Genomic DNA, 72,089 nt, shown 5'->3' with positions numbered 1-72,089 from the left:
GAAAAGTCATATATTTGTTGCTTATTTGAAATTCCATTCATCTTGTTTTTTCTTAAATAAAAATAAAAAAGAAAAATGATAGTTTCTTCTTTTGTGGAACCATAACTAAGAAAGGTTTTGGTTTTGGTGAAGGGATGAACAGTAGTATTAAGTAACAATAAGGAGACTTTTTTATTGGCTGTATTTTAAAGGTTAATTGGGTATACATGTTAAGAAAGTCTTTATAACTTTATGTTGAATATGAAATTTTGTATTGATTCCCTTTAGTCTATCTCGTTTTCTTAGAACTTCTTTTAATGATTTAATTAAAGAGGATTTTTTATTTACATTCTGATAGGAATTTCTCTTGTCAATGTCATTTCTACACTGGAAAAAAATAATCTCTGAATGTTTTATTGAAAATGAATGAAATTACAAAGTAAAACTCCATCAAACTTTTGAGAGGTTTAGCCAACAAGAGCTGGGCTCTCAAAACATTACACCAAAATCTGAGTAAGTAAATCCAAGCCTACTTCGGCTATTTATAGACTAATTAAAGAAATACAAGTGGTAACTAATTCCTACCAAACATTTAGATCTTCTTATTTATTATAAGTGCCGATTGTGTCCTTATTCATCCCTCTCTTCATGTGTTCTTAAGTAGAGGCCTATAACATTCATGTTGTCTTTTATATTGTGTTTGTTTCATTTATATTTAATTAATGTTTAGCTATGTTACACTATGCATGGATTTGAATTGGATAATCTGATGATGATCTATATATGTGATTCTTAGAGATAATTCAAAAATTGGTTGCAAGGTGTTAGTGTGTGGCTTTATTACCATAATTTCAAAATATGGGTGATACTACATGCGGAGAAAACTAAATGATTTTAGACTTCTGAATTCTTTTTAGACTTTTGGGATGATGAGTGACCTTTGAGGTTTACTTATAGTCCAAAAACGGTGAATAAGTGAAGTCCCAAGGTTTGATGAGGCTAGGAAAGTTAGATTGTGTGATGAGGCAAGGGATGCCTTGAGGCATGGCTATGACTATGAAGACCCAACCCAATATAAATCTAAATTCATGGAGAGAGAACATGCACATGATAATATTTTTTAGGAGAAAACTAGAAGCTTAACCCTATGTTTGGAAGTTGGATTTTGGTGGGGAAAGAAAAATGTAGGAAAAAAAAGAAAGAAGTGGAAAATAAAAAATAAAAAATTCTCATATTTAGTATAGAAAGAAAAATTGTATGGAAAAACACTCAATTCAACAAAATTTTCCATATCAAACATGAAAAATTGATTTACATTTTTGTTATCCACACTTTTTTTTTTCTTACATTTTTCTTTCCTCACCCAAATCCGACTTCCAAACATAGCCTTAGTAAAGAACCTCAAGATATAGAAAACTAGAATATAATGATATTTTGAGAATCTTTAATTTCAGGACCAATGACAGTTGAACATACCTAGATAATGGTTTATAGGATGAGCTTTTAGTTTAGGTCCCTGAGAGACCCTACTCTTCAGGAAATAATATTGTAGAAAATAGTGATTCGAATTATGTGTATATTTCATAGAATAGTACATATTTATATACAAAGCTAGGAGACTAAATATCTACTAAATATCTAATTCTTTTACAGCTAATATACAACTAATATCTAACACTCCCCCTCAAGCTGGAGCATAGATGTTAATCATGCCCAGCTTGTTACAAAGATAATCAACCCGCACCTCATTCAAAGCCTTTGTAAAAATATCTCCTAGTTGTTCTCCGGTCTTCACATATCCTGTGGAGATCAGACCTTGTTGAATTTTCTCACGAACAAAATGACAATCAATCTCAATGTGCTTAGTTCGCTCGTGTAATACGGGATTTGAGGCAATATGAAGAGCAGCTTGATTATCACACCATAATTTTGCTGGAATAGAAGTCTTAAACCCGAATTCAGTCAAAAGCTGATAAATCCATATTACCTCACACACAGACTGGGCCATAGCTCTATATTCTGATTCAGCACTGGATCTAGATACAACATTTTGTTTCTTACTCTTCCAAGAGACCAGATTGCTCCCAACAAATACACAATATCCTGAAGTAGATCGTCTATCTACTTTGGAGCCTGCCCAATCTGCATCAGAAAAACACTCAATCTGGGTATGTCCATGATCTTTGTAGATTATACCTCGTCCTGGTGCTCCTTTCAAGTAACATAAAATTTGCTCTAATGCTGCCCAATGATGAATTGTTGGAGAAGACATAAACTGACTTATGACACTAACCAGGAATGCAATATCTGGACGAGTGACAGTTAGATAATTCAACTTTCCAACTAACCTGCGATATTTCTCAGGAATGTCAAATGGTTTCCCATCACGTGTAAGATGCATAGCTGGATTCATCGGAGCATTACAAGGTTTTGCTCCCAATTTTCCTGTCTCAGTTAACAAATCAAGTACATACTTTCTTTGAGATAGAAAAATACCTTGTTTACTCCGAGTAACTTCAATACCCAAGAAATACTTAAGCTCCCCTAAATCTTTCGTGTTAAACTGGGTGTGAATGAAAGACTTAAGGGATGAGATGCCTTCAATATCATTTCCAGTAATAACGATGTCATCAACATACATCACTAATAAAATAATACCAACAGTTGATCTTTTATAAAACACAGAATGATCTGACTTACTTTTCAACAGATATGTTGTCTTTGCCAGAATACAAAAACTCCAAGTAATCCATGAGTTCTTTAACCAATTCACAATGATTAATCAAACTAATTACCTCATTATCGATAGAATTTCGAATTTGAAGAAACAAGCGAGCATCCTCACGGAGCCATAATTTCCTTGAATCGTCTGTTTCTTTGGGAGGTTCATCAGTCAAGTGATCATCTTTGTCAATACTCCTTAGATACAATCGAATAGTCTTACTCCATTCCAAATAATTCGAACCAATCAATTTATGGTCCGTGATTTTAGACATCACGGGAACCACATCAGAAACAACGACTGATTTCGAATCTGATTTTATCTTTGCCATAATCTCGAAGCCAAAATAAAAAAACAATTGACAGAAAAAAAAAAGACAAACTCAAAGGAATAGATACCCAAACACAAAGAAGGCAAACCACAAAATGCCAACAACCATCGAAAACCGATGCAAGGAGGACGAGAAAGGGACAGGAGTGTGACGGACGTCGACCGCCACCGGAGAAGACGCCGGACGCGCCCTCACACGCCGGCGCGTGGGCCCCACGCGCGGTGAATCTGGACGCCGAATTTTTTGGTTTTGCAGTCCGGCGGCTGGGCAGTCCTCCTATGTGGGCGGTGAGAAAAATTTTTCACTCCAAATAGGGTTTCCGAAAAACAACCCTAAACTCAAATCCTAATTTTTCCTTTCTGTTTTTTTTTTTTTTTTTTTCCAGAACCCTAATTTCGAATTTCGAATTTTGAATCACAATGCTCTGATACCATGTAGAAAATAGTGATTCGAATTATGTGTATATTTCATAGAATAGTACATATTTATATACAAAGCTAGGAGACTAAATATCTACTAAATATCTAATTCTCTTACAGCTAATATACAAACTAATATCTAACAAATATGAAGGCTGAAGGGAAGAACCATTCAGCGACAACAAAAAATCTCTATCTACAAGCAGTAAATAAAATATATGCTGAATAATCTTTTTTTTTTTGGATAATGCTGAATAATCTTTTCAATCTATTAGATTAAGAAAGAATGTACAAATTAATGGACTGGTAGTAAACAAAACAGAAGGAAATGCTAATTTCTAAAATCCCTAAAATCATGTTTAATTAATGCATACAGCATATGGATGTGCAATCCAGGGGTGGATATGAGTATATCGTCGAATTCTTAGACAATTACTCTAGATATTTTACCTTATGCCAGAAATTTAAATTGTTTGAGAAATTTCATGAATTTCTAGAACATCCAACAAAGTATATAGTTTACTCAGTACATTGTAAAAAAGAAAAGGAAAAAGACATACACGTCTTTAGTTAAATATAAATATCCCAAAGCATCCATAAATTTTTTGTAATAATCAATCCGTGGTTGAAATTTATGGGTTTGTAATTTGTAGCTTCTTATTGTAATTTAGTTATTTGGTGTTGACATGTTGTGTACAAAAAATTGTATTTGTCATTTTTCAAACCAGTTATGTTTCTTATGAAAATTATAATGGTCTCGTATCTTGGTAATGTTGTGTTGCAGGAGCCATTAGAGGTTTCGGGACTTCCAAAGGAAATTGTTCGGATCTCAGCTGGTTATTATCACTCTGGTGCCATTACAGGTGTGTATTTTGTAGAGTGAACTCAGGAAAGTTGTTTAGTTTGCTGAAATTTAGTCATACATTAAATTACATAATTAAATCATTTTTATTAAACTGTATAACTTGCTGAATAATATTTTGAAATTGTATTCACTTTTCCCAAAGTTTTGATAGAAATTTAAGCTCCTTATCTCTGACCTATAAATAGCAAGCTGCAATGCAATCACTCTCCTTCCCCATACCTCAAGCCCGTATTTTTAAAGCTGGATGAAGTCTAGTAAGGAAAGCTTTGTGTCTTAAGGTTTTAAAAAAGCAAGCATAAATTGTCAACTTGGGAGATAGATTGTCAACTAAATGTCCTTGGAAAGGAAGCACCTATTTGTAGGAGTTTTGGCAGCTGGTTAACTTTAAAGTAGGTAATGGAAAGCATATATTAGTTTGGCAAGGTGCTTGGTGTGGTGATAGCTCTCAAAGATGTTTTTCTAAATTCGGTTAGTTTGTCAGAGAAGAAGAATAGTTACATTTTTTGCATCTCTACAGAGGGCTGGTAAGGTTATTGGAATCTTCATTTGATCAGAAATTTTAATGATAGAGAGGTAACTGAGTGTATTCAGTTATTTATAGGCTGCAGAACCAGATATTGGGTCACGCGGTGGAGGATGAAGTATCTAGCTTGGTGACTCATCAAAAGTGTGTTTGGAAATCAGCATTCAATATGTTTTAAGGATATGTCTCTTATAGTTTGTATCCTTGAACGCAAAAGGTTTGGAAAAGTCCCTTGCCTTCTAAGGTTCACTTTTTTGCTTGGTTGTGCATGAGATGTTGCAATGGAGGAAACCTAACGACTCGCTTTCACCAGGCTGGTGCATGATGTGCAAGAAAAATGGGAAAGATGTTAGTCATCTCTTTATGCATTGTTCTTTCACAATGAGAGTATGGTATAAATTCTTAAATGAATTTGGTTTTCAGTGGATTGGTCTTCTCATCCATTGTGCTCCAGGGAATAAAGCAACAAAGTGCTATGGAGAACAAGGGTGGTAGTTAGTTTGTAGGCTATATGGTATGAAAGAAATAAAAGATTATCTGAAGGAGCAGAGTGTCTATGGGAAAAAGTTAGGCATTGGGTGGCCATTTGGCTATTATATTGTGAAGGAGTTATAGAATTTAAATTTGCCTTTTCTCCGCTTTATGTGGAGAATGACAGTATTTTTGTAAATCAGTATTTGTTTTGATGTTTTATTATTATTATTAGGCTCTCGCCTATAATTGTTTGTACTAATTTCATTATTAATACAAAGTTTAGGTTTCCTTTTGAAAAATAAACTAGTTTCTTATAGGAAAGTAAGGTGACCAAGGAGATATATTATCTCTGTTTTAAATGTACCACTTACTGGCCGCTGAAGAACCAATATTATTTCTACTATGTCATATAACAAAACTTTACGAACAACTTGAACTTTTATAATGTTGTAGTGATGTTTTATTTTTGACAGTGGGGGCCGTTTCTTGTTTCAGCGTCTCTAATAATACATGTTGCTCTTCTGAATTGGTATTATTTTTTCAACCATACTATTATAATGCTTTGTGACCATCCTGTTTTAGTTGATGGAGAGCTCTACATGTGGGGAAAGAACGCAAATGGACAACTTGGCCTTGGAAAAAGTAACCAACTGAACTATTTATTGTTTTGATTTTAAACTAAACAATTTTCTCTCTTTTTTAATTCCTTGAATCAACAGGTTTTTGTACAGAAGATATACGGTTTTGTAGTTTGTCATTTTAGGGAATAACTTGTTGTCTTAGTTAGAGATTTTGAACTTTTGCAATACCTGTGTAGCCGATATGTGAAATCATCTGATGGAAATTATTTTAAGTGAAAACTTTCTGATATACAGGGGCACCAAAGGCGGTTCCTTTACCAACTAAAGTTGAAAGCTTGATTGGACTGACCATCAAAATGGCAGCTTTGGGTTCAGAGCACTCAGTTGCTGTTACGGGTGTGTGTGTGTGTAAAAGTTTACTAGTATTCCATTATACTATAAATAAACTTGTTTTTACTTCAAGGTACCTGTTAGCTAACAGTTGTCGTATAACTCAATTTTTGCTTATATATTTCTTAGATGGAGGTGAGGCTTTGAGTTGGGGCGGAGGAGAGTATGGAAGACTTGGACATGCCAATGATTCAACCAGTTTTTCGTTCTTTAAAAGTACCAGGTTTTTATTTTTTAGCCATCTATGTACATACAACAAAATACGTTTGCACCTATATGTTAGGGTTAGGATCCCACATTGACTGAAGATGGTATACAACTAGACACTAGTTGGGCACCCTCCTCTCTTAGGTAGCTTTTGAGAGTGACTTCTACCCAAGTGGCTGTATCAAATTGTATTAGAGCAGAGCCATGCGCCCATAGGTGGTACCGACGTGTCATGGGAGAGGCAACCTGCGAAAGGGCGACCTGTGGAAAAAGCCCAGAGTGGGCCACGGCAGAGTAGGCCACCGTAGAGTGAGCCGCTGTTGACCTCAGCTGTAAGGGGGAGTGTATTGTTAGGATCCCACATCAACTAGGTATGGGATTGGTTAGTGGTACTTTGGCACCCTCCTCTCTTAGGCTAGTTTTTGGGAGTGAGTTCTACCCAAGTGGTTGTATCACTATGTTGGGTGTAAATATATAAACTAGATATTATGTTATCTGTATTATTAAATTTTTATTATTAGAAAATAAAAATTTTCTTAAATTTCCTAATTGTGCTTTATTGCTGTTAGGACAGGGGAGTAATAGGGAATTAAGAATGATAACTCAGAAGTGAGAGAGTGAGAGTTAGTGTTGGGGCTGTTAGTAATAAAAGGGAGAGGGAGTCAGTTAGGGAGGCGGGTAGAAGGGTGGGAAAAAGGGAGAGGCCAGGCTCTCAAATTCCTGGAGGGGTTCTCTTTGTATTTTTTCTACTATTCTATAAATATATCTATATTGTTCTTTGCTGTTTGCTGGTTTTTGTGGCTGTTTAGCTTAAGATTCAATTAGAAACATATCAGAAGGTTTATCCATTTTTGGACCCAAGAAGAAAATTTTATGTATTAAAACTTGCTTAATCCTCTTTCCTTGCTAATGTTGTATTCTTTTTTGTGCTTGTTTTGTATAGTCTGGCCAGAACTTTACTGGTGGTTGTAACCACAACCATCCTCTGCCATAAGTGAGGACTCTCAATATACTTGGGAGGGGGTCACTTGTGCATGTGACTTTGTCTCATTTTCAAAGAAAAAAAAATGACCACAAAATGACTTTTGGTCTCAATATATTTTTGGTTGTGTGTGTTTTATTTCTATTGTAATTTAATATTGACAAAAGATAATGCATATTTTGGAGGGTAATTTGTGAATTTTCTGTTTTTATTTTTCTCTTATTTGTCGATGAAAGAGAAGTTGCATATAGTGGGGACAGAAGAATTTCCCATCCCTCCAAGTCCCCTCTCCTTCATCTTTATTTTGCCAATCAAATGGATAGAGATGCTCTTTCCCTCTATTGTTCTCCATCCTAAATCCACTCCCAAACATGATGTTACTAACACGTGTTTATGGAGATTTGAACCCATGGCCGTGCTCACACACCCTCCCACTTACATCACTTGACATTACCTTATGGTGGCCTTATTGCTGTACAATAGGGATGCACTTGTACCACAAATGTTTTTGGTGTTATTGACTGGAAATTTCGCTGATAGATTTTTGAAGCTGTAACTTTCCTTTTTTTTTTTCTAATTCAATAGAAGTGTACCACAAGAGTTTGGGAATACAGCTAATTGCAGTGTTGGATAGGATTGTGTAGATTAACACAATTCTTGTTTTGATATGGGATTCATGAATACCTGTGGAGTCTTATGATGATTTTTAAATTGCAGTGAGTACATGCCAAGGCTAATAAAGAAACTTGAGGGCATCAAGGTATATCATCTCTCTGCTTCAATTTCTGGTAATGTTGTTATTATTTTCATGTTTCTTATGGATATATTATTTGCATCCTTTTAATCATAGTGTTTTAGCTTCAAAGTCAGTAGTTTATTGGTTATAAAAGATTTCTTCTGGCATTTTCTTTCCTCGTTTTTGTTTTCTTCTTTTTTGGCCCTCCCTAAATATTTGTGACAAATAATTAGGTAAAATATGTTGCTGCTGGCTTGCTGCATTCTGCATGTATAGATGGTACGTTTGGGTTTTGTTATGGTAATCATTTTCTGTAATGTATCTTTACGTCTTTCCATTATAACTTTAGGATACTATCTTTGCATACTAGTTAATTTTCCTCATTTTTCAGAAAGTGGCTCAGCTTTTGTATTTGGAGAACGACCAGCAGATAGATTGGTAAATTTTATTTCTTCATATATATAAATGTTAGAATATTAGCTGTATATTAGGTGTAAAAGAATTAGGGTAACTTGTATTTAGTAGTTTCCTATTTTGTTGGTAGTTTCCTATTTCCTAGTCTCCTAGCTTTGTATATAAATATGTACTATTCTATGAAATATACACACAATTCGAATCACTATTTTCTACATGGTATCAGAGCATTGTGATTCAAAATTCGAAATTCGAAATTAGGGTTCTGAAAAAAAAAAAAAAAAAAAATAAAAATTAGGGTTTGAGTTTAGGGTTGTTTTTTTTCGAAAATCCTATTTGGAGTGAACATTGTTTCTCACCGCCCACATAGGAGGACTGCCCAGCCGCCGATCTACCAACCCCCGAAGTCCGGTCGCCGGATTCCTCGCGCGTGGGGCTCACGCGCCGCCTGAAGCTTCTGCGCGTGGGGCTCACGCGCCGGCGCGTGGAGGCGCGTGTGACGGCGCCTTCGACGGCGTTCTGTTGCCGATTCTTCACTGGGTTCTTCTAAGCCCACTCGCATCTGTTCTAGGTTGTAATTCGGTATTTGTTTGTCTTCTTCGTGTTTGGGTGTTCATTCTTTGGTGTTTTTTTTTGTTCTTTTTCTCTGTCTTTGTGTTTGCTTTTGAGATTATGGCAGAGATAAGATCAGATTCAAAATCAGTTGTTGTTTCTGATGTTGTTCCCGTAATGTCTAAAATCACGGATCATAAGTTGATTGGTTCGAATTATTTGGAATGGAGTAAGACGATTCGACTGTATTTGAGGAGTATTGACAAAGATGATCACTTGACTGACGATCCTCCTGAAGAAACAAACGATTCAAGGAAAATATGGCTCCGTGAGGATGCTCGCTTGTTCCTTCAAATTCGAAATTCTATCGATATTGAGGTAATTAGTTTGATTAATCATTGTGAATTGGTTAAAGAACTAATGGGTTACTTGGAGTTTTTGTATTCTGGCAAAGACAACATATCTCGCATATATGATGTTTGCAAAGCTTTTTATCGCGCGGAGAAACAAGATAAGTCTCTTATGAATTATTTTATGGCTTTCAAGAAAACATATGAAGAACTTAATGTGCTATTACCGTTTAGTCCTGATGTAAAAGTTCAACAGCGCCAACGAGAACAGATGGCTATTATGAGTTTTCTTGCAGGACTCTCATCTGAATTTGACTCTGCAAAGTCACAAGTTCTCTCTGGTTCTGATGTCTCCTCTTTACAAGATGTGTTTACTCGTGTTCTTCGCACAGAGACTACCTCTTCAACTCCTCTGAATAGCGCCTTGGTGAGTCGTAATAATTCTGCACCGGAAAGAAACTCTACTCCAAGTGAATTTAAAGGAGATAATTCACAAGGACCTGATAACCGCACACCAAATTCTGGGAGCATCATGTGCAATTATTGTAAGAAACCAGGCCACACCAAGTTTGAGTGTAGGAAGTTACAATTTAAGAATCGACAACAACACTCTGCCAATATTGCAAGCACTAGTGATGCATCTGACAAATCGGTCCTTATTTCTGCTGATGAATTTGCCAAGTTCTCAAGGTATCAGGAAACACTTAAGTCTTCATCTTCTTCTGTCACTGCGATTGCTGATTCAGGTAACTCTAATGCCTGCCTTCTTTCCAAATCCTCAAAATGGGTCATTGATTCTGGTGCCACAGATCATATGACAGGTAATTCCCGTCTCTTTTCCACTTTTCAGTCTCACAGTCCCACTTCTGTTGTCACCTTAGCTGATGGGTCAACAGCTTCTGTTCTTGGATCTGGCACTATTGTTCCTACACCTATGCTATCTTTATCATCAGTCTTACATTTACCTGATTTGTCCTTTAATTTGCTTTCTGTTAGTCAACTCACTCGTAATCTAAATTGTTGCATCTCATTCTTTCCTGATCATTGTTTGTTTCAGGATCTTATGACGAAGAAGATTATTGGTAAAGGACATGAATCTGGTGGCTTGTATGTTCTTGACCCACTTCCGCCAACCGCTATTGCTTGTTCGAGTGTTGCTTCCGCTTTTGAGGCTCATTGTCGTTTAGGTCATCCATCCCTTCCTTTGCTCAAGAAACTGTGTCCCCAATATAGTAGTTTATCTTCGTTAGAATGTGAGTCATGTCAGTTTGCCAAACATCATCGTGTTAGTTTGAGTCCACGTGTCAATAAACGTGCTAGTGTTCCTTTTGAGTTAGTTCATTCTGATGTTTGGGGTCCTTCTCCTATTTTGTCTCAACCTGGATTCAGGTATTTTGTTACTTTTGTGGATGATCATTCTCGTTTAACTTGGTTATATTTAATGAAAAATCGTTCTGAGTTGTTTTCTATATTCTGTGCTTTTTGTGCTGAGATTCAAACTCAATTTAATGTATCTATTCGTACTTTGAGAAGTGATAATGCCAAAGAGTACATGTCTGCTCAATTTCAATCTTATATGACCTCTAATGGCATGCTTCATGAAACTTCTTGTGTTGATACGGCACCTCAGAATGGTGTTGCAGAACGTAAAAACAGACATCTTCTTGAAACTGCACGTGCTCTCTTGTTTCAAATGAAAGTCCCTAAACCTTTTTGGGCCGATGCAGTTTCCACGGCATGCTTTCTTATTAATCGCATGCCCTCTTCTGTTCTTAATGGTGAAATTCCATTTAAAATTCTTTTTCCTAATAAGTCATTATTTCCAGTTGCTCCGCGAGTATTTGGTAGTGTTTGTTTTGCTCGCGATGTCCGTCCATCTGTCACCAAATTAGACCCTAAGGCACTAAAGTGTGTCTTTCTTGGTTATTCTCGTCTTCAGAAAGGGTATAGGTGTTATTGTCCTGATCTCAACAAATATCTTGTGTCTATTGATGTTACTTTTGTAGAAAATACACCTTATTTTTCAGAGTAATTTGCGGCAAAACCCCCTCAACTATCAATTTACTTGCAAAAAACCATCCAACCTCATATTTTGGTGGGAAAACCTTCCAAAGTACTGTTTCGTTTACATTTTTAAGGTGTCGTCTATTCAGCCTCGTTAAGTCCTAATTTTGCCCACGTGGCAATGACAGGTCAATAAAAAATTATCCTACGTGGCCATATTTTAAAAAATAAAAATTAAAATAAAAACAAAAAATTTAAGAGTAATTTGCGGCAAAACTCCCTCAACTATCAATTTACTTGCAAAAAACCATCCAACCTTAAAGTTTTTTGGATGGTTTTTTGCAAGTAAATTGATAGTTGGGGGAGTTTTGCCGCAAATTACTCTTAAAGTTTTATTTTTATTTTGTAAAATATGGCCACATAGGATAATTTTTTAGTGACTTGTCATTGCCACGTGGGCAAAATTAGGAGCTGGACAGACGGCACCTTAAAATGTAAACGGAACAGTACTTTGGAGGGTTTTTCCACCAAAATATGAGGTTGGATGGTTTTTTGCAAGTAAATTGATAGTTGAGGGGGTTTTGCCGCAAATTACTCTATTTTTCATCTTCCACTACTTCTACTAGTCAGGGGGAGGATGATGATTTGTTGGTTTATTCTGTCACATCCTATGCGCCTGCTCCATGTTCTGGCGGGTCTCTTGTTCCTTCACCTGCCTCGGTCGTCACCCCCACAATGTCTACACCTCCACCACCTCCACCACCTCTACCACCTCCACCACTCCCTCGGCCTCCTATAGTGTACACCAGGCGCCCCCCTCCTCCACCTCCTGTTTCATGTCCTGCACCTGCATCTTCGTCATCAGATCTGGACATCTCAGATGATCTTCCCATTGCACTACGTAAAGGTAAACGTCAATGTACTTTTCCTATTACTTCTTTTGTGTCTTATAATCATCTCTCCTCTTCTTCTTGTTCTTTTATTGCTTCTCTTGATTCTATCACTATTCCTAAAACTGGTCTCTTGGAAGAGTAAGAAACAAAATGTTGTATCTAGATCCAGTGCTGAATCAGAATATAGAGCTATGGCCCAGTCCGTGTGTGAGGTAATATGGATTTATCAGCTTTTGACTGAATTCGGGTTTAAGACTTCTATTCCAGCAAAATTATGGTGTGATAATCAAGCTGCTCTTCATATTGCCTCGAATCCCGTATTCCACGAGCGAACTAAGCACATTGAGATCGATTGTCATTTTGTTCGTGAGAAAATTCAACAAGGTCTGATCTCCACAGGATATGTGAAAACCGGAGAACAACTAGGAGATATTTTTACAAAAGCTTTGAATGGGGTGCGGATAGACTATCTTTGTAACAAGCTGGGCATGATTAACATCTATGCTCCAGCTTGAGGGGGAGTGTTAGAATATTAGCTGTATATTAGGTGTAAAAGAATTAGGGTAACTTGTATTTAGTAGTTTCCTATTTTGTTGGTAGTTTCCTATTTCCTAGTCTCCTAGCTTTGTATATAAATATGTACTATTCTATGAAATATACACACAATTCGAATCACTATTTTCTACAATAAACAATTAGATCCGATTACTTGACTTGGTTCATAAATTTGCCATTAATTACTAGAATTCCTTTAATTTATTTAAATAGGGTTTCAGAGAGAACAGCGAAGCTACACCCTCCTTGATTGCTGAACTTCCTTACTCTGAAGAAGTTGCTTGTGGTGGCTATCACACGTGTGTCTTATCAAGTACTCTTCTGTCCATCATTAATTATTTATTACATACGCAATGTATCTTTATCTTTTCTCTATATACAAAGTACGGAAATTATTTATTACTTTTTTGGAGTGGATTTAATAGAAATTGTTAATTTAACGGTTTGTTATTTTTTGTTAAAATTAATGGCTAGAACTAACACTGTTACAAAAAAAATTAAATTTAAAAAAACATAAAAAACAATGTAAATCTAAAATTTGAAAATATGATAAAATTCAAATTAAAAAAAAAAATACATGATAGAATTTATATTGAAAAATGATACAAATCTAAATATAAATTTATATATTTAAAAAAAAATATGATAGATTTGAATTATATTTTTTTTATTATTATTTAATTAATAATTTTTATCTCTTCATACATATAAAATAAAAAAGCACTTAATATTTGTTATATTTGTTATACTTATTAGTATGAACTTTTACAATTTTTTAACGGTTTATATATGTAACATGCTTATATTTATTTGTGATTATGTTAGTCGATTGTCATCATTTTTTTTTGTTTTTTTAACAACAAACATATTGTGAATAATATGAATGATGATTGTGTTGGATTGATGCTCTTTATATATAATTTATTTAGATGGAGATATATAAATAATTTCACTACTAATTATACTAATAAATTGATAATAATATTTACTAATTGAAATTAGCATAATATTCTAATTAAATATATGTGGTACATTTTTTATGTAATATACTATTTATTATTATTGAAATTGTAAAGAGTTCTAAACATATTGTGAATAATATGAATGATGATTGTGTTGGATTGATGCTCTTTATATATAATTTATTTAGATGGAGATATATAAATAATTTCACTACTAATTATAGTAATAAATTGATAATAATATTTACTAATTGAAATTAGTATCATATTCTATTCAATATATGTGGTACATTTTTTATGTAATATACTATTTATTATTATTGAAATTGTAAAGAGTTCTATATTTCATAAAGAGTTTAGGTAATAAATATAAGTATTATTTCTATTTTTAATTTAATAATAATATATATATTTTATTATATATTAAGCTGTTTATTATTTGAAATTTATATAATAATTAATTTTTTTTAGTAAAATCAAAATAAAACAATTTCTAAATAAAACTAAACAAACATGTTGCTATTACCTAGGATATTTTTGTATAAAAAATGCAATTTGTATTATCTACAATTTACAACCATTCAAAACAAAGCTTGAAGTGTTCATCAAGCACACCAATCAAAACATAAAAAGGAAAAAAAAAAGAAAAGCTAAACATACAACAATTTTGATTTTCCATATCACAATAGAGAGTAGTGTAGGAAATTTGATAGCATGTGCTATTGATATCAATAGTAAGTATTAAACTGCAAGGTACTTTGAGGGACCTGGAAAACCACTACGGACTATTTTACTCCCTTCATGGGTAATGATATCAATAGCTACATATGCTTCTAGACCCTCCTACTCCTAAGACTAACAAGCACATTCATTCGTTGCCACTCATCTCTTCCTTCATCTGAAAAGAATCTATTATGCAAGGTGGTGCCCCTCCCCACAGTTTACCTCAATGCTAATTCAAGGAAAACTTAATCCAACAGGGTAGTGCTTCTCTCAGCTGGGTTTATATTCCATGCCTAAACTAAGTATATAATTAATTAATAGTTCATTATTACTTGGACATCTTCTTCTCATCTGCTATTATTTCAAGAGTGAATTCTGCCTAGGTGGTTGTAGTAGCTCCTTTGATAAATCTAAAGTCTCTAGAGACCTCCACATTCCGTTTCTTCAAATTTTCTCAAAAATTTCCATATATCCATATGAACATGGATAATCCCCCTCATTTTGTCTATACTTTTTCCACTAGCCTACAAAGTCTAGAAAAGACGCGTTGCAGACCTATGGTGCATTTTAAATTCCCTTATGGCCATGCTTGTGAATGTTAAAATCTCTGTTCACTTGTTATGCTTTACTATCGAAATAAATGGAAGTAACTAATTTTATATATTCACCAAAAAAAAAAAAACAAAACTAAATCTATTGGCTGTTTCCTAACAAATTACCGAGTATGAAATCATATAGAATCAAAGTAGAAGTATTATGGCCAAGCTATTACCTTAACATTTGATTTTCCGGCCTAGTGTTATTCTTCATGCTGGTTACTGTCTTCAAAAATAGCTTAAACACTGACACATGTCTTTTTCTCTACTGACATGTATATTTGATACATAGGTGGTGGAAAATTGTACACTTGGGGTTCAAATGAAAATGGATGCCTTGGTATTGGGTACACTTCTCACCAGGATTTAAATTACATCTTAGAAATGAAAATGTGTGCATAATTATGAAAATTAAAATGTTGTAATGTTTTGTCTTCCAGTACTACGATGGTCTTTCATCAACCAGAAAGAGTTCAAGGTCCTTTCTCGGAATGTATTGTAAGCCAGGTTAATATTGCTCTCTTTCCACTATTGTTTTCATTGGTATCTGTCATTTCTTGTGAGTTTTAATTTGTTTATTCTTAATATGGGAAGAATACATATTTCTCTTTATCAAGAAAAAAAAAAAAGAAGAAAAACAAGAGACAAAAGGCCACATGTCCATGAGTGACTTCCTCCCAAGATTTTTATAGCCCTCACTTTTGGTTGTGGAAATCTGTGGTTACAATCAAGAACATAAACCACTGAAGCACACAAAATGACAAACAACATAATGTAAGCAGGTAAACAAGAACGACATCCTTTATAACCTTTTAGAAATAAAAAACCTGAGCTTTCTCATAGCCCTTCTGCTTCAAATTCTTTATCTTCAAATATTCGGCTATTTCTTTCAAGCCATACAATCCACAAGATAGCAATAATGGTTGTTGTCCTCAATAATGAAATCCTCGTCTCCTTTCAATTAGCTCACAAACAACTAGGTGCATGAGCGGGGCATCGCCACTCCGAATTCATTGATCATTTTATACCACAATACCTGATTAAAAGGACATTCTTAAAAAAGAAGTGTTCTCCTCCACTTTTCGTACAACAAACACCACCCTTGGAGACAACCACTGATAAGGTGTCTGTGTTGTAGTTTCTCATGACCATTCAACTTCTGTGATGCTAATAACCATGCAAACACTTTTATTTTAGAGTGCATTTGGAAGTAACTGTTTAATTACTACCCTAGTAATTACACTACGCTCAATTTTAAAATACAACGTGTGTGAATGTCAAGTAGTGTTTGCATATGAATTCTTATTTTCATATTTGGCAAATGAGTTGGTAATTACATAGTTTAGTAACATTAATTAGCTAAAAATGGTAATGTTTTGTAACACCCAATTCTCATAAAGGGGAATGAGTATTGGAGAGTGATCCCTTAATTACGTCCAATTAAATGGTCACTGTGTTAGTACCTGGCTCAACAAACTCGCCAAACCTTGTAATTGCTCTGACTTACGCTCAATTTTAATTACATAGTAGCTTTCCAAACGAGCCCTAGATGGTTTGAACTTTTCCATACTGTTTCACCCATTTTACCTCAGCTACCAATGATGAGAGCTAAATCTCTCAAAAGCCGACTTACAAGATTACATTTCCGCTAGTTTCCAGTCTCCACACCCTGCTACCAAATGTTTACTTTCAAATTTGACATTGGAAAAGAGAAGAGTTACACAATAGCAAACAAGAAAGAAGATAATGGATCTCTTTGCCTTATTCCTATTGCCAAAAAAGCTTCTGGTAGGTCTTTCATTGAGGAAGATAGAAATACATATTTCATTTTGAGCTTATCTCCAACCGTAGAATTTTCTTAAAAGCTCAAGTGTCTGAATTATTTTCTTAGTTAGGTCTAATGAACATATTGATCACTTGGTAGGTATGACTGGATTGTATTGGATTTTAAAATAGGATTAATGTGGATTGGATTATGTATTGAGGGCTCGTTTGAAATGCAATACTAAATTTACCACTAGAATAATAATTTTGACATGAAATACATTTGAAAAGAATTTAGTGTGTATTTTGTATTGTTTTTCAACTAAAGAAATTATACTTAAATAAAACCTGGATATACAACATTTTTTAACTTAAAGCCTCCAACTAGGGATCATGTGTCCACTCCAAAAGGTCCATAGGTCTAGTCTCATGGGCCAAACATGCCTTGAAAGAAAATCAAAAGGAATCTAATAATTTTCTATTACTTTTTATACATTATTTTTTTATGGGAAATGCACATACAAACTTTACTTGTTTTGAATGAAGCAGATGAAGTATCACCAATAATTTTGTGTAATCAATTCTGAAATAGTGTCCCAACTAAACGTTTTATCCTTGATGAAAAAGAACTGTATAGGGACTCGAAATTTGTGTTCTTTTACTTTTTTTGAAGTAAAAGAACTGTATAGGGACTAGAAAATGAATGTATTATTAATCATTTTGCTCGGTGCTATTGTTAAAGAATTACACTAGAGCCTTCATTAACCAATCTTATTAAAATGTGCTAATAAAAATATGTAGCTTTATCTTGAACTTTGATAATGTTCATTTACAGGTATCTTGTGGTTGGAAGCACACAGCAGCGATTTCTGGTGAGCTTTAATTCTTTTTTTACCTTCGGATTTAGTTTATTCTTGTTTCTAGCTTGATGAATAAAAAAAAATTGAAAATGATGATTACATATTTGTTAGCAACGGAAAAATAAGCCCAAACCCCTTTTTTTAAATTAGTATGCTCTTTTTTTTTTTTTTTTCAGTAAGATAATTGTTGTTAAGGTAACAAATCTTAGTTATGTAAGTTAATTTAAAATGCATTGGGCACGGAGGCTGAATGTTAAATAACCTGATTTTCATGAAAGCAGAAGGCAAAGTTTTCACATGGGGTTGGGGAGGTTCACATGGAACTTTTTCCGTGGATGGGCATTCTTCAGGAGGACAACTGGTATAAGCTTATACTTTTTTTATTCGTAATTTTCCACTGTCTTCTCATATTAGTGTTGTGCGCAATGCAATAATAGAAAACTTGTTTGTATTTATTAAAATAAAAAAAAAAACAGAAAAAAATTTATCTAATTTTTAGTTTTGCATGTAGGGTCATGGAAATGATGTTGACTATATGAAACCTACAATGATCAACTTGGGAGGGGATGTGAAAGCATTCCAAGTATCATGCGGATTCAATCATACAGGCGCTATACTTGAACATATCTAATTCTTTGATTGCTATGATATGCTTGATTTTACTGGCATGTATCATTTTGTTCATTCTTGTTGTGCTTTATTGGTAAGTATGCCAATGGTTAATGGTTATCAATACAAAAAATAAAAATGAAAATAAGAGTTTAGGTCACCACCCAACAAAATTAAATGTAAGTTGGGGATTTTGAATAAATAGTATAAAAATTAATGTATGCAAGTATGGTGCCAAAAAGAAACATTGTTATACAGCATCGAGGTGTCTAACACCACTATAAAAGATGTCCGTCCTATAATTAGTTAACAATTTTTTATAATTTTTATTAAAATAAAATTTAATAAAATAAGCGAAACTCATACACTAATAGTGATATTAAACCTGTCCAAAGTGATGTAATGTTATGTTATTACTTCTCCTCACCAACAACAATTTTCCATATTGTAGTATTATTTGTATAGTAAATGTGTTTTTTCTATGTTTCCACTAAAATAAGTTTCAAAATACTATGTGAATAAATACTATCGTTATGTTTAGAAGGAAAAAATACTATGGCTGCGTTAGGTTGGAGGTAATGAAATGAAATAGAAATAATTTTCATTTTATTTTTTTGTTTGGTTGTATATTAAAATATTGGAATGACATTTTAATAGAATGTTTTTTTTCACTATTTTGGTGGAATGACTATTCCATTTTAAAAAGAAAGGAAAGACCATTATAATTTAACAAAGAAAATTTTTTAATGATTTTTTTATGCATTTTAAATTTTATTCTATTCCTATTCATATTTTCATTTCTATTTTTATATTTTCATTCCTTCCAATCAAAAACCATCTATAAGAATAAATATTATCGCTACCTTTAGGAAGAAAAAAGAACTATATAAATAAATATCTATTTGTTTTTTCTCCTTTGGAAGAAAAAGGAAAATAGATGCAGTTTTTAGATAATTAGACGGATGAAGAGTTGTAAAAATGTAGAGAAACTGATGGTAGTTGATAATAATAACTATGTTAGGATGTTATGTGTTAGAGATTATAATATTAATCAAAAAAAATTACAGTTGGTCTCCATATGTAATTTTGACTTTCCAATAGCCCGAACGAAGGTCCATCACTAAGGTAACGTGTAGTTAGAGAGAATGAAAATATAAGAAAACATAAGAATATGAGAATGGTAATGAGAATACGATGGAAATGGGAATAAAAATAGGTATTAAGAGTTAGTTTCACATTACTAATGTGTGGAAATAAATCGTGATATATAAGATGAATGGGCTACTCCTCCCATTGCCAATTAGTTTTGGGATGGAACCTCATTCATCTTATCCCCAAATTCTAACATGATATCAGAGCCACTTGTGATCCGTTGTGAGCCCAAATTGCCCCCGATCCAAAAAGCCCTTTGTGATCCGTTGTGAGCCAAAGTGCCGCCGGTCCAAACAGATACTTCCGCTGTCTCCCCTTTAACCTCCATTTGGGACCTTTCGGCCAATGTGCCAGTTTCTAGTGTTGGGTCTTTGACCTGTTTCAAAATCCACAAATTTCCCGACGTGTACACCCACAAATTTCTCGATATTTGGCCTTGTGGGATTCTTTCAAATGTCATGTTCGGTCTTGTGGTCTCTTAAAGGTCGGTCGTTATACCCACACTTTCCAGGCCCAAACGTGAGGAGGGTGTATTAAGAGTTAGTCCCACATTGCTAATGTGTGGAAATAAATTGTGATATATAAGATGAATGAGTTACTCCTCCCATTGCAAATTGGTTTTGGGATAGAACCTCATTCATCTTATCCCCAAATTCTAACAATAGGAATGAAATTGAATCAAATTTAAAGCGCATAAAGAAATGGTAAAAAATTATTAAAAATTTTCATCTTACATTGGAATGTGTTTGGTTTTTATGGTTCAATATGAGAGTTAGAAAAGCGGAAGTAGATTTAATTAAAAATAGTTTAATCCAATATGAACCATAAGCCCAAAAATCTCAACATAATATATATATATAGATTAAATTTAGACTAATGAAAAGAGAGACAATACCTCTTGTAGCCTATCATGGGGTCATCTCTATATTTGATCGAACATCCAATCCAAGAACTTGCTGAGGAATTCACACCACAATCTTTCAAACTAACTTCAACACTTGGGAATAGAGTCGGCTATTAAATTCTATTGGATGAGTATAATTATGTAATCATAGTATATTGTCAACTCATGAGATATTATGAAGAGATAGGGAAGGAGACAAAATTCAGACCACACTGTAGTGTGTGTGGCGTGTGAATTGAGGAGAGAGGAGAATTTTCAAAAATATCTTTCTTTTATGTTTTATTTATAATTTTACAGTCTAAAACTTTTAATAACAAAAATATTCTTGTAAAGTTTTGAAATTACAAAAATACATTTTGTTCAGCAAAAAGTAAGAAAAATAACTAAAAAATAACGTGAAATCAACCCCACGACAACTATATAAATCAATTATAAAACAACAAAAAAAATCTCATGACAACTATAATACAAGTATAAATAAACTATAAAACAACTATGGGTACGTTTGATAACACTTTTTTAATCAGTTTTTTATTTATAAATTTGAAAAGTAAAAATATTTTCCAAAATCATGTTCTATAAAACTGTTTTTACTTTTCAATTTTTTAATTAAGAATCTATTTTTTTTTTAAAAAAATTACTTTCAATTTTTTTAAACAATTTTTTTAATCAATATTTTAGACTCCGACCCTAAATTAGACCTTGGAAACTGAACCCGGACCCAACCCCAAACTTGGATCCGTCCTCGGTCCCGACCTTGGACCCGACTTAAATAAAATTAGCAAATAAAAATGAAAATAAAATTTACAGAACACACTTTTGTTTTTTGTTTTTAAATTTGAAAAATAAAAGTAGTTATAAAACACATTTTTATTTTTCAAAAATAAAATTAATTTTTTTTTTTAACAAAAGAGGATTTTATTCAAAGAAACTGTTAGAATATTAGCTGTATATTAGTTGTAAAAATCAGGGTAACTTGTATTTAATAGTTTCCTATTTTGTAATTAGCAGTTTCCCATTTAGTCTCCTAGCTTTGTATATAAAGATAATTCTATTCACCATTCTCTACATGGTATCAAAGCATTAGAGTTAGAATTATAATTCGAAATTCGAAATTAGGGTTTGAGTTTAGGGCTGTTTTTCGAAAATCCTATTTGGAGTGAAAGTTTTTTCTCACCGCCCACATTGAAGGATTGCCCAGCCACCGCACTGTAAAACCCCAAATTCTGGCATCCTAATTCACTGCGTGTAGGCCCCACGCGTCGTCGTTTGCCGCTGCCCAGAATCCCACGCGCCGGGGCGTGAGGGCGCGCCTGACATCGTCTCCGTGACAGTCATCGCCCGTCACACTCTTGCCCCTTCCCCGTCCTCCTTGCATCGGTCTCCGGCAGTTCTTGGCATTTTGTGGTTTGATACTGTTGACCGAGGTTTTCGGCAACTAATATAATAATAATATTTGAGAAAGCTGTATGAAGTTAATGCAAGAGATTTTTACGTGGTTGGGGCATTAATAAGCCTTAGTCCACGAGTCTGTGTATTTATGAGAGTATTTATTACAGAGAATGTTCTTGGTGGTTTTTCTCTCTAGTTCTTATGAAACCCAGAATTCTCGACCCCTGCCTTAATGAGTTTGGGGGTTATTTATAGTGTTTTTGTGGGGTGATCCCCAGAATTGAGGTACATGTCTTTCTGTAATATTCAGTAAAGGCACACATTCCCAATGAATACATCATAGGAAATGCATGGTCTAATCCCTAGGCTTTTTAGGGGTTTAATGGATGTAATCCATTATCCTTTCTTGGCTGATGTGGTTTCTCATAAAGTAGCCGTCACTAGGCTCATTAATCATAGCGTAGTAGTTGCAGAAGGGGGGTTACGCCGTCAGACTTTAGTACTTATGGCAGTTTCAATACGCCTTCTCCCATGCGGCATTAAATGCGAGGTGACTGTTCAGATAGGATTTGATACCTCCCAGAGATGCCTCATTGTAGTATTGCTCTCCGGGAGTATATGAAACTTACATGCCTTCTCCGGGAGGCATGTTAAATGTCGATCCTTTTGATTAAGGAGACTTAGTCGAATTATCTCAAAGTCTTGCTTCTTCAGTTCATGTGTCACAGTCCGGTTGGTCCACGTATTTTGGACAAAATTAGGGTCAACATTTACCCCCCAAGCCTTGTTTGGTAAAAAGTAAACAAGTCTTGCTTAGATGCCTCCGGTTTCCTTATTAACTTCCTGACCCAATTCCCAGCCAAGAGATACGCTGCTTGTGCCTCAGTGAACTCGGTTTACCAAGTTCAGGACATCAGTTCTACCCTGGCTGCGGTGAGTTTTTGCGATTCATTCCTTTCTTTTCGCTTATATTTTGTCTTAAGGCATCTGATTTCATTCTTGTTTCCTTTTTCAGATCACCGCAGAGACCGGCCGCCTCTCCAAGACCCTGATTGATCATGGGTTCGTCATGTCTAAATTTGGGGGCATGGACGAGGCTGTGAAGATTTTGCGGGACTTGTCGGCTGAGAGGAGGGAATTCCGGGAGGAGGCCCAACAGAGGGAGGCTCAGGCAGAGGCAAAGCACTGGGAGGAGCTGAAGGCGGAGGGCGAGGCTACGGCCAAGGCTAAGCGCCAGTTGCGGGAAGCCAGGGAGCCTATGGATGAGATGGCCGCCAAGTTAAAATCTTTGGAGGAGCTGCACCAGGCGGACTTGCTGTCGACAGCCAACTTGACCGTGGAAGTGGAGGAGTTGAGGGACTTTAAGGACCAAGCCTTGAAGAAGGCTAAAAGGGATGAGCTCCTAACTCCCGTTGTCTGTAAGCATTGCGACAAGCGTTTTGACGATGGTGTTTACATGGCTTGGCAGTCGAATGGCCAGAACATCAAGCTTGACTTTTATCCTAAACCTGAGGAAGCCCTCGTTTGCTTTCGGGAGAAGAAGAAAAGGCTTGGCGCTTTGCTTGAAGAACGCCGGGGCCCTCTGTTGGAATTTATTTTACCAGGATCTTAGATCTACTCACAAGTATGTTGTTTAACACCCTAAATATGAACTTTCTAAAACGATAAAATAAACACATATAAAGTTAAGAAAACCTTACATTGATGCAACGGAATTAATGTCTCCTTCCACTCAGATCTCTAACCCTTGTATCCTTTCTGTCGCAGAGTATAATCAAGATCTGAGCCTGAATGTCCTTCTTCTTTGAGTTTGATCCTTCACAGTCTTCCAATTTATGATTGAGTTACTGCTTGCTGTGTGTAGGCACTTACTCTTTCACTAGGGTCGAAATTTAGGAAGAAGAAAAGAGAAGAGAGGGGTTCGACCAATAGAAGAGAATAGGGAAGGCTCAGTTTTTCTGAAGAGAGAAATTTCTGTCAGAAGATGTTATGAAAACTTGTAAACTTATGATTTGACTGAGCCATCACTTTCTATTTATAGGCAACTACTAGGTCTAGGTTAGGAATTATTTGGCATTAAAATAATGAAAATATCAATTTAAATTTCCACAAATAGTGGCCGGCCATGGTGTGATAATGGGCCCCACTTAATTTTGCAGTTTTAACAAATTTTATTTCTATTTTCTCAAAAATGCCAATTTTCCAATTCTAACCATTTAAATGCCAAAACTAATTATCTAATAACTAAAATAGATTATTAAATAATATTGTCATTTAATTTAATTATTAACTAGACATATAAAGTCCATTAATAAATAAATACACCTATAATCTCTTTTCTTTACAATTTCACCCCTGCTTAGTGGAAATTCACAAATTAGACATAGTCTAACTTTAGAATTATAATTGACTAATCACGAATCAATTATTGAGTCTTACAAGCAGAATGGATGTTCTCAACTAGAATAGGGACCATGGATCTATATGCTGAGCTTCCAATAAGTGAACCAAATTTACCAAGTAAATTCCTACTTATTAATTCTTCGTTGAATCCACTCTTAGAACTTAGAATTGCACTCTCAGACTTATATAGAGCATATGATATGTTCCACGATATCAATATGCTATCTCATTTAACCATTGTTATAATCTTATTGTGATTTAAAGATCCTTTATGTAGATGATCTACATCGAGATGGGATAATTTTACCGTTCTCACCCTCAATGTATTTTGCCCCTTAAAACAGTTAGCTACCTGTAAATGGTATTTAGTGATCTAATAATTAGTCAGTTAAACAAGAGCTCATCCATTTACTTCTATTTGCTAAGCTCGAAGGGAATCATCACTTGACTTCTATACACCAGTAGAAGCTATAGATTCCATATTTATGTTCAGCACTCCCACTCAATCATACTATCATGTTCCCAAAATGTACGTATCACCCTGACTCAAAAGTAGGCTTAACTAATAAATCAAAGAACATGTATAGTACTCCTGAGTTGAGCCTAAGCATATCAGGATTTAGATTCTTTTAATCTTAAGATCAACTACTGATATTGACTTGGAAAAATATATATAACGGTAAGTTTGTAATATCTTAACTTAGTTGCAATATCGGTCTAGTCCAATGTATACTCCATACATTCGAAACTAGTATACTTTACTAATGTCCTGGAAAGAACATAACACTTACTCCAAGTGTAAGTACACATCATCGCTGATTATCACATTAGTGTAAATCCAAAATACTAATGAAACATGGACCTATTCTTTTGATTCATATGATCACAATCACATTCCACTGTGTTGACGATACTGTAATTGTGAATAAACATATGATCTGGATTTAACTGATTTTGTGTGTGTGAATGTAATAAACATATTAAACAATTAGCATGTAAAAATCATGCAAACATCAATCACTTTAAATTTCTTATATTGATAACTAATCAGATTGTAAAGAGTTTTATTTAGGGCATAAAACCCAACACCCTCGTCTTCCTCCCTGCATCGATTAGGCCGACCAGTTCAACCAGTTCACCACTACAACTGTTTTTTCTTTTCTTTATATTTATAGTCCCTTTTCCTTTTTTTCAGATAATCTAATTATTATCTTATAAGGGGAGACAGTTTCTAAGTGCATCTTTTATATTTACATTTAAATATATATTTCTGCTTGATTTTGCTTTTACTTTTGGCCTGCTTTACATTTGTCCGTGTGGTATGCCTTAGTACCCCCCTGAGTGGCATGAAAACATTGTTTTTAAGGCACTCAACTTTATTCAAAAATTTAGAGGTTGCATATACTTTTTGGTACAAATTCTCTTAACAAAGCCTAAGTTTACATTTTTTGACTATTGGTAATACTTCTGGAGATGATCAGCGTTCCATGCCCTTGGCACAATGGTTCCATCCATTCTTTTTAGCTTGTAGGTCCCGGAGCCAATCTCATCCTCGATTTCATATGGTCCTTCCCAATTTGGCCTAAGCACCCCCACTCCGGGTTCTTGAGTGGCTGGAAAGACTCTTCTTAAGACCATATCACCAATAGTGAATTTTCTACTTTTAACCTTAGAGTTAAAGTACTTAGTCACCTTCTTTTGATAAGCCGCCATTCGTATTTGAGACTCATCCCGGAGTTCCTCAATTTGATCCAACGCTTCTTGTAATAAAGCCTTGTTTGTTACTAGATTGTAAGTTGTTCTCCTGTGGGATGGGAATAACGTTTCTACCGGGACCATTACCTCACAACCGTACGCCATTGAAAATGGTGAGTGGCCGGTCGTGGTTCTTGGGGTTGTCCGGTAGGCCCATAACACTCTTGGCAACTCTTCGGGCCAATTATTTTCGCAGGCCAGCAGCTTTTTCTTAAGGGTGATCTTTAGGATTTCGTTGACCGCTTCTGCTTGTCCGTTTGTTCGCGGCCTTGCCATTGCGGAGAAGCTTTTAACGACTCCGTGTTGGTTGTAGAAGTCGGTGAATTCTTCGCAGTCAAACTGCTTCCCGTTGTCTGAGACTATTTTGTGAGGCAAGTCGTACCGACATACTATGTTTTTGATAACAAAGTCTAGTGCTTTTTTAGCAGTTATAGTCTTCATTGGCTCAGCCTCCGTCCACTTTGTGAAGTAGTCTACTGCTACTATCGCATACTTTACTCCTCCCTTTCCTTTTGGAAGGGACCCAATAAGATCTATTCCCCAAACCGCAAAGGGCCAGGGACTAGTCATCAGGGTAATTTCATTGGGAGGAGCTCTAGGTATGTTCGCGAACCTTTGGCACGAATCACATTTCTGGACGTAGTCTATGCAATCTTTTTTCATTGTTGGCTAGAAGTACCCTTGTCTCAATATTTTCTTTGAGAGACTTGGGCCTCCTGTATGATCTCCATAGAACCCCTCATGGACCTCTAGCATAATTTGCTTAGCTTCAGGGTCCGATACACACCTTAAATAAGGCATGTTGAGTCCTCTTCGATAGAGAATTTTGTCCATCATCACATAACGGTGCGCTTGATATTGTATCCTTCTCGATAATGCCTTCTCTTGGGGAAACTCGCCTTTTGTTATGTACTTGATGATGGGGACCATCCAGCTGGGCTCTTGCTTAACTGTTGCTATGGTATTTTTGACTTTGATGCTTGGCTTCGCCAGGCGTTCCACAGGTACCACCCTCAGTTTCTCAATTTCACTGTCTGAAGCTAACTTAGTCAGACAGTCTGCATGAGCGTTCTTTTCCTTGGGGATTCTTTCTTCTTTATAGTCCGTGAACTCGTGGAGCAGTTCCCGGACTATTGCCACATATGCGGCCATCTTTTCTCCGCGCGTCTGATATTCTCCCGACACCTGGTTTACCACCAGTTGCAAATCGCTGTAGACTTCTACTCTTTTGGCCCCCACGGTTTTTGCCAATCTCAGCCCTGCTATCAGGGCTTCGTATTCGGCCTCATTATTAGAAGCTGAGAATTCGAACCATAGGGCTGCCTAAAGTCGAAGTCCGTTCGGGGATATCATCGTGACCCCTGCTCCGGACCCATTCTCGTTGGAGGCGCCATCCACAAATACCTTCCATGCTGGGACTGGTGGTGTGGGTATGTTAGCGTTAGCTTCTGCTTCGTGGCACTCCGTGATGAAATCTGCTAGAGCCTGCCCTTTTATGGAAGTGCGTGGGATGTAGTGTAGGTTAAATTGGCTTAGCTCCATTGCCCATTTGAGAAGTCTTCCGGACGCCTCTGGCTTTTGTAGGACTTGCCGGAGCGGGTGGTTGGTTAATACTTTGATTGGGTGAGCTTGGAGGAAAGGTCTCAGCTTTCTCGAGGCCATTAGGAAGCAAAAAATTAGTTTCTCGATCACCAGGTAACGCGTCTCCGCTCCTATCATGCGCTTGCTGACGTAGTACACGGGATGCTGAGTTTTTTCCTCTTCCCATACTAAGGCCGCGCTAACCGTATTCTCGGAGACAGCCAAGTATAGGAACAAGTCCTCTCCGAGAATGGGTTTCGATAGGATTGGTGGTTTAGCCATGTACTCTTTTAGTTTTTTGAATGCCTCCTAGCACTTGTCGGACCATTCGAATTTTTGACATTTCTTCAAGATGTTGAAGAAGGGAATGCATTCGTCTGTGGATCGGGAGATAAAATGGTTCAGGGCGGCAACCTTTTCGGTTAAGCTCTGAACATATTTGTGTTTCTTGGGGGAAGGCATGCTCAGGAGAGCTTGGATTTTCTCTGGATTTGCCTCAATTCCCCGCTAACTAACAATGAAGCCCAGAAACTTTCCCGATTTAACCCTGAAAGTGCACTTCTTCGGGTTAAGTTTCATTCCGTATCTCCGGACCACTTCGAAGCATTCCTCTAGGTCATTTGCATGGCTAGCGTATGCCTTTGACTTGACTAGCATGTCGTCCACGTACACCTCCATATTTCACCCCAGAAGGCCTTTAAACATCCGGTTCACCATTCTTTGGTAAGTTGCACCAACATTCTTTAGTCCGAAAGGCATGACCAGGTAGCAGTATACCCCCTTATCGGTCTGAAAGCTAGTGCACTCTTGATCCGCGATGTGCATCTTGATCTGGTTGTAACCGGCATATGCGTCCATGAAAGACAATAGCTTAAATTCGGAGGTGGCATCCACCATCTGGTTGATTCTTGGCAAGGGAAAACAGTCTTTTGGGCAGGCTTTGTTTAGAATGGTAAAATCTATACAAACCCGCCGTGTCCCATTGGGCTTTGGTACCAGCACTAGATTAGCCAGCCATTCTGGGTAATACACGTCCCGGATCATGCCACTGGTTAGCAATTTGTCCACCTCTTTCTCTAGGGCTTCGGCCTTTACCGAGTCGGGGGGGCTTCTTTTCTATTGAACCGGTGCATGTCTAGGTTGACGTTAAGGAAGTGGGTGATGACGTGGGGGCTTATGCCGGTCATGTCCTCTTGACACCATGCAAAAACATCTGTGGCAGCCCTTAGCGTCTTTATTATTTTTTCTTTTTCCCCTGGTTCTAGACTCTTTCCTAGCCGGAGGACCTTAGTGGGGTCGAGATCACACACTGACATTTCCTCGACATCCTCCATGGGTTCTACAATTTTTTTGGATCCCACACGGGGATCCAACTCATCCTCTTCTGCCATTCCTGGCTCAATAATTTCACGGACCATTAGGACGGGTAGGTGGGCAGCAACGTTGTAACACTGCCTGGCCTCTCCCTGGTTCCCTCTTACGGTTCCTATTCCAGGCTTCTGAGTAGGGAATTTCTGACACAAGTGCCTAATCGATGTGACTGCACCAAAATCCACCAGAGCCGGTCGGCCGAGGATTGCATTGTAAGCTGTTGGGCAATCCACCACCACAAACGTGCAGTACTTGAAAGTGCTTTGGGGCGTGTCTGGGCACAAGATGACTGGGAGCCTCACTTTTCCCATTCGGATAAGTATTGTTCCATTAAACCTTGTGAGCTGGGAACCGCTTGGTGAAAGATCCCGGTCCGTGAGGCCTATTGCCGTGAAGGCTTCTTTGAATAATAAATTCACAAAACTCCCGTTGTCAATTAGGATTCTAGCCACAATCTTGTTGGCAATGGGAGTCTCTATGACCAAGGGGTCATGATGAGGGAAGCACACTGTCTTAGCGTCCTCTTCTGTGAATGTAATGGGCTGATCCATTAGCCGTGGCCTTTGAGCTGGGAGTTGAGTAACCTCCCAAACCTCACTGTGCTTTAAGGCCCCTGTGTAACGTTTCAGTTCCTTTCGGGTAGTCCCTCCGATGTGAGGTCCTCCTGAGATCATGGCTACTCTTCCGTTGGGTCTCGGCAGCAGGCCAGGAATTTTCTGGGCTTCTCCAGGGGGAGCAACTGAGGCTAATGCTCCGACTGCACCCCCTGGTGCTCCTTGGTGCAAAGGTCCTGCTGCCTGAACCGGATTGAGGTGAGGCAACCGGTTCTTGATCCATTCGTAAAGATGTCCCAATCAGATCAAGTTTTCGATCTCGTCCTTGAGGTTTTTGCATTCATTGGTGCTATGCCCAATGTCGTTGTGATACTCGCATCTTTTGTTGGGATCCCTCCGGGAGCTATCCTTGTACAGAGGAGGCGGTGTCCGGTAGTGCGTGTTATGCCTAGTAGCGAAATACACACGCTCTTCGGAGTCTGTTAGCTCCGTGTACTGGGTATATTGGGGAGTGTACCCCCTTTTCTGCTGCTTATCCTCCGTCCGGTTGCTGCCTTTCGAGGACCTCTTACTCCGAGAGCCTTGAGAGGGACCTGCTAAGCTTGCAGTCGGAGCGGAGTGAGACGGGGCTTGTCCACTTATCCCAGAGGGGTTCCCAAAATGAGAAGATGCAGGGGCTAAGGCCTGACCCTGACTATATCCTGGGGTAGCGGAAAATTGTATGCTGCTCATCGGTGGAGCGGCTACTGGTAAGGTTCCTGGAGTTGAGCTCCGAGGGGGTAGTATTCCCCGTAGGCCACTATTTGGGCCTCTTCTAGGTTGATGTATTTTTGGACTCTTTTCTGGAAATCTTGATGGTTGGAGGCTCCTTCTTGCTGTAACTCATTCCAGAACGGAGTCCCTCCGGGTATTTTGGGCCGAACCGGGTTCGGGCTCGAAATGCAATTTGAATTGAGAAATTGGCATTTCATTTATTAGTGAATAATTTGGAATTTAATTGGGTTTATTTATGTGTGAAATGATTTAAATACCCTTGTGTATGTGTGTGCATGCTTTATAGCCCTAGGGGCAAAATGGTCATTTTGACCTTTATGATATTTTTGATAAAAGGGTTGAATTTTAAAGAAAAGAAAAAAGAAATTGAATATTGTTTGCTTCACTCTTTGCTTCAGCCGACCCTTTTCTCTCTCTATCCCTAAATCTATTTTTTTTCCAAACTTTGATTTTCTTGTGGGAAATTAGCTTTATTTGGTGCTACCTTTGGAGCTTGATACTTTGAAGATTGTTGAGCTTAGCTTGGATTTGGATTGAGGTAGTTTCTTGCTAAATTTTAATAAAATGGCTACTGTATTTTTTAATGTTTAAAGCATGAAATAGTTGGAGTTGTTCTTGAGATGCATGATAGTGATTTCTTGTTAATTTGAGCATGCTATTACTTGAATCCTTTGAATTTTTATTTAGATGAGAATTGGATGAATTCTAGGGTGTTCTCCATGTTTAATTCTAGCTGTATGTGTGGTTTGATTGCTGAGAATTTTAGTTTGGAGCTAACTTGTAAGTTCTAGCTCTTGAACATGAAATTGGGGATTTAATGATTGTTGTGCAATCTGATTTTTGGGGTTTATTGTTGGATGTTGATGCATAAGTATGTGTTTTATACCCTATAATATTTGCTAGCAGCTGTAATTGGTAAATGGAGAATTTGGTTGTGAAAAGCAAGGGTTTAATGGCACTTTTTGATTTTTAGTGCAATTGTTGGGTTTAAGTTGTGGAATATGTTTATTATGACATATATTGATGCTCTGGAAAGTTTGGGAATGTTTGGGGATGATTTGAGTGAGTTTTGGGGGTTTAAAGATTGAGAAATTTCGTGTTCTCTGCCCAGACAACCGGAATTCCGGTTGGTTCATCCAGAATTCCGGTTGGAGTTCATCGGGAAATGCTGAATTTTGTTTTGGCCATAACTTTTGACTCGGGACTCCGTTTGGGACGTTCTTTATACCGTTGGAAAGCTCTTTTCAAGCTCTATGTGATTATCTGTATTTGAAATGCCATGAATTTATTTTATGAATGTGAAATCAGGGGTTAACCCTATTTGTGAAAATCCCGGATTGTGTGTGACTAGGATTACCGGCACCTGGTCAGGAGCACCCGGGGATTTGGAATCTCTACTATTGCGGGACAACAGGTAAGACAGTGATTAACACGTAGAGTATGCGCAGTGGCGCTTATGTAGAGAATGATATGCATGAATGTTTAAGTAACCGGGATTAGGGTTATTACCCTAATAGGAACGGTCTAATAGCCTAGGGTTATTACCCTAGTGATATATGTGTATAAATGCCATGCCATGTTAATTGAAATGAGATTTAAGGATTATGTGCTCAAGGCATAATCAGGTTGGACTCGGTACTCATAACCGAGATGAACCACTTCTAAGGCCTTAATGTATTTAGACGTGTGAGAGTAACACGTGGGTCTACGTCATGTAGATTTAATTAGATGTGTGAGCGCAACACATAGGTCTACGCCACGTAGACATAAATGGGCATGATGAAATAATGATCAGGTCTGTGCTATACAGACATATGTGAATGAGCATAATATATTTGTTATGATTTATACTGTCTTGCTGGGCTTGGCTCACGGGTGCTCTACTGTGCAGGAAAGGGTAAGGCATTAGCTGATCAGCCATGAGTTTCAGGAGCAGGGCGAAGAATGTACATGTTCATGCCACTTCAGACCAAGCGGGTTATGGGTCTAACAGTGTTGACTTTTGTATTCTGTTTTGCCGCTTAGGTCGGCTAGTAAGAAAGAACTTGTAATAAGTTTGTAAATATTTTTGGGATCCCAACTATTTTGAAAAGTTTAAATATATTACAAGTTTATTTTCAGTCTGTTTAATATAAAAGTTTAAATTCTGCGCTATTTTAAAATAGTAATCCCGATTAGGGGATTAGGGTTTCATAAGCATTTTGGGTAGCGTGCCTAATTATCCAAATTGTAACGCCCTAAATAATTAGGGTTTTACCAAAAATTCATTTTGTTGCAAAAGTGAGTCAAATGGTCAAAATTACCAAATTGCCCCTAGGGCTTAAATGAAGCATATGCATGAAACAAGGGTAACAATGTCATTTCATTCACATATAAACCCAACATAATTTTCAGATTATCACTAATAAATAAAAATGCCAAATATCTCAATCCAATTTACATTTCGGGCCCGAACCCAGTTCGGCCCGAAATTCCAGGTTGTGACTATACGCGCTAACCTGTCAGAACACACCTGAAAAGACAACACAGGCATACTATATAATAATATAGTTCTATTAAGCACGTAATTAAATTAATTTCATTATTTTACCATTCTCAGGTCATAATTACCAAAATGCCCTTGGCTCACCAACGGGGTCTTTAATATATTAAAATTCATATAAAATCACATATATTAAATTATATAATAATATAATTTCCTCAATTATACATAATTATCTAGTTAGGGTTTTGCTAATCCATTTCTTAATTCCGGGTATTACAATTACCCCCTCCTTATAGAAATTTCGTCCCGAAATTTACCTGAACAACTCCGGATATTTCTGCTGCATATCCGTCTCGAGTTCCCAGATGCCTCTTCTACTTTACTGTTCCTCCACAGTACTTTCACCAGTGCCACTTTCTTGCTTCTCAAGACTTTTTTCTCTTCTATCAAGTATCTGCACTGGTTGTTCCTCGTATGACAAGTCCGGCTGAAGTTCCAATGCTTCATAACTCAGAACATGGGACGAGTCTGAGACATATTTCCGAAGCATTGAAACATGAAACACATTATTTACAGCTGCCAGCGCTGGGGGCATAGCCAACCTGTACGCTACTTGCCCTATCCTCTCAAGGATTTCAAAAGGTCCAATGAACCTCGGACTAACCTTTCCTTTCTTCCCAAAGCGTTTTATGCCTTTCATCGGAGATATTCGGAGAAATACCATGTCCCCAACCTGAAAATCAATATCTCGACGCTTTGGATCAGCATAACTCTTCTGCCTACTCTGAGCTGCGAGCATTCGCGCTCTAATCTTATCAACTGCCTCACTTATTTTCTGAACAGCTTTGGGACCCAAGAACTTTCTTTCACCCACTTCATCCCAGTGTATGGGTGATCTACATTTTCCTCCATATAAAAGTTCATAAGGAGCCATCCCAATTGTTGCCTGATAGCTGTTATTATAAGAAAACTCGATCAGGGGAAGGTACTTTACCCATGATCCCTCAAAGTCAAGCACACATGCCCGTAGCATGTCCTCTAAAATCTGAATGGTCCTCTCGGATTGTCCATCCGTCTGAGGATGAAAAGCTGTACTGAACTTTAATTGAGTACCCATAGCTCGATGTAGACTCTCCCAGAATCTCGATGTAAACTTCGGATCTCTATCCGACACAATGGACTTTGGGACACCATGCAGACGAACAATTTCTCTAACATATAACTCAGCATACTGATCAATGGAGAAATTCGTCCGAACAGGTAAAAAGTGAGCAGACTTTGTAAACCTGTCCACTATGACCCACACAGAGTCAAATTGTCCCGTGGTTCTAGGCATACCTACCACAAAGTCCATAGCTATATCTTCCCATTTCCATTCTGGTATTTTCAGTGGTTGCAGCAACCCTGCAGGTCGCTGGTGTTCAGCTTTCACTTGCTGACATGTAAGGCACTTTGCAACATACTTATCGATGTCATTCTTCATGCCTGGCCACCAAAACATGGCTTTCAGGTCTTGGTACATCTTTGTCGACCCTGGATGAACTGAATAAGGAGTTGTGTGAGACTCATCCATGATCTCTTTCTTGATGTTTTCATCCATAGGCACACAAACTCGACTTCCAAATCTCAACATTCCCGTTTCCTCTACTGAGAAATCACTAGCCTTCCCAGCCGAAACCCTAGCTCGGGTTTTTATCAACTCTAAATCTTGCTTTTGTGCTTCTTTAATTCTCTCAAGAAGAGTGGATTGCAGGGTAATATTAGCCAGTTGCCCTACAACCAACTCAATCTGAGCTCGAGTCATTTCATTTGCTAGCTGTTGGGAGATTTGCTTCATAGTATTCAACTGACTCTGACCTTTTCTACTCAAAGCGTCAGCAACCACATTGGCCTTACCAGGATGATAAAGGATCTCGCAATCATAATCCTTCACCAATATATCACTGTTGAAAGCTAAAGACCTGATGGGTAGAGGTTGTCTAGGGTTCATAGTTACTACAGTGGACACTAGCCAACCTGTGACATCAGGGCCTGAGAATACGAGATTGGTATGTGAGTTACTTGATGTCTTTCCAGAAGATTTACCGGGATTGCCACCTGTTCGGGAAATTGAATTTGTTATTGAATTGGCTCCGGAAGTGGATCCAGTGTCTAAGGCACCGTACCAAATGGCTCCAGCTGAGTTGAAGGAATTGAAGATACAATTGCAAGAGTTACTGAATCTGGGATTCATTAGACCGAGCTACTCACCTTGGGGTGCTCCGGTTTTGTTTGTGAAGAAGAAAGACGGAACCCTGCGAATGTGTATTGACTACCGGGAGTTGAACAAGCTTACCATTAAGAACAAGTATCCTTTACCTCGAATTGATGATCTGTTTGATCAACTGAAGGGGAAGAAGGTCTTTTCCAAGATTGATCTTCGCTCAGGCTATCATCAGCTGAGAATTCGAGAGGAAGATATCCCGAAAACTGCGTTTCGTACTCGGTATGGACACTATGAATTTCTTGTGATGTCTTTTGGACTCACTAATGCCCCGGCGACATTCATGGATTTGATGAATCGGGTGTTTAAGGATTACCTGGATAGGTTTGTGATTGTGTTTATCGATGACATTTTTGTGTACTCTGAGACAGAAGAAGAGCATGAATTGCATCTCAGAGCGGTTTTGCAAAGATTACGGGATCACAAGCTTTATGCTAAGTTCAAAAAGTGTGAATTCTGGTTATCTCGTGTCTCATTTTTGGGGCACATAGTGGATAAAGATGGGATCATGGTGGATCCGGCTAAAATTGAAGCTGTACGGGATTGGCCAGTACCGAAGTCAGCTACAGAGGTCAGAAGTTTTCTGGGTTTGGCTGGTTATTATCGTCGGTTCGTTGAGGGTTTTTCAAAGATTGCTGTACGCTTAACAGAGCTGACCTGAAAGAACCAGAAGTTTGTTTAGACTGATCGGTGTGAGAAAAGTTTCCTGGAGTTAAAGCAACGCTTGATTACCGCTCCTGTACTAACTCTTCCTTCAGATAAGGAAAAGTTTGTGGTATATTGTGATGCCTCGAGACAGGGTCTCGGCTGTGTGCTTATGCAGGCTGGGAGGGTAATAGCTTATGCTTCTCGGCAGTTAAAGGAGTACGAGCAGAGGTACCCTACTCACGATTTAGAACTCGCAGCAGTGGTATTTGCGGTAAAGATTTGGCGGCATTACCTTTATGGCGAGAAATGTGAGATATACACTGATCATAAAAGTCTAAAATACTTCTTTACCCAGAAGGACTTGAATATGAGACAAAGACGTTGGCTAGAATTGGTGAAGGATTATGATTGTGAGATCCTTTATCATCCTGGTAAGGCCAATGTGGTTGCTGACGCTTTGAGTAGAAAAGGTGAGAGTCAGTTGAATACTATGAAGCAAATCTCCCAACAGCTAGCAAATGAAATGACTCGAGCTCAGATTGAGTTGGTTGTAGGGCAACTGGCTAATATTACCCTGCAATCCACTCTTCTTGAGAGAATTAAAGAAGCACAAAAGCAAGATTCGGAGTTGATAAAAACCCAAGCTAGGGTTTCGGCTGGGAAGGCTAGTGATTTCTCTGTAGAGGAAGCGGGAATGTTGAGATTTGGAAGTCGAGTTTGTGTGCCTATGGATGAAAACATCAAGAAAGAGATCATGGATGAGTCTCACACGACTCCTTATTCATTTCATCCAGGGTCGACAAAGATGTACCAAGACCTAAAAGCCATGTTTTGGTGGCCAGGCATGAAGAATGACATCGCTGAGTATGTTGCAAAGTGCCTTAGATGTCAGCAAGTGAAAGCTGAACACCAGCGACCTGCAGGGTTGCTGCAACCACTGAAAATACCAGAATGGAAATGGGAAGATATAGCTATGGACTTCATCGTAGGTATGCCTAGAACCACGGGACAATTTGACTCTGTGTGGGTCATAGTGGACAGGTTTACAAAGTCTGCTCACTTTTTACCTGTTCAGACGAATTTCTCCATTGATCAGTATGCTGAGTTATATGTTAGAGAAATTGTTCGTCTGCATGGTGTCCCAAAGTCCATTGTGTCGGATAGAGATCTGAAGTTTACATCGAGATTCTGGGAGAGTCTACATCGAGCTATGGGTACTCAGTTAAAGTTCAGCACAGCTTTTCATCCTCAGACGGATGGACAATCCGAGAGGACCATTCAGATTTTAGAGGACATGCTACGGGCACGTGTGCTTGACTTTGAGGGATCATGGGTAAAGTACCTTCCCCTGATCGAGTTTTCTTATAATAACAACTATCAGGCAACAATTGGGATGGCTCCTTATGAACTTTTATATGGAAGAAAATGTAGATCACCCATACACTAGGATGAAGTGGGTGAAAGAAAGTTCTTGGGTCCCGAAGCTATTCAGAAAACAAGTGAGGCAGTTGATAAGATTAGAGCGCGAATGCTCACAGCTCAGAGTAGGCAGAAGAGTTATGCTGATCCAAAGCGTCGAGATATTGATTTTCAGGTCGGGGACATGGTATTTCTCCGAATATCTCCGATGAAAGGCATAAAACGCTTTGGGAGGAAAGGAAAGCTTAGCCCGAGGTTCATTGGACCTTTTGAAATCCTTGAGAGGATAGGGCAAGTAGCGTACAGGTTGGCTATGCCCCCAGCGCTCGCAGCTGTACATAATGTGTTTCATGTTTCAATGCTTCGGATATATGTCTCAGACTCGTCCCATGTTCTGAGTTATGAAGCATTGGAACTTCAGCCGGACTTGTCATACGAGGAACAACCAGTGCAGATACTTGATAGAAGAGAAAAAGTCTTGAGAAGCAAGACCGTGGCACTGGTGAAAGTACTGTGGAGGAACAGTAAAGTAGAAGAGGCAACTTGGGAACTCGAGACGGATATACAGCAGAAATATCCGGAGTTGTTCAGGTAAATTTTGGGATGAAATTTCTATAAGGAGGGGGTAATTGTAATACCTGGAATTAAGAAATGGATTAGCAAAATCCTAATTAGATAATTATGAATAATTGAGGAATTATATTATTATATAGTTCAATATATGAGAATTTATTTGATTAATTATAAGTTAAGACCCCGTTGGTGAGCCAGGGGCATTTTAGTAATTATGACCCAGGAAGGGTAAAATGATGAAATTAATTTAATTACGTGCTTAATAGAAATATATTATTATATAGTATGCTTGTGTTGTCTTTTCAGGTGTGTTCTGACAGGTTAGCGCGGTATAGTCACAACCGGGTATTTTGGGCTGAACCGGGTTCGGGCTCGAAATGTAATTTGAATTGAGTAATTGGCATTTTATTTATTAGTGAATAATTTGGAATTTAATTGGGTTTATTTATGTGTGAAATGATTTAAATACCCTTGTGTATGTGTGTGCATGCTTTACAGCCCTCGGGGCAAAATGGTCATTTTGACCTTTATGATATTTTTGATAAAAGGGTTGAATTTTAAAGAAAAGAAAAAAGAAATTGAATATTGTTTGCTTCACTCTTTGCTTCAGCCGACCCCTTTCTCTTTCTAACCCTACATCTATTTTTTTTTTTCCAAACTTTGATTTTCTTGTGGGAAATTAGCTTTATTTGGTGCTACCTTTGGAGCTTGATACTTTGAAGATTGTTGAGCTTAGCTTGGATTTGGATTGAGGTAGTTTCGTGCTAAATTTTAATAAAATGGCTGCTGTATTTTTTAATGTTTAAAGCATGAAATAGTTGGAGTTGTTCTTGAGATGCATGATAGTGATTTCTTGTTAATTTGAGCATGCTATTACTTGAATCCTTTGAATTTTTATTTAGATGAGAATTGGATGAATTCTAGGGTGTTCTCCATGTTTAATTCTAGCTGTATGTGTGGTTTGATTGCTGAGAATTTTAGTTTGGAGCTAACTTGTAAGTTCTAGCTCTTGAACATGAAATTGGGGATTTAATGATTGTTGTGCAATCTGATTTTTGGGGTTTATTGTTGGATGTTGATGCAAAAGTATGTGTTTTATACCCTATAATATTTGCTAGCAGCTGTAATTGGTAAATGGAGAATTTGGTTGTGAAATGCAAGCTTGAGTTCATGGAACTCAAGCTTGGTGCTTTAATGGCACTTTTTGATTTTTAGTGCAATTGTTGGGTTTAAGTTGTGGAATATGTTTATTATGACATATATTGATGCTCTGGAAAGTTTGGGAATGTTTGGGGATGATTTGAGTGAGTTTTGGGGGTTTAAAGATTGAGAAATTTCGTGTTCTCTGCCCAGACAACCGGAATTCCGGTTGGTTCATCCGGAATTCCGGTTGGAGTTCATCGGGAAATGCTGAATTTTGTTTTGGCCATAACTTTTGACTCGGGACTCCGTTTGGGACGTTCTTTATACCGTTGGAAAGCTCTTTTCGAGCTCTATGTGATTATCTGTATTTGAAATGCCATGAATTTATTTTATGAATGTGAAATCAGGGGTTAACCCTATTTGTGAAAATCCCGGATTGTGTGTGACTAGGATTACCGGCACCTGGTCAGGAGCACCCGGGGATTTGGAATCTCTACTATTGCGGGACAACAGGTAAGACAGTGATTAACACGTAGAGTATGCGTAGTGGCGCTTATGTAGAGAATGATATGCATGAATGTTTAAGTAACCGGGATTAGGGTTATTACCCTAATAGGAACGGTCTAATAGCCTAGGGTTATTACCCTAGTGATATATGTGTATAAATGCCATGCCATGTTAATTGAAATGAGATTTAAGGATTATGTGCTCAAGGCATAATCAGGTTGGACTCGGTACTCATAACCGAGATGAACCACTTCTAAGGCCTTAATGTATTTAGACGTGTGAGAGTAACACGTGGGTCTACGTCATGTAGATTTAATTAGATGTGTGAGCGCAACACATAGGTCTACGCCACGTAGACATAAATGGGCATGATGAAATAATGATCAGGTCTGTGCTATACAGACATATGTGAATGAGCATAATATATTTGTTATGATTTATACTGTCTTGCTGGGCTTGGCTCACGGGTGCTCTACTGTGCAGGAAAGGGTAAGGCATTAGCTGATCAGCCATGAGTTTCAGGAGCAGGGCGAAGAATGTACATGTTCATGCCACTTCAGACCAAGCAGGTTATGGGTCTAACAGTGTTGACTTTTGTATTCTGTTTTGCCGCTTAGGTCGGCTAGTAAGAAAGAACTTGTAATAAGTTTGTAAATATTTTTGGGATCCCAACTATTTTGAAAAGTTTAAATATATTACAAGTTTATTTTTAGTCTGTTTAATATAAAAGTTTAAATTCTGCGCTATTTTAAAATAGTAATCCCGATTAGGGGATTAGGGTTTCATAAGCATTTTGGGTAGCGTGCCTAATTATTTAGGGCCTAAAAATCAAAAAGTGCCATTAAAGCACCAAGCTTGAGTTCCATGAACTCAAGCTTGCTTTTCACAACCAAATTCTCCATTTACCAATTACAGCTGCTAGCAAATATTATAGGGTATAAAACACATACTTATGCATCAACATCCAACAATAAACCCCAAAAATCAGATTGCACAACAATCATTAAATCCCCAATTTCATGTTCAAGAGCTAGAACTTACAAATAAAGCTAATTTCCCACAAGAAAATCAAAGTTTGGAAAAAAATAGATTTAGGGATAGAGAGAGAAAGGGGTCGGCTGAAGGAAAGAGTGAAGCAAATAATATTCAATTTCTTTTTTCTTTTCTTTAAAATTCAACCCTTTTATCAAAAATATCATAAAGGTCAAAATGACCATTTTTCCCCTAGGGCTATAAAGCATGCACACACATACATAAGGGTATTTAAATCATTTCACACATAAATAAACCCAATTAAATTCCAAATTATTCACTAATAAATAAAATGCCAATTACTCAATTCAAATTGCATTTCGAGCCCGAACCCGGTTTGCCGGTAATCCTAGTCACACACATTTCTGGATTTCACAAATAGGGTTAACCCCTGATTTCACATTCATAAAATAAATTCATGGCATTTCAAATACAGATAATCATATGGAGCTCGAAAAGAGATTTCCAACGGTATAAAGAACGTCCCAAGAGCAAGCTGTTGTCCGTCGTCGACTTTCTTGGTCTTTGAGGCTTCTTCCTTAAACCTCTTTATGAAATTCTTCAATGTCTCCGTAGGCAGCTGCTTGATGTTAGTCAAGGCGTTGACCTCCACATTAACTTTCCTTGTGGCGACAAACTGTCTCCGGAAGCTGTTTTGTAGCTTATTCCAGCAGTCCACGGATCCTGGCTCCAGTTTCTTGAAGCATTCTTCTGCGGACCTGCTTAATGTTAGCGGGAAGCATAAACACTTGTCGTCATTGCTGACTCTCATGACTGTCATGACTCAGTTGAACAGTGACAAGTGATCGCTAGGGTCCGAGTTCCCTGTATAAGCTGTCATTTCGGGCATCTTGAAATTTTTGGGGAGCTCTGCTTCCAAGATGTGTCTGGCACATGGCTCCCGGTCTTCACAGTCAGAGTCAGAGTCATCACCTTTTTGTCTTCGGGAGACTCGAGCAATGTCCTTTTCGGAGTATGGCAAGTTCAGCCATGATTCCTTCGTTTAGTGTTCCCGTGGAGACCGCGGGCACGTATTTCTTTCGATCTAGGTGATCCCGGAGGTCACTGTGTTTCCCGTTAATCTGATGTCTCAGATCGATGGGAGGGCATTTTTGGCCCCTTCTTCCTCTCCCTCCAGGTTCCTGGTGCACAGAAACGCTCTTTTGGTCCTGTCGATCCTGAGGCCCAAGAATCCCTTTTTGGAGTTTGCCCCTCTGCAGACCTTTCCCTTTTGAGAAATCGGAGCGGACCTTTCGCGGATCCTGCACCTTTTTCTTTTTCCTATTAGTGGAGGTAGGGTTTTTCTGCTGGTTCCCTTCAGAGGGATACCTTATAGGGCTAGGTTCCCTAGATTTCTGCTTTTGGGCACTTGGGGAGGACTTTCCTGGTGTTTCTCCAAGTCCAACAGGGATGGCTTTATGATGCACGTGGATTCCTGCTGCCTCCATGGCCAGCATCACCTCTTGCATCTTTTTGTTTTGTTCTTTTTGGGCCGTGATTTCAAGTTCGTGATCAGCAGCCTTTTGTCTCAAGAGTACTAGCTCTGTATAGCTGCCTTCGTCGTAGGCGTCGTATTCATCGAAATTTCCTTTGTATTCGTCGACGTGGGTTCCTTCTCCTTCCTCAGAGCCCACGTCCACTCTTGAGGCCACATCCTCATCGTCTGGGTCTTGAGCATCTTGAGGAGGATGGGGTTGACGTGTGTTGCGAGTCTCCACCATTGGTGTTTTGTAATATTACTGCCTACTTGCAAATGCTTCCTTCAGCTCTCAATGAAAGCACCAAAATGTTGACTGAGGTTTTCGGCAACTAATATAATAATAATATTTGAGAAAGCTGTATGAAGTTAATGCAAGAGATTTTTACGTGGTTGGGGCATTAATGAGCCTTAGTCCACGAGTCTATGTATTTATGAGAGTATTTATTACAGAGAATGTTCTTGGTGGTTTTTCTCTCTAGTTCTTATGAAACCCAAAATTCTCGACCCCTGCCTTAATGAGTTTGGGGGGTATATATAGTGTTTTTGTGGGGTGATCCCTAGAATTGAGGTACATGTCTTTCTGTAATATTTAGTAAAGGCACACATTCCCAATGAATACATCATAGGAAATGCATGGTCTAATCCCTAGGCTTTTTAGCGGTTTAATGGATGTAATCCATTATCCTTTCTTGAGTGATGTGATTTCTCATAAAGTAGCCGTCACTAGGCTCATTAATCATAGCGTAGTAGCTGTAGAAGGGGGGTTACGCCGTCAGACTTTAATACTTATGGCAGTTTCAATATGCTTTCTCCCATGCAGCATTAAATGCGAGGTGACTGTTCAGATAGGATTTGATACCTCCCGGAGATGCCTCATTGTAGTCTTGCTCTCCGGGAGTATATGAAACTTACATGCCTTCTCTGAGAGGCATGTTAAATGGTGATCCTTTTGATTAAGGAGACTTAGTCGAATTATCTCAATGTCTTGCTTCTTCAGTTCACGTGTCACAGTCCGGTTGGTCCACGTATTTTGGACAAAATTAGGGGCAACAGATACTTTTGCCTTCTTCGTGGTTGGCTATCTATTTTGTTGTGTTTGCACTCTTTCTTTTCTCTTTCAATTGTTTTTGCTTTCTAGATTATGGCAGAGAAGAAATTAGATTCGTAATCAATCGTTGTTTCTGATGTGGTTCTCGTGATGTTTAAAATCACGGACCATAAATTGATTGGTTCGAATTATTTGGAATGGAGTAAGACAATTCGACTGTATTTGAGGAGTATTGACAAAGATGATCACTTGACTGATGATCCTCCCAAAGAAAAATACCTTGTTTAATTCGAGTAACTTCAATACCCAAGAAATACTTGAGCTCCCCCTAAATCCTTCGTGTGAAACTGGGTATGAATGAAAGACTTAAGGGATGAGATGCCTTCAGTATCATTTGTAGTAATAACGATGTCATCAACATTTACTACTAACAAAATGATGCCAACAGTTGATCTTTTTTAGAACACAGAATGATCTGACTTACTATTCAACAAATCAAATTTCTCAACAGCATGACTAAATTTACCAAACTAAGCACGAGGGCTTTATTTCAATCCATATAAAGATTTGTGAAGACCACAAACTTGCCCTAACTCCCCCTGAGCAGCGAACCTAGGAGGTTGCTCCATGTACACTTCTTGCTCAAGATTTCCATGAAGAAAAGTATTTTTAATATCAAGTTGATGTAAAGACCAATGATGAGTAGCTGCCATGTAAAGGAACAGTCGAATAGATGCGAGTTTAGCAATAGGAGAAAAAGTATCACAATAGTCAAATCCATAGGTTTGAGCATAACCCTTGGCAACAAGACAGGGCTTTAAGCGAGCAATTTTTCCATCTTGATTGAATTTAATCGTAAACACCCATTTGCACCCTATGGCCCGTTTTCCTGAAGGTGAATTAACCAAAACCCAAGTACCATTTGCAATTAAAGCATTCATCTCTTCTATCATTGTAGCAAGCCAACCAGGATGAGACATTGCTTCTCTTGATTCTGTCACTATTCCTAAAACTGTTCGTGAAGATTATGTTATTTTGTAAAGAATTTTTTTTTTAATTTTTAAGGTACTCTATAATCGTTTGATATATTTAGTTTATGTTATTTTAAAGAAGTTTTTTTGATTATTTAATATTATTTTATTTTGATCCCTTCTGAAGAGTATGTTGTACCTGGATTTTAGTGATTTTTGTTTAAGTTATGACTTATTTGTACCTTGTATGGTAGTAGATATATGTGTCTAGTGTGGCTTGTTTGGTACCATTTTTGGGTGTTCGTTTTGGATTTATCCTGAAGTCGATGTGAAGAATCAGTAAAATTTTATTCGCTCCATATATGTTAAAGATAAGCTTTTTTTTAAATACTATTATTGCCTTTGATATCTTTGGTGGAAATGTTATGTCACTTTGACATATCTCACTTGCAAGGCTGTTATGAAGGAATCACATAGAATTAATTTATCAAATAAGTCTTTCTTTAAAAATTCAATTTGAGTTTTTTGTAATATAGTTTATTTATTTATTTATTGAGTTCTTCTCAATTAATAGAATGTACTTATTACATTTTGATAGGAGTGGGTTTATTGATTGGGAGTTAGTAGCTTATAGAGCCATCAAAGGCGGTTTCATTGTTTAAATTTTTATGCTTCAGAAGAGAGATCAGAATTAGTGACATTTTTATTAGTGGCATATTTTTTTAAAAATGTCACAATAATGATATTTTAATGACATTTGTTAAAAAAATGTAACTATAATGAGAATAAATAATATTTTAATTAGTGACATTTTTTTTAAAATGTAACTATTGATATATTTTGGTGACATTTTGTGAAAAGTGTCATTAATTTGTCAATATTTAAATTTAGTAACATTTTTAAAAATGTCACTGGAATAAATTAATAGTGGCATTAATAAAAATGACACCAAATAATAGATTAGTGACATTTTAAAATGCCATCTAACTAATCACTTTTAGTGATATTTCAAAAGTGTTACTAGTAAAAAAAATTAGTGGAATTTTCAATTTTAATTTATTTTTTGAAGTTATATTTATTATACAAATTTATAAAAATAGTGTTTAAATATAATTAATTTTTTAGACGTAGATGAAAAATAACTTAATAAATATATGCATTGTATCATAATAAAAGTTTTTGAATAAATAAAATTGATCTCCATAACAAAGGTACTAAAATTTATAAACAAAGTATTCATAATAATAATAATAATAATAATAATAATAATAATAATAATAAATAAATAAATAAAAAAAATACCTACATCCCTAAGCTTCTTCATCCATATTATTTGCATCAAATGGCACTGATGTATCAATAGTTATATATGGCATATCTTTTCTAACCAAACTAATATCATTACTGTCAACATCGAGAGATGCACCGCAAACTTCAGTCAGGGCCGGCCCAAGCATTGGGCAGCTTGGGCCATTGCACAAGGCCCCCATCTTTTTAAGGCCCAATTTTTTATTTTTTATTTATTTTTTTTTTTTTTAAAGAAAAGACTTATTTTTTTTCCTTTTTTTTTTTCCTATTATATACACATAAATAAAAAATTTATAATTGAAAATTTATGAATAAATCTTAAAAAAAAACTAGTAATAAAATTGTAGTTTTAATGTACAAAAACCTAATTTTAAAATTTTGCACGAGGCCCCCAAAATGCTTGGGCCGGCCCTGACTTCAGTTTGCAAATAAGACTCCACATTCTCGTTATGTGATTGCACGCTCAAATTATAATAATCTTTAGGATTTATTTTTAAAGCAACACGCCATCCTTCATGTTTGAGATCTTCCACATACATTACTTGTTCTGCTTGAGAAACTAGTATAAAAGGCTCATCTTCACGCATCAATTTTGAAAAGTTGACTCTTGTGCAATCTTTATCTTTTTTTTTAATACCACTACTTGAAATCTAATCACACTTAAATAACACAACACGATTTCCTGAACAATAATCTAGTTCGATAATATCTGTTAATATTCCAAAAAATGTAACATCTCTAAAAATAGGATTTGGATTCCTACTACTTGAAAAACTTTGAGTCTTTGCAGTCACAATAACTCCACTATTTTGAGTTCTTAATTTCTCTTCGATTTTTTTTGTATGAAACTGAAAACCATTTATTAAATATCTTTTAAATCGATTGAAAATATTGTTTGGTCCTTTAGCCAGACAATATAGATCTTCAGAAAATCAATTATCCCGATTATCTTTGACAAAAAAAATTGTAATAAATAAATTATTACACTCAATATGTTTTTGAACTCATTAAGCTAATACAAAGAATTAAGAATTGAAAATAAGCTTACCTTTTGTGCAAACCAGGAAAAAAATGTCTGACTATGAATCCGATCTAAGGTCATTGCTCTTTGACGAGGATTTTGTTGTGCAATGATATTGCGATGATCTCTACAAAATTAATAAGTATTAGTCATACTTACTTAATGTTTCAATATTTTTATTATTAGAGATATAATAAATAATACATATTCAATAAAAGAGTCTACAACATTATAATTAAATAATACATATCAACCTACCTTAGTTTTGGTATCCTCGTCTAAAGTCTCAGGAACTATTTTTCCCAAATTTCAACCTGTCGTTTAGAAAATAGGCAGCCTTTCTCTCTTTGAATTTGAATTACTTTAATTTCTAAGCTTACAATTAATTTTTGTCTCTACACCTTCCATATATCTTAAGCAAAATGTCAAACATTCATTAGCTAAATATCCTTCAGCAATAGAACCTTCTCGCTTACTTTTGTTTTGAACGTATGACTTCAACTTAGATGAGTACTTGCAATTATTGAAATGAACATTAAAAGCAATATTGAAACTTTTTACAATTAAATAAAATAAAAATCAATGTCAATCATCTTTCAACAGGGTACATGCAACGATAAACTGATGGTCCAACGATTCTCGCCTCATATGCTAAGTGTATCACCAAATGAACCATTATATCAAAAATTCATCGGGGAAACAATTTTTCAAGATTGCAAAGAGTAATTGATACTTGTTGTTCAAGTTGCATAAAATTTTGTGGTCGAGCAACTTTTGAATACATCATTCAAAAATATTTTCTTAAAGTAGTTATATGTTGACGAACATGTATACTTGACATTCCCCTCAATGTTAGTGGTAATAATTGAGTCATAATAATATGAAATCATGACTCTTGAGCCCATGAATTTTTCGTTGATTTACATCAACACATCTTGAAATATTGGTAGCATATCCATTTGGAACCTTAATTGTCTTTAAAAATTGACAGAAGGTAATGTTTTCTTTTTTGAATAATGTAAAACAAGCAGGTGGTATGACAATTCTCTTAGATTTTCTCTCCTTTGGATGAAGTTCAGATCTGATACCCATAAGCTTTAAATCAAGACGTGAATTTAAATTGTCTTTATTTTTTGTGTCTAAACTCAATAATGTCCCAACTAAACTTTCACATACATTTTCTTTCAATATGCATCACATCGAGATTGTGTCGTAATAAATTATCCTTCCAGTAAGGCTATTCAAAAAATATACTCTTTTTCTTCCAACTATATGTCAATTAAGGATTAACAACTATCTTTTCAAATTTAATTTGGTAGCTGTTATACCCAAAATTTGGCTATCATTTTAAAGGAGGACACGTGTCAAATTGAGAAGAATATGAATCAATGAATGTAACGTAATTACATTTGAAAATGGAATCAATCATTAATGCGAAAGTAACAGAGTCTATTTACAAATCGCTGACTATAACGTCTTACGCGAGATAAAGATTTACAAACTGTTGTCTCATGCATTAACGAGAAATCATATGCCATTGGATGTGTAAGGCGAGGCGTCAACCTCATTACGCATGAAGAAACGTAGGCGAGATATAATGGATATTAAGACACTTAGCGTATAATACACAGTATACAAACTAAGTACAATATTCGGGCAAACCCAAAATAACTATTAGCGAGGCATCCATCTCGCTATAGGAAGGCACATTTTTGGTACATTCACTAATCCGTTTTAGACATCTTTCAATGAGATTCATATTCTCGACGAGTCAGTTCTCTCAGATAGAAGCTGACATTCAAATGGCGTTGGCTGTTGAAGTTCACCTTGTTGTCAAGGATTGCGATTGTCAGATGGAGCGTTGTGTCTTCAATGACATAAACGATGAGATTTACATTATCAACCTCGGAAAGACATGGGAAAAGCTCTAGTTTGCTGCCAGGGTTATTGTTGCTATGCTCTTAGCGAGATGTCCCAGAACGATACACTTTATAATGTATTTAATACACGTATGTATTGACCTAGTAAAAGCAAACTAATCACAGTTGTATGATTTTCAAATAATAATCGCATTTATTTTACGTGGTATGTAATCAAACCCCACGATTTCAGGGGATAATTGTTGTAAAGATATCAGTCAACTATGTAATTAATTGTGTGACTATGTAATTATAAATAGAGGCATGTTACACTAAAAAAGGGGTCAAAAAATTCATAAGAGAAAAGGCCCTAGAACTGTATCAGAAATCTAATAAGGTTGACTCGTGGACTATGCAGAATTTTAACTGCAAAACTACGTAAAAAACCTTCGTGTTCTTACTTTTTTCTTTACTGTTTAAATTTTCTGTGCAAGTTTATCACAATTTAGGCTCAAATCTAGTTAATGAAAATTTGCGTTAATATTTTAGTGCTTTCATTAAGAGCCTTCGTGAAAAAGCTCAGAAAAAACCCTCTTTACAGAAAACAAATTTCTTTATGGCTGACAACACAGAGAACGTTGACACACCACATGAAGAAACTCCTCACTGTTCTAGAAAAGAGCCAATGGGCTCTAGGAGGCCTTCAACCTAACAGTCTAAACGAACCACTCGCTCCAGGAGGTGCCAAACTGAGGGTGGCCTAAGCACTCGTACCACTCACTCCAGGAGGTCCCAACCTGAGGGTGGCCCAAGCACTCGGACCACTCGTTCCAGAAGTACCCAACTTGAGGGCGGCCCCAGCACATGAACAACACGTTCGAGGAAGATTCAACATGGAAATGGCCAAAATACTGGAGTGAGGGATGAAGGACCCAATCTTGGGGGTGCTCAGCCCATGGATGAGGGTGCTTATGACCTTAAAAGGTACATACACTACAACAAATAATCCCAATAGCGGCGGGGTTATTAGCGGCGGGCCCTCTCCGCCGCTACTAAGAGGGGTATTAGCGGCGGAGGGTGGGGTCCGCCGCTAATAGTTGGCCAATCTTTTTTTTTTTTTGAAAAGCATTAGCGGCGGGCAGTCCGCCGCAATTGCTCCGCCGCTAATACTAATAGCGGCGGGCCCGCCGCTATTGGTCCGCCGCTATTAGTATTAGCGGCGGAGCCCGCCGCTAATACTCCGCCGCTAATAAATGGGCGGGATAATTCCCGCTCATGTATTTCAAATTATTAGCGGCGGACTATTAGCGGCGGGGGTCCGCCGCTAATAGTATTTTTTTTATTTTTTTTTATTTTTAATACTATTAGCGGCGGACCCCCGCCGCTAATAGTCCGCCGCTACACATATTATAAATACCCCCATCAGCCCCACTTCTCCAACTTTTCTTTCATTTCAAAATTCAAACCCCTTTACCCCTCTTCCCCCCAAATCCGACCCTTCCCCACCATCAGCCCCACCCCGAAGCACCCCACTCGGCGCACCACCACCCCGGCGCACCACCATCCCGACGCACCAACAGTACATCCCCACGCACTCCCGACGCTTTTTGGTATGTTTTTTTTTTTAATCTTATAATCTGGGTATTTGTATTTGTATGCATATTGTAATCTTATAGTTTTAGGTTTTAGATTTGTATTTGTATGCACATTTTGATTTATAATCTGGGTATATATTTATGTTTAGATCGGATTTTTTTTTGTTTTTGTGATAGATCTGTATATGTATATTGTGTATATTGTGTATTTGGGTGTATAATTAATAATATGTGTATATGTATATATTGTTTGGGTATTAATTTTTTTTTGTATATATATATTTTATTTATATATATATTTATTTGGGTATTTATTATTTTATTTATTTATATATTAACTGTATATATATATTTATTTATATATAAATATTTATATATATATATATTAATTGATATATATATTTTCTGTGTATTTATATAATTTATTTAAGTATTTATTATTTTATTTATGTATATATTAACTATATATATTTCTGTATATATATATATCCACTGTATATATATATTTTTTTTATGTTTTATTTGGGGATTAATATATTTTATTTGTATATTAATTGTTTTATATTTGTATATATTTTCACTGTATATATATATTAATGAGATATATTTTTAAAATGTAATGTATTTTTTTTTTGTATATTATATATAATATATGTTTTTTATGTTTATATATATGTAAATTTAATATATGTAATTTTAGGTGTTAAGTTTTGTAATTTATTATTTTTTAAATAAAGAAAAATAAAAATAATGAAAAAAATTAAAAAAGTATAATATTACATAAAAATTTGAATATTGAAAATTAAAAAGTTAAATAAAAATAATTTTTTTAATTTTAATAATAATTGTAATTAAATTATCAAATTTTTATGTAAGTTTTTAAGAAAAAATATGTTAATGGAATTTTATGTATTTTTAAGGTGGTAAAAATTAATTATTTTATATTTATTTTAATTTAAAAAATAAATTTAGTTTTATATAAATGAAAAATAATTCAAAAATTAAAAAATTAAAAATTTCAAATTTAGTAATTTAATGAATTTTTATAGTGTAATATGTAAAATAATTTTTTTTATAATATAATTAGTTTAAATTTTGATAATTAATTTTAAGTTTCAAAAAATAATAACTCATTTAAAATTTAATTATTTTATATTTATTTAAATTTAAAAAATAAATTAATTTTTTTATGAATAATAAAAATAACACAAAAATTTAAAATTTATAATTATAATTATATTTAAAAATATAACATAAAATTTGTATTCATAAAATTTCATAAGACTTTAGAAAAATTCAAAAATTAATAATAAAGAACAATTATAATTCATATTTATAATTATATTTAAAAAATAAATTAATTTTTTTATGAATAATAAAAATAACACAAAAATTTAAAATTTATAATTATAATTATATTTATAATTATATTAAAAAATATATCATAAAATTTGTACTCATAAAATTTCATAAGATTTTACAAAAATTTAAAAATTAATAATAAAGAACAATAATAATTCATATTTATAATTATATTTAAAAAAATATATCATAACTTTTGTACTCATAAAATTTCATAAGACTTTACAAAAATTCAAAAATTAATAATAAAGAACAATAATAATTCATATTTATCATTATATTTACAAAAAAAATATCATAAAATTTGTACTCATAAAATTTCATAAGACTTTACAAAAATTTAAATATTTAATACTTCATTTGTCGTCGAAATTGTAGATGGCGACAATCGATAAGTCTTGGACCAAAATCAGAAATCGTGGTTGCCATGAATTTTGGAATGGTCTACAAGCCTTTTTAGCAATGGCATCAGAACATAAGGATTGTGATGGACGAATACGATGTCCTTGTGTGAGATGTATAAATAGTAGGTTTGAAAAAATAGATAGGGTTAGAGCACACGTATTTGATCGAGGTTTTATGCAAGGATATGATAAGTGGATTTATCACGGGGAGCCTGAGGATGCCGTCGTTGATGTAGCAGTTGCTGATGTTGAATCAGAGGATGAAATGATTCCTATTTTAGAAGACTTCTTTCCTTCGACAACTGAGGAACCACAAGGAGAAGATGAACAACCAACCACAAACCCACAATTTGATGACTTATTTGAGGAAATTGAAGCTCAATTGTATCCCGGTTGTGATTGGATTTCATCTCTTAACTTTTTAGCAAAGCTATTGCATTTAAAAGTTAGGGGAAAAATTCCTAATAACATCTTTGAAGAATTATTGAAGCTTTTAAAGTTTGCGTTTCCGAAGGAAAATAATATTCCATCAACTTACTACGAGGCAAAAAAGAGATTGAAGAAATTAGGCTTGGGTTATGATAATATCGATGTCTGTTTGTATAATTGCTGCTTATTTTATAAGGAGAATGCATCCAAGGAGGCTTGTCCAGTTTGCGGAACTAGTCGTTGGGTTACTTCCGAAAACGGGAAAAGAAAAAAAGTTCCTTGCAAAGTCATGCGATACTTTCCGTTGACACCTCGACTTAAAAGATTATATAGTTCGAGGATTACAGCGAAAAGCATGATATGGCATCATACTGGAAAATCAAAAGATGATGGGGTGTTGCGACACCCGGTCGATGGTTTAGCTTGGAAAGACTTTGATGTAAAACATCCTGAGTTTGCAAGGGACCCAAGAAATGTTCGACTTGGGTTAGCTGCGGATGGATTTAATACATTTGGCAACATGAGTCTTGCATACAGCATGTGGCCAGTGGTGTTGGCTAACTATAATCTACCACCTTGGTTATGCATGAAAGATAATTATTTTTTGCTCTCTACCCTAATTCCTGGTGCAAAATCTCCAGGTAAAGACATGGATATATTTTTAAGACCTTTGGTGGATGAATTAAAGGAGTTGTGGAATAATGGGGTAGCAACAAGAGATAGTTCGACCAACTCGATGTTCACCATGTGTGCTGCGCTTTTGGGGACAGTGAATGATTTTCCTGCTCGTAGTAGCTTGTCTGGGTGGAGTGGTCAAGGTTATAAAGCTTGCCCTACTTGTAATGAAGACACGACGTCCATTCGAGTGATCGGGAAGACATCATATGTTGGTCATCGAAGGTTCTTGCCAAGTAACCATGCAATGAGAAGGGATACTCGATTTGATGGTAAAGCTGAAAGAAGACCTCCTCCAAGACGATTTACTTGTGAAGAAATATTATCACAAGTTAATGCTCTCGAACCCCAAATTCCCGGACATCATGAAAATTTTGGGGGCGTGAAACGTAGAAGAGTTGCAGAAAATTGTAATTGGAGGAAAAAAAGTATTTTCTACGAGTTGGAGTATTGGAGCACGAATATTTTAAAACACAACATTGATGTCATGCATGTTGAGAAGAATGTGTGTGATAGTCTCCTAGGAACCATCTTGGATAATGATAAATCAAAGAACACAACCAATGCGCGCCATGATTTAAAGAAGATGGGTATTAGGGAATCGTTGTGGATTTATGAAGATGCGAATGGGAGGCTAATGAAACCGCATGCTCCTTATGTTTTGACTCGTGATAAAAGACAACTTTTTTGTCAGTTTGTTAAAGGAATAAAGTTTCCCGATGGCTTCTGTTCAAATTTAAAGAGCAAAGTTTCTCCAGATGAGTCTAACATTATTGGGTTAAAATCCCACGATTGTCATGTCATTATGCAGCGAGTACTAGCGGTTGGTGTCCGTAAATTTCTACCTCGTGACACTGCAACAACTATTACTCAGTTGTGTAATTTTTTTCGACAGTTATGCTCTAGAACTCTAAATGTAAAAGATATGGAGGATGCTCAAAATAATTTAATTCTGTTATTGTGCAAGATGGAATTGATTTTTCCTCCAGCTTTTTTTGACATAATGATACACTTGGTATTGCATTTGCCTGAAGAAGCGATATTGGGTGGCCCGGTCTTTATGAGATGGATGTATCCTTTTGAAAGGTACATGAAAAAATTGAAGAATTATGTGGGAAATAAGGCACGTCCTGAAGGGTCAATTGCAGAAGGTTATGTTGCTGATGAGGCAGTAACCTTTTGTTCAATGTACTTTAAAGGGTGTGAAACAAGATTTAATCGGCTTGATCGAAATGAAGATGCGCCTTCTGTTTGTCGCTATCTCTCAGTTTTTAATTCTCAATCTCGTCCTTTAACTAGCGGACTTATCAAGGCTCTTGATCATACCAGTCGTGAAAAAGCTGAGTGGTACATTCTTCAAAATTCTCCTGAAATCCAAGCTTACTTAGAGTAAGTTTGTTACATTTTTATAAATTATTTTATTAAATTTTTAGTTTTTATTTTCTATCTCCTTCTATCGTATCTTGACATTATCATACTTCACAGTGAACATTTGGACAAGATCAAGCATGAAAATCCTAATGGTAATCACGATGCCTTGCATAGGCAAACTTTCCGTCCGTGGTTTCACAAGAAGGTATAACGACATTACAAAATGGTGTTAAGTTTTAATTCAATCATTTATATTCCTCTCATATTAATACATTTTATGTATTTAGATATATGAGCTGCACAAGCTTGGAACTTTACAAAATGGTGATGAGTTACTCGCTCTCGCTTCCGGGTCTGATTACTTAGCAACATTTTACGAAGGTTGTGTAGTGAATGGTGTTCGGTTTATTGCATCAAAGCGAGACCAAAAGCGGAAGACACAAAATAGTGGTGTTACTGTTGCTGGAACAGAAGGGTTTAATTATTACGGCACACTTGAAGATGTAATCACTATATCTTATACTGGTGCATTTACAGTGTCATTGTTTGAATGTAAATGGTATAACACTAATCCATTAAGAAAGAAGACAATCACTGAAAATAATATAACTAGTATAAATACTCGTGGACATTGGTATCAAGATGAACCGTACATCCTTGCCAACCAGGCAAAGCAAGTTTTCTATCTTGAAGATCCACTCAGAGGTCGCGATTGGAAGGTTGTTGAAGATATTAGCCATCGACAAATTTGGGACATTACTGACAACGAAGATGAGACTGATGTAGATGTTGTTAGTGATTCTAACTCTGCCAATTTTGTGTTGACAGTTGATCTTGGAGAGTTGATTATGCAATCGAATGAACCTCCAGTAATTGTTGAATCGTCCGATCAGTTAGTGGATTCTGAGATAGAGAATAATGAACTGGATGAGAATTATGTTGCTGAAGAAGTAGATGATTTACTAGTTGAACATGTAGAGGATGAAAATGTAAACTTAGTGAATGATGGAAATGATAGTGATTCTTCAGTGTAACTTTTATTTTGTAAACATTTGTTACTAAAATTTTTTACAATTAAAGGAATATTTAATTTCTTTCGTATTAACATTTTAAATACTTATATTTCAATTATGTGTTTCACATTTGTGAATTCTTACGTTTTTTTCCGTCTTCAAAGTAAAGTAAAATGTCAGCTACGTTAGCGACATACCACGGTGGGGATGGTGATGGCAGGGATCCCCCTGATCCTTCTAGGGTACCGTCGTCTTGCGAAGCAGGTTTTCATATTTTTTCAAATCTACAATTGTTCTGAATATAAATAGTGAATGTATGATTTACTAATAAAATTATTTTTCCCTCGAATATATATAGTTCCACCTCCGGTCAGAAAGGGTCGTGGGGTTGCCGCAAACGCTAATCTCGAAAAAAAAAGGAGAGAAGCTGGTAAGCCCTTACCGGTGGAGGTAGATCTTGAAACCGGCAAAGTAGTTGGCACTGAAGCCAGCAATTATGTTCGATTTCTTGGCCAACAAGTGAGCATGTTGTGCCCGGGTGGTCATCTAAATTTTTCCGATGTACCCCAACAATACAAGGATCAAGTGCTCAATCGAATCAGAGTGAGTGATTTTTAATTATTAAAGGTTGTAATAATTTTATGTCCTCATTTACAAATTAACATAATTTTAAATTATTTTATTACATAGTACTACTTTGATATCGATGGGAATCCCCACCGAGACCTACTTATGGGGACTTTATATTCGGTGATGGCGGAGCGGTATAGTGAGCGAAAGACGCTCAGACACAAGCATTTCAAACAACATTACAAAAAACCAGAAGATTGGGACACAGTTCTCAAATTCCCCCCTGACTACTTGAATACCGAGACTTGGAAACCGGTTTGCGAATTGTTCGTTAGCGAGGCATTTTTGAATCGTTCAACTAAAAATAAATCGAATCGGCAACTAATGAAATATCCAACAACGCAAGGCACAAAATCGTTGGCGTCCATACGCCACGGAATGGTATGTATTAATTCTTTAATTGTTAAATGTTTCATAAAAAAAATTCTTTAATAGTTAATAATATTTTTTTCTTATAATAAACTAATTTAATTGTTTATATTTGTATAGGGGGGTCCTCCTGGAGAGCATGTAGTTGAAGCATGGAAGGAGATCCATGTGAAAAAACCGTCTGGAAATTTCGTTAATGAATTAGCTGCAAAAGATTATGTAAGTGATTAAAATTATTTATTATTAAAATTTATATTTTATATTAATTACATATTCTAATAATTTTGATTTAAATAGGAGGAACTGATCAAGGAGCTTGATAGGAAGCGACTTGAACGACAATCCCAGAGCGATGCGGGATCGAATCCGAATCGATGCGGTTATCGGTTTGACGTAATGGAAACAGTTCTAGGCCAAAGATCTGACTATCAAAGAGGCGTGGGTAAAAGGCTCAAGGGCAAAGGAAAGAAACCAATCCCTCAAACTCAATCAACGGTGCCTCCCCAACCAACTACTGAAATGATGAGCACCATGGCAGATATATTCTCGCCTATGCGTGCCACTTGGGGGTAATTTGACGCCTGAACAACGTGCCCAAATATTTAACCCACGCTTTTACAATTTCGTTCAAACGTATAGTCAATCGCAGTCGCCTGGTGGTTCGTCTTCTCAGAGTCATGCCGCTCCTCCGGAACAGCAACAACAACCTCCTACGCAACCACAATTTCAGCCTTCCTCGCAACAACAATTCCAAAATTTGTCACATCAGCAATTTGAAAATTTTTTGCAGCAGCAACCCCAATCTTTTCCTCAGCAATTTCCTCAGCAGTAACAACAGTCTGCTCCGCCAATGGGAAATCAGTTCTTAGACCGAACACCGTCAGAGTCTCCTCCGCTCGGCTCAAACTTTGATGATTTTGGATTATTTGGGAGTTCATCCCAGGAGAACCAATTTTTTCAACTCCCATTTTCAACCAAGCTGAGCTCGGTAATTTGACGCTGGGTTTATCATCAGACCAAGCGTATGTGCCTTCTCCGCCACGGGCTTCGGGGACTCGTACCGAAAATAATCCAGATCAAGACTTCATAATTAGAGACTTGAATGAAGATGTTAATGAATAATTTATTTATGTTTTGTAATAATTTAGTTTAATTTTGAGACAATATTTTATTAGGATTAATATGTTAAAGTTAATTACTTTGGAGACAATTTTAAATTATTAATAAATTTTATTAAATTGTTTTAATTATATTAATTAGATTTATTTATTAAATATTTAATTAAATTGTTTTAATTATATTAATTAGATTTATTTATTAAATATTTAATTATTTATTTATATATAATATAAATAAATTTTTAAAAATAATTAATATTTTTTTTTATTATTGGGTGTTGTAGCGGCGGAGCAATAGCGGCGGGACCCCGCCGCTATTGCCCTGTGTCAGTCTCGAAACACGAAACTGACACAGAGCAATAGCGGCGGGGTCCCGCCGCTATTGTTCCGCCGCTATTAACATTATTAGCGGCGGAACCAGTTTTTGGCCGCTAATACTATTATTAGCGGCCAAGCAATAGCGGCGGACCAATAGCGGCCGAGGTCCGCCGCTATTGCCCTTTAGCGGCCAAAAACTGGAGCAATAGCGGCCGAGGGGCCCGCCGCTATTGCTCCTTAATGTTGTAGTGATACCTATCGTCGAATTGGAAAACTGCCATCTCAGGCACTGCCTGGAGGAGGCAAACTCGTAGAATGCTGAATTGGAGTGTGAGGTAGCCCCATCCAGGGTGACACCGGGGAACAATACTCAAAATCAACTTGACCCTGGAGTGGGAAGGCCACGAGGCAGGCCTCGTGGCTCACAAACTAAAAGACAGGAAACTACTCGAGAGAACCTCAAAATGCTCAGGAAGAAGAACCTACGGAAAATGAGGTTCCTCCCGAAAACCCAAATGATCAGCCAGAACCATCTCATAGAAATGAGAATGGCAGGCGACCAAAAACTAGGGAACAGGAAATTCCTCATGGAAACGAGGAAAATCCTGGGACACAACCTGGGGAACGGAGGAACCACCAGCATTCTTCCCGGATCCATAGGGAAGGGGCTCGTACAAATCCCACTGGGGGAAACACAACGAACCACGCCCAAGGGGGAAGAACGGGGCGTGAAGAAGCAAGTGTGACCTCGGGGCGCTCAAGGACCCACAGTTGATCAACTCGAAGAGGAGAAGGTACTCGTCGCAATAATGATCAAGAAAGCACTGGAACCAGTATGACTGCAAGTCACTCAAGGACGAGGTCCATGAGCAAGGCGAGGTCCGTTAGTAGGGTGCAATCTGTGAGTAGAACGACGTCCTCTAGTAACTATAACCAATCGGATCTGCGAGAGCAATTGAACCAGAAAAAACCTGATCTTCGCCAACAACTCGGTCCAAAGCAAGATGATCCTATCCAATTGTGAATAGACGAGTTGGAGGATAAGTTCAAAAGGTATCAAGTAGGGGAGTTAGGAAAATAATCTGGATACGACTCAAATGAGGAACTTTAGTCGTACCATCCAGATATCATGAATACTCCTTTTCCCTAGGGGTTTAAAAACCCTCATGTCTCGTTGTATGATGGGACCACCGATCTGGTCTTGCATTTGAATAATTTCAACACTATAATGTGAGCTGGTAATGTTACAAACAATTTACGTTGTATTTTGTTTCCCACCTCACTATTTGGGGCAGCAAGCAACTGATTTAATAAATTTACTCTTCATTCCATTACTTCTTGGAAACAGTTGTCCAAGGACTTTAAAAAGCAGTTCCAGGCTGCAAGGAATAGGCGACCCGAGGCTTCCTCGCTAACCAACATAAAAAAATAGCCTGGCGAGACACTTAAGGTGTATTTAAGTCGTTTTAGCACAGTTGCTACAAGAGTAAGAAATCTTTGATTGCTGGCTTGAAAATAGCCGAGGCGTTGAAGGTCAAGAATCTCATATGTCATAGTGATTTGCAACTGATTGTAAAATCAAGTCCTCGGGGAATACTAGGCTAAGGGCCTAAAACTTGGTAAGTACTTAGAGAAGGTTCAAAAGAACTTGAAAAAGTTCTATTACTTTAAAATCGCGCAAATACCAAGAGAACAAAACTCTAACGCTGATGCCTTAGTAAAATTGGCCTTGCAGAGCGATTTGGATGAATTAAACTTGGTTCCAGTAGAAGTGCTAAACGAGCCAAGTATATGTGAAAAAGAAGATGTCGAGATTGTAGATACCTCACCTACTTGGATGACCCACAGAAGAGGTTATGCCATGCCACTACTTTGGTGCGTTCTTTCTACAGAAGCAAATGAGATCATCAAATAAATTCATGTGGGCTTTTACGGAGACCATGCAGGTTGGCAGAGCCTATTTAAAAAGATCATTAGACAAGGATATTACTGGCCAGCAATTTTCACATATACCTTGCGTACCACCAACGGAATTAAGGATGATGACCTCGCCTTACCCATTTGCTATATGGGGGACTGATTTAATCGGGGCACTTCCCACAGGGCAAGGGGGAGCCAAGTACGCTGTGGTAGCCGTTAATCTCTTCACTAAATGGACAGAGGCTGAGCCTCTTGTCTCCATAACCTGCAAAAAATTCCTCGACTTTGTTGTCAAAAACATTGTCTGCTGGTTTGGAATTCACATGAAGATAGTATCTGATAACGGAACTCAGTTCAATGGTGACTTGTTCACTGAGTTCTGCAAGAGGAACAAAATAATTAAAAGCTTCTCATCAGTGTCCAGGCCTTAGGGGAATGGACAAGTGGAAGTTGTTAATAAAACCTTGAAGGATATTATCAAGAAAAAGTTAGACGCTGCCAAAGGTAGATGGGTTGACGAGCTACCTCAAGTACTTTGGGCTCATAGAACTACTGAGAAAACAGCAACGGGACACACTCCCTTCTCGCTAGCATTCGGCTCAGAAGCAATGTTTCCTATGGAGGTGAACATATCGACTCATAGATGAGAGTTTTATGATCAAGTAGAAAACCAAGAACTCCTAAAATTATCCTTGGATCTGCTTGATGAAAAACGAACTGAGTTGCAAGTCACTAATGCAGCGTATCAACACTGAGTTACAAGATACTTCAACAAAAGAGTCAAGAAGAGGCTATTCAACATTGGAGTTGGTGCTAAGGCAAGTATTTGCGAATACAAGAGATGCATCTGCGAAAGTATTCAAATTGGCTCGGCCAAATGGCTCGCTAATAAAGAACTACTGAAACGTGGAACATTTGCGACCCTACTACCAGTAAAATTAATGATTGTAACTCGCATTGCTGATGTAATATTTTAAACTTCAGTTATGAATAAAGTGGATCATTTCTTTAGTTAAGGGACATTTGTGTATAATTAACCAGAATTCATCTGGAAATACATGATCTAGTGCAAACCCACAACTTTAAAAAATTTCTAATTTTTTTTTAAAAGTTTTTGATCAAACCTTTCTGACGAGAAAGGGATCAAACCATCGTAACTCTTTGACTTAAAACCTGTCTGATGAGAAAGGAAAATCAAAAGTTATAAATTAGATATAACTCATAACTCGCGTGTGAAGCTAAATATTAACGGCTCGCACAATATAGGAAAGTATTAAATGAGACATCAAGGTGTCTTGACAAAAGTACTTAAACCTAGTGTATGGATAGATAATATAACTATTCATGTAAGCAATCAAAAATGTACAAAGTGATAAGATCATTAAAAGAGTATTCAAGTTTGCTTAAGACAGGTTATAACTGTTATTGCAAGGTAGAATTGATAACTGCTCGTAAATCAAAAGCCTGGTAGATAATAAACTGCCCGCGCACATAGTAGATTACTAACTACTTAAATAGGAAAATTACGAGCAATGGAAAGACCAAGAGTACTCTGCATTTGATCAAATTATAATTGTTTACATTGTGAAAGAAAACACAAGCAAAAATAAATATATTAAGTTCGAATGCTAAAGTACAAAGCACTTAAGATATAAAAAAAGGGAGTTAAGTTGGTTAGCTAACTTTCTCTTGTCGGCTTGGGGAGGACCTTTGAACATGCTCTCAAAATCTACGTCCATTCCTGTGGAGACAAAGGTTTAAGATCAATGAAGAAACAGTGGAGTTCAATAAAAACGTTGGGTTTACAGATAAAAAAAAATGTGGGTTCAGAGCAGACCACCATTTACAAAAAACAATGCTTACTCTCAGAAATATCTTGTAAGAATCGTCTATAACGATTGGCAGTTTCTTCCTAGTTTGAATTAATCGGACAATCTTCAGTCCTTGAATCTTTCATTTCTAATTTTCACTGAGGTTTGAAGATTTTGGGAATATATGGAGAAGATAGACGTTTGGTATATTCCGGTGCTACATATTTTGGGGGATAAATTTTTGAGTTATGATGGGACATCTCCAGAATGACCATCCAATTTTTGGATGAAATTCACCAAAAACCATGAGTTTATGGAATATGGCTAACATGAACTATCATTTTATAATTAGAGCCTAGTAACGGTAAGGCCAAAAGATGTGAGATCTAACGGCTGGGAGTGAAGAAGTGGAAAGGGCAGGTCATTAATGCTAATAATGACCCTCGAAACCATGAAGCCGTCAAAATTAAGAACATACGTGATCTTGAAGAAGGGATTATGACAAATGTACCCTCTGAGATCATTTAAAAAGCATTTTTTTATTAAAAAGAACTTTTTAAGGGGCAATTGTTATACCTTCGGCTATCATTTCAAAGGAGCAAATGTGACAAATTAGGAAGAATATGACTCAATGAATGTAGCGTAATTACATTTGAAAATGGAATAACTCATTTATACGGAAGTAACAGAGTATATTTACAGCTCGCTGACTATAACGTCTTATGCGAGATAAAGATATACAAACTGTTGTCTCATGCGTTAACGAGAAATCATATGCCATTAAATGTGTAAGGTGAGGCATTAACCTCATTATGCATGAAGAAACGTAGGTTAGATATAATGGCTATTAAGACACTTAGCATATAATACACAGTATACAAACTAAGTATAATAGTCGGGCAAACCCAAAACAACTAATAGCGAGGCGTCCATCTCGCTATAGGAAGGCACATTTCTAATACTTTCACTAATCAACTTTAGACATCTTTCAATGAGATTCATCATCTCGACGGGTCAGTTCTCTCGGATAGAAGCTGACAGTCAAATGACGTTAGCTGTTGAAGTTTACCTTTTCGTCAAGAACTGCGATTGTTAGATGGATTGTTGTGTCTTCAATAACATAAAGGACGTGATTTACCATATCAACCTCAGAAGATATGGGAAACTTTAGCTCGCTACCAGGGTTATTGTTGCTATGCTCTTAGCGAGATGTCCCAGAACGATACGCTGTATAACGTATTTAATACACGTATGTATTGACCCAGTAAAAGTGGACCAATCACAATTGTGTGATTTTCAAATAATAACTGTTGGGTTTTATGCCCTAAATAAAACTCTTTTCAATATAATCAGATTTACTTATTAATATAGATCAGAAATAACATTTAATGTTGCATGGTTCACATGATTTATTCATGATTATATGTACATAATGTATAGATTCATCTGAAACCCTTTTCACATACTTGATCCTGTTTATTGTGCCGTCAACACATTGGAAAGTAAACATGACTATGTGAATAAAGTTTCCTAGATTTATCAGACACAGGGTTTTACTGATATGATAATCTACAACAAGAGTTTACTTGTATTTGGAGAAATACTATGTTCTTTCCAGAACATTGGTTAAAGTAAAGCTCAGGTAGGATGCATGGAGTATGCATCGGAAGGGACCGATATTGAACTTTGACTTAGATTTAATTAAACTTACCGTAAAATCTATTCAAGTCAATATCGCCTAGTTGATCCTAGATCAAATGATCTTAATCCTGTTATGATTAGGCTCAATCTTGAAAGGCTATTCGTGTTCTTTGATTTGTTAGTTAAGCCTACTTTTAGGTCAGGGTGATACGTACATTTTGGGAACACGGTAGTGCAATTGAGTGGGAGCGCTATCATAAACATAGAATCTATAGCTTCTATCTGGCGAATAGTAAGCAAAGGATGATCTCCTTCGAGCTTGACCAAACGAATATAAATGGTGGAGTACTCATTTCACATTAGCTGAAATATCATTTATACGGGGTCAAGTGTTTTAAGGAATAAATACATTGTAGGGTGTAACGGTAATTTAATCCATTTACAGTGTAGATCATTCATATAGAGGTTGATCACATTAGGATTATAACAATGGATATCTAATGATGTTTCTATATGGTGGAACATATAGAGCATTCTATATACTGAGAGTGCAATTCTAAGTTCTATGCGTGGATTCAACGAAGAATTAATAAGTTAGTGAATTTTAGTGCTAAATTCTTGATCTACTTATTGGAAGCTCGGTTATATAGACCCATGGTCCCCCCACTAGTTGAGATAATATTGCTTGTAAGACTCATGTAATTGGTTTTGATTAATCAATTATAATTCTCAAATTAGACTATGTCTATTTGTGAATTTTTCACTAAGTAAGGGCGAAATTGTAAAGAAAGAGTTTATAGGGGCATATTTGTTAATTATGATACTTTGTATGGTTCAATTAATAAATATGATAAATGACAATATTATTTAATAATTATTTATAGTTATTAAATAGTTAGAATTGGCATTTAAATGGTTGAATTAGGAAATTGGCATTTTTGAGAAAATCAGATACAAAAGGTGTTAAAATTGCAAAATTCCAAAAAGCAAGGCCCAATCCACTAAGTGTATGGCCGTCCACCTTTGTAGCTATTTTAAGTTGATTTTTTCATTATTTTAATGCCATATAATTCAAATCTAACCCTAGTGGAATGCTATAAATAGATAGTGAAGGCTTTAGAAAAATAAGACTTTTCTTCTGACACTTTCTGAATTAGAAAAACTGAGCCTTCTCTCTCCCTATCTTTAGCTACCACTTCTTCTTTCTTCTTCCTTTGAATTTTGAAATCCTTAGTGATTAGAGTAGTGCCCACACACATCAAGCGATACCTCAATCATAGTGAGGAAGATCGTGAAGAAAGATCATCAACAAAGGAGATTCAGCATCAAAGATTCAGAGAAAGAGATCCAGGTTCAGATATTGATAATGCTCTGCTACAGAAAGGAATCAAGGGCTAGATATCTGAACGGAAGGAGTCATTATATTCCGCTGCACCCAATGTAAGGTTTCCTAAACTTTATATGTGTTTATTTCATCGTTTTAGAAAGTTCATATTTAGGGTGATAATCAACATACTTGTGAGTAGATCTAAGATCCTGGTAAAATAATTTCCAATAACTGGCCTCAGAGCCATGGTAATTGATTTACTTGCAAGAAATTTGGACTTTAAAACGATTGTTTGTATGTTCTTTGGATGGTATCATGTTGTATTGAGTGTTATTTGATGATTGATTGATGTTTGTGAAATTTTCGTGAAAAGTAATTGCGATTTTATCTCTAGAATTATTTTTATTGGATAGTATGGAAAAAATTAAGCAAGTTAGCCTTTTACAGAACTCAATTTCGATTTTATTTGAATTAGTTATGAATTCTTGAAGACTTAAAAAAATCGGAGCTGTGCTGAAATTTTCCTGCGATCGCGAAACCTGTCCGTACAGCTCACAATTTTTTCGTTTTTCTTCGATTTTTCATGCTTTTTCATGAAATTAACTTCCGATTTTTTGTGTAGTTCTATATTTATACTATTACTATTCCTAATTCAATTCTAATTAACATTTTGAATTAATTTAATATTTTTAAAATTTAATTCAAGATATTAGTGTAATTTGAATTTGAATAGAATTAGTATCTATCTTCTTGCTTAAAAATCTATCTTATTTTAAAATTTGATTATATCTTATCTTATTTTAAATTTAAAATAAGATAATTATAATCATGTAATTTTTATATAATATAAGATATTTTGCTAATTTTTTAAATTTTGTTATTTTATTTATTTAAATTACATTTAAAATTTGAAAAGATATTCATTTATCTTTTCTAATTTTTTATTTAATTTTTATTTATAAAATAACATTTAAAATTTAAAAGTTGTTAGCAAATTTTTTTTTTGAAATGATATTTAGGTTGGTTGAAACCTAATTTTTCAAAATTGTAGGTTTAATTTTAAATTTAATTTTTTTTTAAATTTCGAATGATTCAAATTTTTTTAAAATTTTCGAAAAATTATTTTTTAATTAATTAATTATTTCGAAATTAATTATTTAATTTAAAATTAAATAAATCCTACATCCAACTATCCAGCTAACCTTGTTGCAGGAGTATGTGTTTTAGCTTGTTTGTAAGTTTTCAAAACCTATTATTACTTGATTGCAAATAGCCATGGTTACTTTTTGCCAGATCTAATGATCTGATGGCTCCCTTGGTCAAGTTAATAATTTGTAACAGGTATATTTACAATCTTCTTTCATCTGTGTATGACCTAGCAACATGATAGGACCCATCCAAAGTGTGCCTGTGTGAGCCTATGTGTTTAATTTTATTATAGATGCATATAGGTTGTTGTTGCTAAAATAAATTATCATAGTTCTTGATAGAATTTATTTAGGCCCATTTAGTTTTTTGGGCCTATTCAATTAATAACAGTTGTTCTTATTAAGGTTAAATTCCTCTCTTTTGGGCCTTGTGTGAGAGTTGGGAGCCATAGAAGTGGGTACGACATATTGAACCCAGCACCCCCTCACATGAACCACCCCAATTGTGAAGGCCCATTTGCCTGATTTGAATAACTGTACTAGGTTAATTAAACTAATTTAACCTAATAAAATTGATTAGCAACATAATTAATTTCATTTATTTTGAAATTAATTTAAGAAAATTATAGTTTAAAGAATTTTTTATTCTAAGCTAAACTATATGTATTTTCTTGTATTTAATTAAATATAGAATTATAACCATCTAGATTCTTTCTGGAGCTTAATTTAAATTTTTCATTAAATATTCCTATTTAAGTTGATATTTAGTTATCTACAACTAACCAACTTAAATCTGAATATCTTTTGAATTTCAAATTTCAAAATTAAGTTGAGGAATTTTAGGCATTGGTTATTAAGATTCTTTAGATATTTTTTAAGTTAATATCTTTTCGAATATTAACTTAAAATGGAATATTTTAGATATTTTTTAAGTTAATATCTTTTCAAATATTAACTTAAAATGGAATATTTTCAAATTAAGTGGTTACAACTTAATTTTTGATATTTAATTAAATTTAAATTTGAAAATATTTAAGTTCTAGATTTTTTCTAATTAAGTTGTAAATTAATTATTTATTTTAATTAATTCTTGGATCAACTTAAATCAATGATTTTTTCATTTAATGATTAATTAAAATAAATTGAATTAAAGTATATTATTAGAAATGGAATTAATTAGTCAAAGGAAAATCTAGATAGATGATATTTTTGCTTGAAGTATTTTTCTAGTGTATTTAATTAAATAGAAAATTAATATTTAAGTTGATTTTCATCATCATACTTAAATATTTGAAATTTTTCTTATATATTTAATTAAATAGGAAAATTATATTTTTTGTTGTAAATTAATTTTATTAATTAATTTTGGGCCAACATTAAATTAGAATAATTTTTCCAGGATTTATTTTTTATTTTAACATGCATTTTTCGAAAATTGTATTCTTAAATACTTTAATTTTTCGAAATGCAATATATATATTTATAGAAAATAAAATTTGAGTTGTAAATTAATTTAAATTAATTTTGTAACAACTTAAATTGGTATTTTTCTAAATATTTATTGGAAATTATTACTAAGATGGAAATAATTCATGTTATTTTCATAACCATCTAAGTAAAATTTATAAATATTAAATTAAAATTTATATTTAGAATTTTTCATTCTAAATTGGAAATTTTAATTAAATAAGTATATATTTTAAATAAATAGAATAAATAAAGAGAATCAAAGAAAATATAACTCTTTTTAAATAATGAGCTTTATTATTAAGACATTCGATCTCCATTGTGGGTTTTACACCGCGTTTGTTTTAGTGAGTAATCCTCCCTAATGGAGGAACGTTCATTAGCAATTTCGCACCGTTTAACCTCGCATGATAAGTAGTTTGTAAGTGTTTTGTATGGTATGGATCACCCTAATGGTGGCGACCATACTTGACTTGCAAATTATGAAACAATGGTGGAAGCTCATAAGATAGAATTGCCTTGACTCTCGCCTAAACGGGACAACGCTGAATTCCAATCTTGATCGAATAAAAGGTTGCTAGAATGTTTAACATTTTAGACGAGCTGACAACTCTATTCAATGAATGGTAGCTTTGACTCTCGCCTAAACGGGACAACCGATATCGCCTTGTTGAAAACCTTGGAAATTATTTAGGATTGTAAGTTTTAGTATTTTCACTTGTCATTCCTACTTGCTATATGCTTATAATTTCTGAATTGTGTATGAATTTATATTGAACCATGTTATTTTCTGTTATTAAGTTGTAGTTTAATTTCGAATCTTCATTATTGGTCTAACTTGGCTTGTTTATCTAATGAGATAAATCCCTAGTGAATTTTCACCATTAGACATACATAATAGTGTTAGATCTCGAAAGATAAATATTGTATATGCGACATCTAGCTGTTCATCAATTGATGACACCTTAGACTAGTATTTTTACGATATGAAACAAGAAGATTGTATAAATAAGATTACTTTGACATTCGCTAATCGAAGCATCGTTGGATTCTTATTTATAAATGAAATTATCCTAATTCCTCTTAGCATATTCATTTTGAATTAGCTTCAAAACATATCATTGGATGAATGGTCTATAAATCATTTCATGTCATTCTATATTTTCTCTTAAGAAATTAAATGACGCTTATGATTATAATCCCGAAATTCTATTTCCAATGGATATAAATCCTCAATCTTACAAATCTCCTACTTGTATGGGCAAATCTGACTTAGAGTTTGTATTAGTAGTGGTGGTCCAAGAAAGAATTACTCATTATATTTGGTTGAATTTAAGTCTTTGACTTTAATTTTAGAATCCAAACAGAAATTTTCTTATATTTCTAATTCCAGATACAATACAGTTACACTTTCTCAAGTGTTTAATATCCATCTTTTATTAATGGATTCAAACTGTATGGAATATGAGTTAGGTATTCTGTGACTAGGATCCACTTGCACTATTCTAAGAATTCTTTTATAAACCTCTATCATCAAAAGACACTACCACATTTTTTTTAATCTATGGCATTTGTATCTTGTTCATAGTGGAATTGACAAGATCAATCTCTGCAAAGAGTTAATATGCCTATATCCACTGAAAGTAGTTCATCTCATTCGCAGATGGATGTACATTCAGGGGTGGATATGAGTTTTTCGTTGTATTCTTAAAACGATAACTCTAGATTATACCTTTTAGCAAGAAATTTGAAATGTTTGAAAAATTTCATTAATTTCTAGCAATGGTTAAAACCATTAAGGTAAGTGGTTAAAGATCTTGCGAACTGATAGGGGTGGAGAAATAGTTAGTAGATATGCAGTTCAAAGATCATTAAATTGATTTTTGAATTATATCCAAACTTACCTCCCCAGAAATTTCGAGTTGCATGTTGATGATTAGTTACTAGTCGTTGCCTAATTCCTTCTATGGTAATACAATTTCAGAATGATGTAATGGTTGTATACTTAATGTAAATCATTACTAGATTCATGGATGACCTAATCAAAATCTTAAGAAAAGCTAGAACTGTTAACCATGGTTTCTTAGCTATTTTAAGTGATTAGGGGTGTACCATCCCATTGCCAATAGATAAGAAAGTGTTTGTTCAAACAAATACTACTTTTCTAAGATAATGACTAAGTCTGAAAACAAGTAGCAAATAAAGGAGATATTTTTCTTGATTCCAAAAGTGTTCTATCATCTTATTTGACATATGATGATCCCACTGCCTCTGTTGTCTTGTCACAACCGAAGAGGTCAATACCATTTAGTTTTCTTAGACATAATTCACGGTACCTCGTCGTAGTGGGAGAGTTTCTAGGAACTCACCTTCTTATGACTTGGGAGACACTAGTGATTAAAATCCATTGTGAGTTTAAACAAGTAATGGATTGTCAAGATAAGAAACTAAGAAGAAAGCCAATAGAACTATGGTTTAATCCATTCACATGGAATAACCTAAAGTTTTCTATTACAAGGACATAAAAGGAAATTTTCGTATATAACTCCATTCAATAGACTTAACAAAACTTCTTGTTCCTAGTATTATAGGTTTGAGTTTATCTAAACCTATGGCTTGTGGTATACCTGGTAATTACTTACTCTAATGCAAGCAACTTATTTTAGCAAGATGCTGAAGCATTTTCTTTCTAATGGCAATCTATAGAAGCTTCACAACTTCTTAGGTATAGATTTTATTTATCTAAGGAAAAGTATTAACTATTCCAGAAAAGATAAAGCCATGAAAGAATTTCTTATATCAACAGTGAGAGGTCTTAGATATGCTTTTGTATGCCTTAGACCAGACACCTGCTGTTGAGTGGGAGTAATGAGTAGGTATCAGATTAATCCAGGAGAAGAACATTGGAAGACAATCAAGTAAAACCTAAGATTAAGAAGAGGAACTATATGTTAGTCTATAAGAGTGTGTTTAAAACTCTTAGACTACACCATATCAGATTTCGAAATTTGCCTATGTGCTAGTAAATATTTCTGATAAGATGGTGGTTACTCTGGGGGTGGAATAGTGATTTTGGAGAAGTGTAAAAACCTATCTGAAGTCTCTAGGTCTACCAGAGAGAGACTGAATGTTAAAGCTGCAAGAAAGGTTGTAACACCCTAACTAATTTAGGCGTATTACGTGATTTTTAAACGTACTGTGCAGCTCGTTGCTAATCAACGAGGTTTATGGAAAAACGTGATTAATTAAAATTTTGCTTTTTCATTAAACTTATAAACCATTTTACCAAAAAGTCTCGGGATCCCGATTTATAAAAATATTTACAAACGTTTTCACTGTTCAACTTTTACATCAAAATAAAGTCGTCTAACGACAATTACAAAATCTCAGCCGTGCTGTCCCGAGGATCGTACGCTCCAGGCCTAACCGCCCCGACATGTACAATCCCATAAGCTCGCTCACGGTCCATCAGCAACTGCCTTGCCTTTACCTACACATGCAACGTAAACTGTGAGTCGACAGACTCAGTAAGAAAAGCATAATAATATCATACATAAAACTGACTGCCGTGTCCAACACGATACTGAGTCCCGCTACTGCCATGTCCAACATGGTACTGAGCACTACTGCCATGTCCAACATGGTACTGAGTTTTGAACGTTCAGGGGACGGTACTATTGACAAGTATCCTCCTGATCGGTCGAACCGGTCATACTCCGGCTGCTGGTCATACTCCAGCCTGTACCGACGGGATAGGTCAATAGCACTGAACCACCAACCAGTGTCAGCCTGATCGGTCGAACCGGTCATACTCCGGCTGCTGGTCATACTCCAGCCTGTACCGACGTGACAGGGTTGGGTGGTTCGAAGCCTAAATACATATCTAATGTAATCTAACAGGCTTCCTACATGCACGCTAAACATGTAAACTACATATGCATACTGTTATACTAATCTTACCTGGATTCCGATTTCAGGTGTGCCGGTCAACCTGACTGGAACTGAAGCTGAACGGCGGATTACTGGCTCCTAAACCATAAAAACCACAACGCTATAAGTGATACGCTAAATCACTTCCCGGGGACTTAAACTCGAAACTAAAAGTTTCCCTATCGATAAATAGCATGGCAATACCCCTAAAAACCCAAAAACGAGGAAAACTAGGGTTCTGAAAAATCCCCCATCCGGAAGTCCGGTTGCCCAACCGGAATTCCGGTTCTGGGAAAATCTGAACCCCCATCCGGAATTCCGGATGCTCAACCGGAATTCCGGTTCCTCGCAGGCAGCAACCAAAAATTCCCATATCTTGACCATTTCGAACCCAAATGGTCCCAAACTTTCCAGACCTCCTACATAGGTCCTAACAAACATTTCCAAGGCCTCAAACCTACCCAGAAACCTCACAAGCAAATTTCACCATTGAAGACCAAGCTTTGAGTTCAAGAACTCAAACTTGGTTAAACCCACTAGCATGCACCCTAGCCTAGTTAATTCTACTTAACTAAGCAAGAAAAACCCTCTGCAAACTAACAAGAACACCCAGCAATTATACAGAAACAAAACATGCATTTTCACTCAAAATTTCATAATTTTCACATATAATTTAAAAGCTTGAACAATCTAGCTACTCATGCTTCACACAACTTATTTAACATCAAAAATCATGCTTTGAACAACATAAATCAACAACAAAATACAGCAGAAACAACTCTCAAAATTCACATGCATTACCATCCAATTTCATCATTTTTCTTCAAAAATTTAAGGAGAAAGGGACAAGGAAACACATACCACACAAGAGATCAATAGAGATTGCAAACCCAAGCTTGAATCACCACAAAATCCAGCTCTTGAACCCCAAAGTTCTCAGCCGAAAAAGAGAGAGAGAGTTGTGTGTGTGTGAGTTTTTGAAATTTCCTTAAAATTGACTAAGTGTGAAAATGTGAGAAAAAAGGGATTTATTCACATATTAATCATTTACTTTCAGCCAAGAAAAGAATAAATAAAATCAACATATAATTCCATTTACAAGTCACAAAAGACAAAAAGTCATTGGGGCAAAAAGACCATTTTGCCCCTCCTTTCTAAAATCACATAAAAATCACTAAAGGGGTATTTTTGGGACATTCTAAATTCCCGGCCATTCCCGACATTCCCAATGTCTAAAACCCGTCCCCAACATACTAACATACTAAGTTGTGATCTCTACTGAGCCAAACGCCGCGTTCCAAAATACCGGACACCGGAAATGCGAAATGTAAAAACTGCTGATAACATAATTATGCATATCTGAATTCCATAATAAATTATTTAAATAGCTATAAATAATTTCCTGATTAACATAAATAACTGCTAAT

General features: G+C 35.9%; 3 protein-coding genes across 10 annotated transcripts in view; all 3 read left to right on the top strand.

Annotated features, from left to right (window-relative positions):
* Positions 1-18,797, top strand: part of LOC115714640 (ultraviolet-B receptor UVR8) — a 20,026-nt gene extending 1,229 nt beyond the window's left edge. For 3 of the 8 annotated variants that reach the window (XM_061114203.1, XM_030643383.2, XM_030643386.2), the window contains 13 exons: positions 4,236-4,314; positions 5,896-5,955; positions 6,189-6,290; positions 6,414-6,507; positions 8,191-8,233; positions 8,443-8,488; positions 8,601-8,647; positions 13,191-13,290; positions 15,551-15,605; positions 15,699-15,765; positions 17,858-17,894; positions 18,161-18,243; positions 18,394-18,797. In XM_061114203.1, coding sequence (XP_060970186.1) covers positions 4,236-4,314; positions 5,896-5,955; positions 6,189-6,290; positions 6,414-6,507; positions 8,191-8,233; positions 8,443-8,488; positions 8,601-8,647; positions 13,191-13,290; positions 15,551-15,605; positions 15,699-15,765; positions 17,858-17,894; positions 18,161-18,243; positions 18,394-18,513 — 933 coding nt within the window. In that variant the 3' untranslated portion in view covers positions 18,514-18,797. Of the gene's footprint in view, positions 1-4,235; positions 4,315-5,895; positions 5,956-6,188; positions 6,291-6,413; positions 6,508-8,190; positions 8,234-8,442; positions 8,489-8,600; positions 8,648-13,190; positions 13,291-14,860; positions 14,921-15,550; positions 15,606-15,698; positions 15,766-17,857; positions 17,895-18,160; positions 18,358-18,393 lie in introns of those variants that run through there. The other 5 variants (XM_061114204.1, XM_030643384.2, XR_009687391.1 and 2 more) reach the window with 4 other exon arrangements.
* A 32,756-nt stretch (positions 18,798-51,553) lies between these two features.
* LOC133037011 (uncharacterized) lies at positions 51,554-55,004 on the top strand. The gene is made up of 4 exons (XM_061113805.1): positions 51,554-53,477; positions 53,589-53,988; positions 54,085-54,175; positions 54,258-55,004. The coding sequence occupies exons 1-4, from the start codon at positions 51,554-51,556 to the stop codon at positions 55,002-55,004; spliced, it is 3,162 nt and encodes a 1,053-aa protein (XP_060969788.1).
* Positions 55,005-55,156: 152 nt separating this feature from the next.
* LOC133037010 (uncharacterized) lies at positions 55,157-56,555 on the top strand. The gene is made up of 5 exons (XM_061113804.1): positions 55,157-55,247; positions 55,342-55,586; positions 55,674-55,994; positions 56,103-56,201; positions 56,280-56,555. Exons 1-5 carry the CDS (start codon positions 55,157-55,159, stop codon positions 56,553-56,555), a joined length of 1,032 nt encoding a protein of 343 aa, XP_060969787.1.
* The last annotated feature ends 15,534 nt before the right edge of the window (positions 56,556-72,089 follow it).

This window comes from Cannabis sativa, chromosome 4 (assembly GCF_029168945.1).
Source record: "Cannabis sativa cultivar Pink pepper isolate KNU-18-1 chromosome 4, ASM2916894v1, whole genome shotgun sequence".
NCBI classification, from domain to species: Eukaryota; Viridiplantae; Streptophyta; class Magnoliopsida; order Rosales; family Cannabaceae; genus Cannabis; species Cannabis sativa.
The sequence above is the reverse complement of the archived record's forward strand: the minus strand, read 5'-3'. Positions and strand labels throughout refer to the sequence as shown.

What these genes read in the sequence shown, in the direction of transcription:
- LOC133037011 (XM_061113805.1), top strand. Translation starts at nt 51,554, where the DNA reads ATGGCATCAGAACATAAGGATTGTGATGGACGAATACGATGTCCTTGT. An exon ending in AACAACTATTACTCAGTTGT is followed by an intron (nt 53,478 to 53,588) that starts GTAATTTTTTTC and finishes TTTTTCCTCCAG; the next exon opens with CTTTTTTTGACATAATGATA. An exon ending in GTCCGTGGTTTCACAAGAAG is followed by an intron (nt 54,176 to 54,257) that starts GTATAACGACAT and finishes TTATGTATTTAG; the next exon opens with ATATATGAGCTGCACAAGCT.
- LOC133037010 (XM_061113804.1), top strand. Translation starts at nt 55,157, where the DNA reads ATGTCAGCTACGTTAGCGACATACCACGGTGGGGATGGTGATGGCAGG. An exon ending in ACCGTCGTCTTGCGAAGCAG is followed by an intron (nt 55,248 to 55,341) that starts GTTTTCATATTT and finishes GAATATATATAG; the next exon opens with TTCCACCTCCGGTCAGAAAG. An exon ending in AAGTGCTCAATCGAATCAGA is followed by an intron (nt 55,587 to 55,673) that starts GTGAGTGATTTT and finishes TTTATTACATAG; the next exon opens with TACTACTTTGATATCGATGG.